Source organism: Microcebus murinus, chromosome 18, assembly GCF_040939455.1.
Source record: "Microcebus murinus isolate Inina chromosome 18, M.murinus_Inina_mat1.0, whole genome shotgun sequence".
Taxonomy (NCBI): Eukaryota; Metazoa; Chordata; class Mammalia; order Primates; family Cheirogaleidae; genus Microcebus; species Microcebus murinus.
In genome coordinates, this window is record NC_134121.1 from 32235683 (window position 1) to 32296630 (window position 60948).

The 60948-nt window shown below is 41.0% G+C and overlaps 2 protein-coding genes across 8 annotated transcripts; both read left to right on the forward strand.

Annotated features, from left to right (window-relative positions):
• Positions 1-20662: 20662 nt before the first annotated feature.
• SRSF1 (serine and arginine rich splicing factor 1) lies at positions 20663-24431 on the forward strand. 4 transcript variants are annotated; one of them, XR_001153527.2, is made up of 5 exons: positions 20666-20995; positions 21423-21607; positions 21953-22125; positions 22888-23006; positions 23924-24431. XR_001153527.2 is itself a non-coding variant. In XM_075994441.1 (4 exons), the coding sequence occupies exons 1-4, from the start codon at positions 20802-20804 to the stop codon at positions 22633-22635; spliced, it is 879 nt and encodes a 292-aa protein (XP_075850556.1). In that variant the 5' UTR covers positions 20663-20801; the 3' UTR covers positions 22636-24431. The 4 variants fall into 4 exon arrangements, 3 of the variants coding, with proteins under 3 accessions (XP_075850556.1, XP_012618173.1, XP_075850555.1); XM_075994441.1 differs by having other exon boundaries at positions 20663-20995; positions 22309-24431; XM_012762719.2 differs by having other exon boundaries at positions 20665-20995; positions 22888-24431.
• A 15911-nt stretch (positions 24432-40342) lies between these two features.
• VEZF1 (vascular endothelial zinc finger 1) lies at positions 40343-57245 on the forward strand. 4 transcript variants are annotated; one of them, XM_012762226.3, is made up of 6 exons: positions 40343-40632; positions 45390-46084; positions 46830-46893; positions 47960-48161; positions 49709-49858; positions 53861-57245. In XM_012762226.3, exons 1-6 carry the CDS (start codon positions 40600-40602, stop codon positions 54286-54288), a joined length of 1572 nt encoding a protein of 523 aa, XP_012617680.1. In that variant the 5' UTR covers positions 40343-40599; the 3' UTR covers positions 54289-57245. The 4 variants fall into 4 exon arrangements, with proteins under 4 accessions (XP_012617680.1, XP_012617750.1, XP_012617825.1 ...); XM_012762296.3 differs by having other exon boundaries at positions 40346-40632; positions 47978-48161; XM_012762371.3 differs by lacking the exon at positions 40343-40632 and adding an exon at positions 42589-43482.
• Positions 57246-60948: the final 3703 nt, after the last annotated feature.

Genomic DNA, 60948 nt, shown 5'->3' on the forward strand with positions numbered 1-60948 from the left:
CTGTGAGCTAGGCTGACAACACCGCACTCACTCTAGCCTGGGCAACAAAGGGAGACTGTCTCAGAAAAAAAAAAAGAGCCTGGCACTCCCCTCCCACCAGCTTCCTCTTTTGCCATGTGATCTCTGCACCCACTGGATCCCCTTCACTTTCTGCCACGAGTGGAAGCAGCCTGAGGCCCTCACCAGAAGCCAAGCAGATGCCAGCACCATGCTTCTTATACAGCCTGCATAGCCACGAGCTGTATAAACCTCTTCTTTTTTTTTTTATAAATTATGCAGCCTCAGGTATTCCTTTATAGCAGCACAAAACAGACTAAGATAGGGGACACGAACATTCATACCATAGCATAGTCCTGGTAATCAATGTTCATCTGGTGACCAACGAAAAAAGTCTTTATGATGTATCACACATCATTTTATCTACATATATGTGCATTTCAGAGTAATATGACTTGCTTGATATTGCAAAACAATTCTCAGTCACTATGTGCAACTTTTGCAACTACCACACTAATTAGTGTGAACCTTAAACGGAACATAAAAAGAAGCAAGAAAATGGATGCGTGGCACTCCTGGGAAATAATACTTCATTATGCAAGAATCTATTGCATTCGTGTTATCTGAGAAGAAGGATTTGACAAGTTAATTTATCTTTTCTTTTACCTGAGCCCCCTGACATTCAAATTCAAAGCGTTCTGTCTCCAGCACAGGCGGCAGCACAATCCATTTTGTTTCATAGATGCTGGGCAGGAGCTGTGGAGAAGCGTTGCCTTGCGGTTTGAAGAGCACTGATTCTAAGAATGGATGTTTAGGATGAAAAGTCTTGATGGTTCTGTGCCGAGCTTAGAATCCAGACTGACAAAGCACCTATATATATATATATTTTATTTCGGCATATTATGGGGGTACAGATTTTAAGGTTTCAATAAATGCCCTTTCCCCCCCTCCCCCCACAAGTCTGAGTTTCCAGCATGACCATCCCCCAGATGGTGCACATCACACTCATTATGTATGTATATACCCGCCCCCCACCCTCCTCCCCCCTGCTCAATACCCTATTACTGTAGTACCTATGTGTCCACTTAGGTGCTGCTCAGTTAATACCAGTTTGCTGGTGAATATATGTGGAAAGCACCTATATTTTTAAAATAAATGTGTGTTTGTGCTATGAAGTCCCGTAATGCACCAGACCAGAACAGGGGCCTCTGTTGCCTGCATCTGAAGGTGGTATTTCCAGGACTGTAAGAAGGAATTGACATGAAAGTCTGGGGTTTAGGTAGAATCATCTTGGGAGTAGAACTAAGAACTAGTGTTTCAGTACAGAATATCTTACTGTTACTCAAATCTATAACTATATCGTGGTCCCGAGTCTTCGACTAAATAAGCCTAGTTGGTTGGCTTCTCTTAGATAAGAGACTTTGCCATCTCATAAAGGTGTAGATGATCAAATAGATGTTTGAAATGTTTTAGAAAATCCAACATGTTAGGGAATTTAATATATCAAATTATGATTTTAATTTAAAATGTTTAATGTCTTTTAGATATGATATTTTAAAATTTTAATCAAAGTGTACAATGCTTTGAAATATAAAGTGTGTTTTTTATTTTTTTTATTTTATTTTTTTTTTTTTGAGACAGAGTCTCGCTTTGTTGCCCAGGCTAGAGTGAGTGCCATGGCGTCAGCCTAGCTCACAGCAACCTCAAACTCTTGGGCTCAAGCAATCCTCCTGCCTCAGCCTCCCAAGTAGCTGGGACTACAGGCATTCGCCACCATGCCCGGCTAATTTTTTGTATATATATTAGTTGGCCAATTAATTTCTTTCTATTTATAGTAGAGACAGGGTCTCGCTCTTGCTCAGGCAGGTTTCAAACTCCTGACCTCGAGCAATCCGCCCACCTCGGCCTCCCAGAGAGCTAGGATTACAGGCGTGAGCCACCGCGCCCGGCCTAAAGTGTGTTTTTAAAGACATTTTTAAAGTGAAATAATGATTTGAGGCTTATAACAAAAAGCCAACAGTTCCCCATCAGTTTCCAGTAGTAAGCACTTACAATTCATTTAGTTCTTCTAGTAATTACCTCCATATTTCTATAATACACTGCTCTCTTTTGATTCCTCAATTACAAATGCTATCTAGGACTTCTTATTATGGTACATGAGAGAGTTTAACTCTTACAGCTCCCATACAATTTCCAAATATGGTTATATCACAATTTTGCTCGGATCCATGTTTTAATTACCGTAACTATATAAATATTGTTCAAGGCTGAGGCAATAGTTTCCTTTAATTTTACTTCATTTGCCTATTTAGTTTCCTCAGAATCAATGATGGCTTCATTTGTTAAAATAAACTTTTAATGCTAACCTTGAGCCCCTGGCTTGAGGAAGTTTTTGCAGCTTTCTCCATGACAAAGTTACTCTTTCTCCCCTTTATTTCTATATTGTCCTCTGGGAGGAAGTCACTATGCTCAGCCCATACTTAATGAGCATGAGTTTACTCTAAATAAATTATCTGGAATTCTTCTATATGGGAGAGGTCTATTCTTTCATTTATTTTTCAATCATTTATTTAGACCAGTATGGACTCATGGAAATTTATTTTATACCTTGGGTTATAATCCAAAAGTACTTTGTATATTTTTTTCTTCATTAATTCTCAAATTGTTTCAGCTTTGGCTATTGGGAGCTCTGTCAGTTGGCTCCTATATCCTTTTGACATACCCTCCTTATTGTGGTGGGCTTTTTGGTTTGTTTGGGTTTTGCTTTTTTAAGCACTTTCTGACTTTAAAGCACTAAAAGATGCTCCAGGCTCATCATATCTGTTTCCTACCCTAGTCCTAAAATCAGTCATTTCTCCAAGGAACCCTGGCTCCTTTTATTGGAGAATGGTATTAGAAACCAAGATCTGGGTGCCAAGTGTGTCATTCCTACAACCGACAGAGCAAGGAGATCTATGTGTGTATGCTAACCTGTGGATACATACATATCTGTAAATATTTCTGTATATAGCCATCCATATCTGACCTAAGCTAAACATGAGTTATACTGATGTCTCTAACTCTAATCCATTGACACACAGATTATTCTAGCCCCTTCCCCTTGCTTGTCTGTAAGCTTCCACTTCAACGAAGAGAACCTCTAGCTTCGTCCATTTACTTAATTGCTCAGTTCCAGTATACATGTACAGTGATTTCAGAATTGTTAACCTGTATCCCTCCAGGAAGCAGCTAGCTTTTCTTACCAACTGGTGTACGCACAGTGCTTTTGCCTGTACATTTCCTTTTGCCATTAGTCTTACAAACTCCGCCCATTTCCAAAGTTACTGAGGTCAGACTCTTATTCCCTCACCCTCTTCAGAGAGGTCGCTTCACATATTTGTAGTTCATTTAGAATCCTCTGTCACATTCTGCACTTCATGCTGTGTTCCAACCTCCTAAATGATTTCTTTAAAATTGGCATGCATTAAACTTTACTCTTTGTGCTGTAAAGTTCTATGAGTTTTCACAAATGCTTAATGTCTTGTATTCACCCCTACCATCCCCCTAAAAAATCATACAGAAATGTTCCATCCCCCTAAAAAATCTGGTGTACTTCACCTATTCAACCCTCCTTCTGAGACTTTGATGATCACTGCTCTATTTACCATCTCTGTACTTTTGCCTTTTACAGAATGTCATATAACTGGAATACAGGATATAGGTGGGGTTTTTTTGTGTTTTTTTTTTGAGACAGAGTCTCACTCTGTTGCCTGGGCTAGAGGGCCATGGCAGCAGCCTAGCTCACAGCAACCTCAAACTCCTGGGCTCAAGTGATCCTTCTGCCTCAACCTCCCGAGTAGCTGGGACTATAGGCATGTGCCACCATGCCCGGCTAATTTTTTCTATATACTTTTAGTTGGCCAATTAATTTGTTTCCATTTTTAATAGAGACGGGGTCTCACTCTTGCTCAGGCTGGTTTCCAACTCCTGACCTTGAATGATCCGCCCGTCACAGCCTCCCAGAGTGCTAGGATTACAGGCGTGAGCCACCACACTCAGCCTAGGATATAGTTTTTTTTTGGACTGGCTTTCACTTAGCAATGAGCATTTAAGATTTATCCATGCCTTTTTGTGGCTTGATAGCTCATTTATTTTAATTGCTGAGTAATATTTCATTGTACAAATGTACCAACTCTATGTTTCACGCACTTAAATTACTTTGAATTTACAGTTAAATCTTACAATACTCCCCAACATTGAAAGGTTTCAGTGCAAGTTTTACATGGTCAATTGGTTAATTTTGTCAGATGATCCATCAGTTCCCCTGACCCCCAGAGACACCACAGCTGCAGTTTTCCACTATCCTGTTCCAGTCCAAACTAGCTATCCTCTAAAGAAACTGCAAAATTGTACTCCTGGATCTGCTCTTTGACATCATACTGGAAATTTCCTTTGTCTCTCTCTACATAAACATCTTGTTCCCTGCATCCAATGTCTTCCTTTTCCATGTTTTTTTTTTTTTTTTTTTTGAGACAGAGTCTCACTTTGTTGCCCAGGCTAGAGTGAGTGCCGTGGCGTCAACCTGGCTCACAGCAACCTCAATCTCCTGGGCTCAGCGATCCTACTGCCTCAGCCTCCCGAGTAGCTGGGACTACAGGCATGTGCCACCATGCCCGGCTAATTTTTTTTGTATATATATTTTTAGTTGGTCAATTAATTTCTTTCTATTTTTGGTAGAGACGGGGTCTCACTCAGGCTGGTTTTGAACTCCTGACCTTGAGCGATCCGCCCGCCTCGGCCTCCCAAAGTGCTAGGATTACAGGCGTGAGCCACCTCGCCCGGCCTTTTTTTTTTTTTTTTTTTTGAGACAGAGTCTCACTTTGTTGCCTAGGCTAGAGTGAGTGCGGTGGCGTCAGCCTAGCTCACAGCAACCTCAAACTCCTGGGCTCAAGCAATCCTCCTGCCTCAGCCTCCCAAGTAGCTGGGACTACAGGCATTCACCACCATGCCCGGCTAATTTTTTCTATATATATTAGTTGGTCAATTAATTTCTTTCTATTTATAGTAGAGACGGGGGTCTCACTCTTGCTCAGGCTGGTTGTTTTTTTGTTTTTTTTTTGAGACAGAGTCTCACTTTGTTGACCAGGCTAGAGTGAGTGTCATGGCATCAGCCTGGCTCACAGCAACCTCAATCTCCTGGGCTCAGCGATCCTACTGCCTCAGCCTCCCGAGTAGCTGGCCTCCCGAGTAGCTGGGACTACAGGCATGCGCCACCATGCCCGGCTAATTTTTTGTATATATATATTTTTTTAGTTGGTCAATTAATTTCTTTCTATTTTTGGTAGAGACGGGGGTCTCGCTCAGGCTGGTTTCGAACTCCTGACCTTGAGCGATCCGCCCGCCTCGGCCTCCCAAAGTGCTAGGATTACAGGCGTGAGCCACCGCGCCCGGCCCTCAGGCTGGTTTTGAACTCCTGACCTCCAGCAATCCGCCCGCCTCCGCCTCCCAGAGAGCTAGGATTACAGGCGTGAGCCACTGCGCCCGGCCGGTTTACTTCTTTATTTTAGTGGAACATACCCTCCAGCAGCTTTCTGAGAAATAGTGAATAGTAAATTTTCAGTGAATATATTGCTGAAAAATTTGGCTTCATTCGTGATTGAGAGTTTGGCTAGATTCAGAACTGAACATGAAAAATAATTTTCACTCAGAAATGTGAAGAAATTGGCTCATTTTTGTTGTTTTTAGCGTCCAGTATTGTTATTGGGAATCTGATGACATCTGATTCCTGTTTTTTGTACGTAACCTATTTTTCTTTTCTTTCAAGGCTTTTAGAATATTTTCTTTATCCATGGTATTCTAACATTTCACAATAATGTCACCTACTGAAGGTCTTCTTTTTGTTCACAGTATTGGGCCTTACAACGTCCTTTAGTTCTAGGAAACATTTTTGTACTATCTCTTTGATAATACTTTCCCTAACATTCTTTCTTTCTTTCTTTCTTTCTTGTACTATCTCTTTGATAATACTTTCCCTAACTTTCTTTCTTTCTTTCTTTCTTTCTTTCTTTCTTTCTTTCTTTCTTTCTTTCTTTCTTTCTTTCTTTCTTTCTTTCTTTCTTTCTTTCTTTCTTTCTTTCTTTCTTCCCTTCCCTTCCCTTCCCTTCCCTTCCCTTCCCTTCCCTTCCCTTCCCTTCCCTTCCCTTCCCTTCCCTTCCCTTCCCTTCCCTTCCCTTCCCTTTTCTTTTCTTTTCTTTTCTTTTCTTTTCTTTTCTTTTCACCAAGTCTCAATCTGTTGCCTGGGCTAGAATGCAGTGGCATCAGCCTAGCTCACAGCAACCTCAAACTCCTGGGCTCAAGCAATCCTCCTGCCTCAGCCTCCCTAGTAGTGGGACTGCAGGCATGTGCCACCATGCCCGGCTAATTTTTTCTATATATTTTTATTTGTCCCACTAATTTCTTTCTAGACGGGAGTCTTGCTCCTGCTCAGGCTGGTCTTGAACTCCTGACCTAGAGCCATCCTCCTACCTCGGCCTCCCAGGGTGCTAGGATTACAGGTGTGAGCCACCATGCCCGACTTCACAGCAGACTTCTTGACTGCAAGAGTGTTGAGATTCCCAGTGAATACAAGGCAGTTCAGGGATCGAGGATCTGTCTGGTTGGTAACACTGTCAGCCATTGTGTTTGATGATTAGGTTCCCCATGAAGCCAAAAAATGTAGCTGATGATGGGGGGGGGCAGTGGGGAGGGGGAGGTGGCAGGAGGCAGAAGAGATTCAATTCTGAGCCCCCTAATCCCAGTTTCCATAGGTTCTACATGGAGGAGCTGAGCGCTGCTCAAGGTTGGCAACTTGGCTGCAACCCTTCAGTCTTCCTCTCTTAACAAAATGGCTGCTCTAGTTTCTGACAAATGTCCTTGATTTTATCTGCTAACTCTTCTGTTTAGTTTTTCTTTAATTTTTGCTACCATATTTTGAAGTATTTCTTTATTATTCCCTGATTTTATATTTATATATATTACATACATAGATATACATAGGTATAAATGTATCTCTATATATACACATATATATAATATAGATAGACCTGTTATTAGTTTATGAAGATATATCTGTTATCTCTGTGGGGACATTAATTGTAGTTTCTTTGCACCTGTACCTCACATTGTATCTGTTTCCTCTAGCTCTCCTTTTTCCCTATGTTTGTTTCAGTCTCTCTTGTTGGACATTTTCCTTAAATGTCAGGCAATCCTTGGCTGGCCATTCATATCTATGAATAAAGCAAGAAAAAGTTGATTTAAAATACTATATACATGGGTGGGATTTCCCCGGATGGAGATCTGGCTACAGTCTTTTTGCTTTTGGTCAAATAGAACTTTTCCAGAGATTTTATATTCTGTGCTAGCTCCACCTACTCAGGCACCTGGAATCTGTGTCTCCGAGCCTTTCATGAGTTTTGTAAGGGAATCAGCTCATTGTTTAGGGTGCCCACATTTGCCCTTCTGTGACTCTGCCAGCTTGCCAAGTCACCCAGCATCCCTCCCTCCACTTTCTATTTTACTATATGGCTCAAGTCCTCAGATGTCTTCTCATTTCATCCAAGATTGAGTTTATATTTCTGATTTCTGCTTTTTTTTTTTTTTGAGGTGAGAATGGAATACAAATGTCTTTATTCTGCCATCTTAAAACCTAGAATTAGGCTCTTCTTTGTATTTGTGATTTTAGTTGAAAAGTTGAAGAGGCTAGGTGTGGTGTCTCATGCCTGTAATCCCAGCACTTTGGGGGGGCTGAGGCTGGGGTAGGGGGGAGGGAAGAATCACTTGAGGCCCAGAGTTTGAGACCAGCCTCAGCAACATAACGAGAGACTGTCTCTATAAAACAAACAAACAAACAAACAAAAAAACAAATTAGCCAAGCGTGGTGGCACATGCCTGTAGTCCCAGCTACTCAGGAGACTGAGGTGGAAGGATCACTTGAGCCCAGGAGTCTGAGTCTGCAGTGAGCTATGATCACACCATTGCATCCCAGCCTAAGTGACAAGAGTGAGATCTCATCTCTTAAAGAAAAATTTTAAAAGTTGCAAAGAATTTGGTTAATTTCCATAATTATTGGAATGATGAGTAGTGTTACATTAGGAAATTTTTCTTTATATCAGATTTGCATGAAGGCCATGAGTGCCACATCTGGGTGCCATTCCCAATACCCTTGTGCAGCTAGCATTCTGGGTGTAAATTAAGTTACAGCAATTAGATCTGCTGGTGCTCTATGCAACAAACTATAAAACTTTCAGCTATAGTCAACCACTATTAAACATCTACTACCCATAGCAAAATAGCTACACAGTAATGTCTACAATGGATGCCTCTGGTTCCAATTGCCAATGGAAGTAACCCAGTTATTGTTCCCCATTTCAATAGCACTTACTGTGCTTGCTCAGTTGTGTATGGTTGGTATATTGAAAATTGAGCTGAAGGGTCTGAAAGGTGAAGATAATCAATCAAAACCAAGGCATCAAAATGACAGTATCAAAATATTGAATACCCAAGTATCAAAGTACATTTACTGAGCAACTTCTGTGTGTCTGTGCCATAGTCTGAAAAATAAAAAGAAGTCATGACACCTTTCCTCATGGAGGTTTCAATTCACTTAGAAGAATCACAACATGTATATGAGCAATAATTGTAAAATAAGACAGAAGGTCCATCTTCCCGATCCTTTGCAGCATGTAGTGCTGGTGAAATTTGCGGTTGCCAACGTCTATAGCTTCTTGGACATGGAGAATCAGCGGCAGCAGTGGCAGATAGCACAATCCAATGAAGAGGCAGTTGTGGTGGTGGCTAGTACAGCTTCCTGGTCCTGGTTTTATGTTCTCTGAATGGCATTTTGGGCAGTGTGCCTGGGATTTTCTGATCTCAGTAGTTCAGTTCTCACCTCCTGATCTCCATTTTCCTGACTATAGCAGAGGAAGCAACTTTCTTGATAGGCAATGTTCTGGGGGTCATATTGAAAGTATCCCCAGAGCCCATTTCTCCATTTCTTCCAATAATTTGCAAGTTGTTGGCTGGGCAAAGTGGCTCACATCTGTAATCCTAGCATTCTGGGAGGCCAAGGCGGGAGGATCACTTGAGCTCAGGAGTTCGAGACCAGCCTGAGCAAGAGCAAGACCCCCTTCTCTACTAAAAATAGAAAAAATTAGCCAGGTATAATCTGCAGAATACAGAAACACAGTAGGTGTTTTAAGCAGAAAGGGGTTAAATAAAGTAGATTATGACATGCAAAAATTTTTTTAATTTTTATTTATTTATTTATTTAAGACAGAGTCTCACTCTGTTGCCCAGGCTAGAGTACCATGGTGTCAGCCTAGCTCACAGCAACCTCAAACTCCTGGGCTAAAGGGATCTGCCTACCTTAGCCTCCCAAGTAGCTGGGACTACAGGCATGCAACACCACACCCAGGTACTTTTTCTACTTTTTGTAGAGATAAGGATCCTCCCACCTCAGCCTCCCAAAGAGCTAGGATTACAACAAGCATGAGCCACCACGCCCAGCCCCTATCATCACAATTTTATTTTATTTTTTTTTTTTTTTATTTATTTTTTTATTTATTTTATTTTTTTTTATTTTATTTTTTTTAATTTTTTTTTAATTTTTTTTAATTTTTTACACAATTTTAATGATGAGGAAAGTATACTTGAAAAAAGCTTACTGCTAGATTAGTAGTCTCTAAAATAGGGTGTGTGCAGGCCAGGTGTGGTGGCTCACTGAGCCTGTAATCCTAGCACTCTGGGAGGCCAAGGCGGGAGGACCATTTGAGCTCAGGAGTTCGAGACCAGCCTGAGCAAGAACGAGACCCCCTGTCCCTACTTAAAAAATAGAAAGAAATTGGCTGGACAGCTAAAAAAAAAAATAGATATAAAAAAAAAAAATTAGCTGGGCATGGTGGCACATGCCTGTAGTCCCAGCTACTGAGGAAGCTGAGGCAGAAGGATTGCTTGACCCCGGGAGTTTGCTGTGAGCTAGGCTGACACCATGGCACTCTAGCCAGGGCAACAGTGTGAGACTCTGTCTAAAAATAAATAAATAGATAAAAAATAAAATAAAATTGGGTGTATGCAATATTATATTTTTTAATCAACTTATTGTGTACACAATAGTATAGAAGTCCACATATATAATGCACACAAATGTACATATTTGAGGGGTTTGTGCTAAAAAATGTTTTACTGATGTGAGTAGTCAGGAAAGTTTATAGCCTACTGTGGTAGACCAAGGGCAAGGTCTCCTGGGCAGGTGTCCTGCTTTCTTTAACTCTCAAGTCTACTCTAGGACCTGGCATAGAGAGAGTGCTTGATAAATGTTCTGAATGAGAACTAATACATGAATAGATAGGTCAAGAATAAAGGGGCATTAATTTAGATGTCCAGGATAATACAACTAGGAGGTGTCAGAATTCAAATTCAGATCTGCTTAACTCCAGAGACTACTTTTTCAAGACTAGGTGCTGCTCAGCACACCAAACAGACTAGAAAGGGGAAACCTGAGATGTTTTTCCAAGCAGTTGGTTGTTAAAAACACACAGATAAGCCCCAAGCAACAGAGAAAAACATTACATTAATCAGGAGGTTTTACCATTCTGTCAGCTTTTCCACTAGGGAGATATTCTTCGGAAACTGAGAAAAGTGAAACAGCTACATGTCATTTCCTCCAGTCATGTATTCAGACAGCATTAGAGGCTGTGTCCTTTGCGGCCAGGGACACTTCTCTTTCTGTATGTGATATATGGAGGGAATTTCTCAGCATTTTTTCCAGCATAGGCCTTATCTCCCCTCTCAAAAAAAACAAAACAAAACAAATACCTTAATTCAGGCAAGAATTACAAGCTTCTTTTCCACTAAGCTATTTATCTACAATATCTAATTAGTCACAAGACAGACTGACTTGAGTTTCACTTCTTATTCCTTCCTCCAAAGAAGAGTAAAGTGAGCCAGTCTAATCCGCGAATGTTAAAAAACCAAAGGCATAGGTTTTCAGAGCCTGAAAAAGAACGACTGACAATTATTGAGAACCTCTATGTGCAGGGCACTCTATGACTAGTTAATTTCCTCATGTTATTTTATTTAATCTTCACGACAGCCCTAGAAGTTATCCATTTTACAGATGAAGAAACAGGCTTAAGTAGGTTAAGGAAGTTGTGCAAAATCCTAGAGCTAGGAAATGCTATAGATTTAAACCCAAATCCCTTTTATTCAAAACCCATCTTCCCAGCCAGCACGGTGGCTCACGACTGTAATCCTAGCACTCTGGGAGGCTGCAGCAGGCGGATCACTTTAGGTCAGGAGTTCAAAACCAGCCTGAGCAAGAGTGAGACCTCAATTCTACTATAAATAGAAACAAATTAATTGGCTAACTAATATATATATATATATATATATATATATATATATATATATAAATTAGACGGGCATGATGGCACATGCCTGTAGTCCCAGCTACTCTGGAGGCTGAGGCAGAAGGATTGCTTGAGCACAAGAGTTTGAGATTGCTGTGAGCTAGGCTGATGCCACGGCACTCTAGCCCAGGCAACAGAATGAGATTTTGTCTCAAAAAAACAAAAAAAAAACAAACATCTTCATGTACCATTATCCCTTTTAGTGATAAGATACATGAAGCCATGTCTCTGCCCACCCATGGCTGCCAATATATAACATAAGCAAAGAAGTAAACCTTGGTTATTTTGTTAAGCCACCGAGGTTTTGGGGGTTATTATTGCAGCCTCACCTAACAGATGCTGGCTGATAACAGGTAGCTTTAACTATTAATATTTACTATTTATAGTGGTATACACTTTGGAAACTGTCTTAATAACTTAGTATAATGTAAGCCATGCTTGGTAAGAAGCTCTCCTAATTTATACTATCACCAAACAAGTACTTACTTTATTTAGACAAAGACTAAAAAATGACTGATGCTCTCCAGGGAGTTCAGTGGATCTGTTGGGGCAAGGCTTTGCCATTCAAAGAGTTGAATATGAATTCCTGTATAAATATCTAGAGAAATGTATTTCTTAAGGGCATCTAGAGAATTTTAAGACTACATTGTCAGATGAAAAATATAACTAGAGCCCCAGATATTCATATGTATACTTGCAGAGTAATTAAGAATTTATAAGAGGCCGGGCGCGGTGGCTCAAGCCTGTAATCCTAGCACTCTGGGAGGCCGAGGCGGGCGGATTGCTCGAGGTCAGGAGTTCGAAACCAGCCTGAGCAAGAGCAAGACCCCGTCTCTACTATAAATAGAAAGAAATTAATTGGCCAACTAATATATATATATATATAAAATTAGCTGGGCATGGTGGCACATGCCTGTAGTCCCAGCTACTTGGGAGGCTGAGGCAGAAGGATTGCTTGAGCCCAGGAGTTTGAGGTTGCTGTGAGCTAGGCTGACGCCACGGCACTCACTCTAGCCTGTGCAACAAAGTGAGACTCTGTCTCAAAAAAAAAAAAAAGAATTTATAAGAAACTTTCTAGAATTTTGACATGGCAAAGCATTATTAACAGGGTGCCCAAATAGAAATGCTTGTGTTATTTTAAAATCTGGATTAATTTAGTTGAAGCTATTTTAAAAAAAACACATATTAAGGCCAGAAACAGTTTTTGTATCTACAGAAGTGGAAGACCTGAATGATGCTTTAGAGGAGACTGTTCCTTTGTGTTAGGAAGTGTACTTAAAGGAGCTCTTTAGTTGTACAAATTTAAAGCAACACTTGCTCATCTTGGGGAAAATTATAAAGAAACCTCTTTTTTTTCTTTTCTTCCTGAATGCAGATATTTTAGACTAAGAAGCTAAGTATATTACTTGGACATATAAATTATTGTTTTTGGTGAAGACATGCTTTGCCACTATAGAGTTATTGTGGGGGATAACAGATGTATAGATAGAAATATGTTTTTTACCTTTGTATAGATACAAATATGTCTTTGTGGAGATGTGTATGTTCTTGTTTGTGCTATTGCTTACACCGTATCAGAAACAGATCCAACAGACTACATAATGGATATTAAGACTTGTTTTTCACCACTAACTAGAGGGACTGGAACTAGAAAAGGAAGAATGGTACTGGCCCATGTCTGGCTGGCAAAGTTAAACTTCACTGTGTACTGATAATGTCCTACATGTGTTAACTGGGAAGAATTCAGACTTCAGAAAATATATCAATGTTGGCCCATTATGACCTGATGAAATTTTTCTGTTGGGAGCAGAAGGACAGGTTATAACCCTAAAGAAAACAGAGTAAATTCTTCTAAAGGCAAACATTCTCACCCTCCATCATCCTATGTACAGGTAGATCCCAAGCCAGGAAATGGAGACTCAGGACCAAGGGAAAGAATTTTTTCTCCTCTGGACTCTGCACTCTACAGAGTAGAAATGAACTTGGAGGGAACTGTAGCTCCTGAGGCAGTGGCTCCTGGCCACACGGAGACAGAGAGGAGGCAAACAAGGCAGCACCCACTGGACACGGGTCTGGACTGTGAACTGTATCCACATCTAGTAGCCCTCTGGGGCCAGCACCAGCCTAAAAGTAAGTGATGCCAGAACTATAGAAAAAAAATCTGCAAATTTTGGAAATGTCATCTGCAAATTCCACAGTGAGTGGACATTACTATTAATATTTACTTAAAACAAAAACTATTATGGACTCATTCTGTATATTACTTCAATGCAAGAGTAGTTACAGAAACCTGCACTCTTGTAATCACTGAGCAATCTTATAGCAACTAGACTACAAAAAAATGAAACCAACTGGAGAAGAGCAACACCTCCTGTCCTGTCTGGGCAGAAGGGCAGGGGAGTTTATTTCCACTAGTTCTTAGTAGCTTATCACTGAACTGTAACAGTGCCTGATAAAGCACATGTAAGCAACATATCACTTGAGAAAGATTATTATTTATGTTTACAGTAATATATTATCCTTGACAAAAACATCTGCCAGAGGAAGAAAACGTGACAAAACTGAATACTTGAATTAGGTTAAGCACAAATGACAAAAGCAGGTTATTATTTTCTTCTTGATCAGGGGTTGACAAACTTTTTCTGTATGGGCCAGATACTAAATATTTTAGGCTCATGGGCCCTGCATCTATGTTGTCAATATGCAATTCTGCCTTTGTTGCATGAAACCAGACATAGACAATATATAAATAAGTGGGCATGGTTGTGTTCTATAAAACTTATATATGGACACTGAAATTTGGATTTCATATAATTTTCAGATGTCACAAAACATTCTTTTGATTTTTTTTAACCATTTTTAACTCATAGGTATTCCAAAAACAGGCCACAGGCTGAATTTGGCCAGAGGTCTGTAGTTTGCTGACCCCATCCTCTGGGTCTTACAAGCTCTGGAGTCGTCTCTGCAAGTAAATTTAGAACAGTCATTCTGAGAGGTTTTATCTCACCTAATTTAGGATACCTTTTAAAACAATAAGAGGAAAAAGGCACAGCGGCTCACACCTGTAATCCTAGTACTGTGGGAGGCTAGGCAGGAGGACTTGAGCCCAGGAGTTCAAGACAAGCCCGAGCAATTTATCAAGACCACATCTCTACAAAAAATACAAAACCTAGCCAGCTGTGGTGACCCGTGCCTATAGCCAGCTCCTTGGGAGCCTGAGATGGAAAGATCGTTTGCGCCCAGGAGTTTGAAGTCGCAATAAGCTATGATAACACCACTGTACTCTAGTTCTGTCAAAAAAAAAAAAAAAAAGAAAGAAAGAACGAAAAGAAAGAAAAAGAAATCCTACTCTAAAAACTTCAAATAAAAAAATTTTATTGAAATTAATTTTCTAAAACTGCATTTTACAAGGAAAAAAAAAAGAAATTAATTTTCTTTCTTTTTTTTTTTCTTGCGACAGGGTCTCTGTTGCCTAGGCCACTATTACTGGCAACAGAGTGCAGCACTATTAACATAAAATACCACTATTACTATTAACAAAGATAACTAACATTCATATAGGACTCGCACTATAAGAATAAATTGAAAAAATAAAGGTAGCATTTTTTTAATTTTTATTTATTTATTTTTTTGAGACAGAGTCTCACTTTGTTGCCCAGGCAAGAGTGAGTGCCGTGGCGTCAGCCTGGCTCACAGCAACCTCAATCTCCCGGGCTCAGCGATCCTACTGCCTCAGCCTCCCGAGTAGCTGGGACTACAGGCATGCACCACCATGCCCGGCTAATTTTTTTTTTGTATATATATTTTTTAGTTGGTCAATTAATTTATTTCTATTTTTGGTAGAGACGGGGTCTCGCTCAGGCTGGTTTCAAACTCCTGACCTTGAGCGATCCGCCCGCCTCGGCCTCCCAAAGTGCTAGGATTACAGGCGTGAGCCACCACGCCCAGCCTTAAAGGTAGCATTTTTAACAAATAAAGCATATCTGCCATATTTTAAATATAATACCTTAAAGAGCCACTTACAATTAGAAACATACACTATGAATTGGAGTTTGATTTTTATGAGAAACAAGCAGAAAGGGGAAGAGGAGTTATAATAGTAATAGGAAAAGGAAAACGTGGTGAGAATACATCTTTTTATAATAGATCATTTTAAGAGCTGTCTTTTTGGCAAAATCATGTCCTGTTATTATCTATAATGGGACAATAAAGATGGGAAGAATTAGCCAAAAACAAAACAAAAAGAATCAAAGAATGAGGAAGGCCAGTCCTAAAATAAGATTACCAAGACTATATTATTAGATGACTTATTTGGGTTTGAAAAATGGCCATCTTTATTGTACTGTGAAATGAAAAACAATCCTGTACCCATTATCTATTCACTGACAGCAACATGATGAAGTTTCCATAGAAACAACATTCTGCTCATCTAACTTCCCACCTTTTTCAAAGAGCAGTCAGTAAACAGTCAATAATATTCATGTTAACAGAGAATATACTGGTAATAAGGAGAGTTATAGCAGAAATCTGTCCTCAACATAATTTACTAGGAAAAATAAGACAAGTATGAATGACAAATTTAAAAATACTATCTCCTTCCTTTTCAGAGAATATTTATCATTGAAACAAGTGGAGCAAAAAACAGAGAATCCTGCAAGTGAACTATTCCTGAATGTAATTCCTTTATACAATGGAATCAAGTAGTATTCCCAATTTTTGTGTCTCTTTGCTTAATAGTAAAAATAATGGAGTTATACCCAGGAAAGAGAGTATAGATTGGCACAACAAATGCTGAAAACGGAATTTCCAGATTACGAAAGCCATATTTCAGTGCAAATAACTCTCAGACTCTCCCTACCCCGAATAATGCCTTCAGAGGAAGGGTACTGGAAAGTGATTTTGCTGATTGTGGAGGTATAGAGGGTTTTTTCCCTCCAGTCATTTTTCAAAATTTTATTGAGTTATAATTTACATACTATACCATTCATCTGCTTTAAGTATTCAATTCCATGATTTTGAATATATTCAGAGTTGTGTAACTAGCACCACAGGTACAGAGTTTTAACTGGTAAGCAAATTACTAAAAAACTGCGTCTTGTGATTTCAACTCCTACAGTAATTAACTCTGGATTTCTTTCTCTTTCTTCCCCTCCCCGCCCCAACTAATCATTTCCAGGGTAAAGTATGGTGATGACACTAATACATACTGGGTTGAATCAAAAGTATTTAAAAAAGTTTCTCCTGAGAGAAAAAAACTTGTCATAAACAGCAAGTGTTGAAACTAAGGTAGCTTCTGAGAATGAAGTTGGTAAAGTGCACACTTACTAAATTAGCTGGTTGTGGGAGCAATCCATAAAACTGCCATGAATGTATAACTCAGGAGTTTAGAACCCTCCTAAACTCTAATTAAGATAAGGATGTAGGCCAAGTCAGGTGGCTCACGTCTGTAATCCTAGTACACTGAGAGGCCAAGGCGGGAGGATTGCTCAAGGTCAGGAGGTCAAGACCAGCCTGAGCAAGAGTGAGACCTTGTCTGTACTAAAAATACAAAGAAATTAGTTGGACAACTAAAAATATATAGAAAAAATTAGCCGGGCATGGTGGCACATGCCTGTAGTCCCAGCTACTTGGGAGGCTGAGGCAGGAGGATCGCTTGAGCCCAGAAGTTTCAGGTTGCTGTGAGCTAGGCTGATGCCACAGCACTCTAGCCAGGGCAATAGGGCAAGACTCTGTCTCAAAAAAAACAAAAAAGATGAGGATGTAATCCCAGGAGACTAAACTGCAAGTGGTTGTAATTCAATCAGCCGAAAGCTAATCAATCATCTAGTACGCTATTTAGAGAAAATTTATGGGAAGAGCAGCCTATGAAAGGAGAATTGCCAGTCTTTACTCAGCACTGTCCAGGAAACAGAGTCACAAAATCCAGGGGATAAGAATTTTCTTGTCTTGGAGAGGTATACTCTCTTGCAGGGCAGGGATCATTTATCAGATCTCACCTTCCTCTGAATAAAATATTCCTCAAAATGATTCACCTCATTTTGCTCTGATTCCAAAATAGTTTGGTTTATTTGCTTTTTTTTTTTTTTTTATGCTTGTGGACTGAATTAAGTTCATCAGCTCTGGAGCACTGGTAACATTAAGGTTACATCCTCAACTAATAATCACTAATCTCATGCCATCCTGAGAGACCCTGATAAACAGCCATTTAGACTTTTCCTGCCACATACTGACCTCATTATCAACCCCAGAACCTATGATTTGGTTAAATTCAAATAGAAAAAAAGAGGCCAATAGAGAAATAAGAATGTTCTATTCACACTATACTAAGTTCTACCTTGTATTCCACCGAACTGAACAAAATTAGAGATGATTGCATTAAATTAGACAGACAAGAATAAATCAAAGCAAATTTGTAGTTTCCTTATTTTCCTGGAATGAAAATGTCTTCAAAAGCACTTCAGTTATCATTGACATCATTAATCAACAGAAGATGAGCCTGAATAAATCTAAATTGATGGATAAAACTTAGAACAGAAAGAAAATGTGTTCATTATATAACTGTTGAATAAAGAGGATTCAAGTTTTTATTTATTTTTTTAATTTATTTGAGACGGAATCTCACTCTGTCACCTGGGCAAGAGTGCTGTGGTGACAGCCTAGCTCACAGCAACCTCAAACTCCTGGGTTCAAGCCATTCTCCTGCCTCAGCCTCCTGAGAAGCCGGGACTACAGGCACACACCATCATGCCCGGCTAATTTTCCTATTTTTAATTTTTAGTAGTGACCGGGTCTCGCTCTTGCTCGGAGCTGGTCTCGATCTCCTGACCTTGAGAGATCCTCCTGCCTCAGCCTCCCAGAGCGCTAGGCTAGGATTACAGGTGTGAGCCACCACGCTGGGCCTGGATACAAGTAAAAACTTTCATCTTAGACCAGGCGCGGTGGCTCACGCCTGTAATCCTAGCACTCTGGGAGGACAAGGCAGGAGGAGCACAGGAGTTGTTTGAGCACAGGAGTTTGAGACCCCGTCTCTACTAAAAAAAATAGAAAAAATTAGCTGGGACTACATATATCTCATTGAAGGACGATGGTCCCACTAAAATTTTCAGAGGTTCTTTCCCTTTTGGCATCTACAGACCCCTTTAAGAATTTGATTAAAATGTCAAATCATCTTCCCAGAAACAAGTATACACATATAGATACTTTTGGAAACCATTACAGAGAGTTCAAGGTCTACCAAAGGTCCTCTATGAGTCTTTTGAGAATACACAGACACAAAATCAAGTATCCTTGCTCATTTCAAATTGAATTTTTATTTTGGAGTCACTAAAAGAAATTTGTAAAGCACATTCGGCTTTTAGAATTAAGAAACATGTCCTTCTGAACAACCTATTTCTTTTTATTCCAAAGACTTTGGATTTTGAATATACAGGACTTGTGTTCTTTACTGTGACTTCTGGGAAGACTAGAGTCAAATTTGTAGTTCCTCTCAATAAATTCAACAGGTTCTCACTGCACACATTTTGTGTACTAACCTTAGCATTACTTTTTAATCTCTCCCTTATTTTCACATTCCCCAAGATTTCTTCATCTAGTTTTAATGATGTTTTATGGTATCTCTTAGGAGAGAGGGACTCTTGTACATAAATATGTAATCTGAAGAAAATTACCCTTAAACTCTGGTACAGATCTGTTTTAGCATTTTTTTTTTTTTTTTTTTGAGACAGAGTCTCGCTTGTTGCCCAGGCTAGAGTGAGTGCCATGGCGTCAGCCTAGCTCACAGCAACCTCAAACTCCTGGGCTCAAGCAATCCTGCTGCCTCAGCCTCTCGAGTAGCTGGGACTACAGGCATGCGCCACCATGCCCGGCTAATTTTATATATATATTAGTTGGCCAATTAATTTCTTTCTATTTATAGTAGAGACGGGATCTCGCTCTTGCTCAGGCTGGTTTCGAACTCCTGACCTTGAGCAATCCGCCCGCCTCAGCCTCCCAGAGTGCTAGGATTACAGGCGTGAGCCACCGCGCCCGGCTTGTTTTAGCATATTTAAGACTTCAGAGTTTTGTTTTGTTTTTACTTTGAATTCATTATCAACATTTAAAAATCCCAGGATTTCACATAAAAATCCAGATTTCAGACGTTTCTGGGAAAAATGTAAAATATTCTTATCTCCCCAGCCAGCATGCAAGCAGCACCGTAGTCCTGGGCAGCAACTATGCTCTCCGATGTTTATGGTTCTCACATCTGTTTTGCTCATTTGTATTATTATCTGAGAGGCCTGCCTGGTAATGAGTTCAAAACCCTTGTATATAAATAACTCTTACAAGAAACTTTTATTAACTTCAGTACTCTGCACAAACACACACCCCCTTTTTCTTTCTCGTTCTTTGAAAGGAGAAACAGGCACAATTCATTCTGCAAGTATTCACTGACCCGCTCCTCAGTGCTTGGCCCAGCGATAGGCGATTAACAAGAGAAACAGAGATCTGGGTCCTGGAGGCGGTACGGTGTTGTTGTCACCCCTCCTGGTTGGCAAGTACCACCAGTTACTGACCAGGGTACGACCCGCCGCTAGCACAGGGAATGTTGGATTGAGCTATACAAGACTAAATTCTGAACTGAAGGTGGGACAGTACTTAATGAAGAGCATTTATTAAGGAATCTAAACTGAGTTCCTCTAAATTAGACACTTGTCTAAGCACCCGCGAACTGTTCGCATAGGGGCGGGAACACAAATCTTCGCCACAGCTCTCAGTTGAATGACCCGCAGCTCAGCTCCCGGACTAGACGCATTCTGCGAAGACGCCCGGGTTTCCGGAGCAACCGCCCGGTCCCGCCCCTTTTGGCCCCGCCCCCGAGCCTTTCCCGCCAAAGGCCGTTAGTGCCGCAGAGCATAGTGGGACAAGGCTCTAAGCTAGGTTTCACCAAGTCCTTTGATGGCGCCGAGTTGCTTTCAAAAAGGTTATTTCCTGGGGAAATTGACTATCCTTCAAGAACTGACAGGGGTTAATAACTCCTTTAATGAGGATTCTGTTTTTAATTTTTACCAAACGGCTGGTCACTCTATTAGCAAACCACGCCAAATCAGGAAGGCGGCGGACTTTTTTTTTTCCCCTTCGGGCGGAGGGTGACGTCGCGCGTGCGTGCGCGTGCGTGAGAGTACTAATCGCGGCACCCGTTACGCTCTGGCGCGTGCGTATTGAAATCGAATCGCTGTTTCCTACCGCTTCTCTTCCTCTCTCCCCCCATATCCGTGCGCCGAGCCGATAAAGGCGCCATTTTGGAGAGGCCGCGGGAGACGTGGTGCCGCTGCGGGCTCGCTCTGCTGTGCGCTAGGCTTGGTGGGAAGGCCCGTTCTCGAGTCCGCGCTTTTCGTCGCCGCCATGTCGGGAGGTGGTGTGATTCGTGGCCCGGCAGGGAACAACGATTGCCGCATCTACGTGGGTAACTTACCTCCAGACATCCGAACCAAGGACATTGAGGACGTGTTCTACAAATACGGCGCTATCCGAGACATCGACCTCAAGAATCGCCGCGGAGGACCGCCCTTCGCCTTCGTTGAGTTCGAGGACCCGCGGTGAGGCGGCATGGGGCTTGCGGCCTTGATGAAATAGGTTGGAGTAGTTGGGGAGGGCTCCAAAGGCCTTAAGGTAGAGAATGGGGAAGGGGGGGCTTTTAGAGAGGTTGGAGAGACGACATCGCCCATGCACTGGACGAGTCGGGAGCCGAGTTGATGTGGCTCCTCTGGTGGCTGGGTGCCTTGGACGTCCCCAGAGCTCTTTAGCATACGCAGAGCGGAAAAGTGAGGCGCTCGGGGCTGGTGTAGTGCTTGGGATCCAGGCGTGTTTCTGGGTGGGGGAGGGGCCATTCCTATTATGCAGCGCATGTGGGCTCTTCCACTCTGGGTGCGCATGTGCGGGGGGTGCGGGCGGTCGCTGGTTCCAGACTGAGTTAGCTTCTGCCGGTTTCTTTTCTCATCCCTCTTGCTTTCTGTGATCGCGCAGGGATGCGGAAGACGCGGTGTATGGTCGCGACGGCTATGATTACGATGGATACCGTCTGCGGGTGGAGTTCCCTCGAAGCGGCCGTGGTACAGGCCGAGGCGGCGGCGGGGGTGGAGGTGGCGGAGCTCCCCGAGGCCGCTATGGCCCCCCATCCAGGCGTTCAGAAAACAGAGTGGTTGTCTCTGGTGAGTTGACTGCTTGTGTGGGTTGATGAGAAGGGACAGAAACCACCTAAAAATTGTCCTTGTGTGACTGGTTTAACAATTGCAAGTTTTTCGTGTTAGGTTTTAAATTATTGGTTTTGGGGTGAGTTTGGTAAACAAGGATTACTGTAGTGCGGATTTACCAAATTAGGTTGCACTGGAATGTGCTTTAGAAATGATTTTGGACTCTTCGGGTTACAGAATATTGCCAGCTCTTTACCTGTAGTCACATGAAATCATTAAGTATTTTAATCTTTGTTCTAATGTATAAAGTTCGATGTGAAATTTGGGATAATTAGTATTAAGGAAGAAAAATCACTTTTTCAGGACTGCCTCCAAGTGGAAGCTGGCAGGATTTAAAGGATCACATGCGTGAAGCAGGTGATGTATGTTATGCTGATGTTTACCGAGATGGCACTGGTGTCGTGGAGTTTGTACGGAAAGAAGATATGACCTATGCAGTTCGAAAACTGGATAACACTAAGTTTAGATCCCATGAGGTAGGTTATACACTTATTCTTTTCTTTGGCCAGAATTGGATACAATGGTGTTAACAGTGGAATTTGAAGGTAAGGATTCAGGCAAGGGTGTCCGAGTAAATTGCCAGGTTTCTGGTTTTGGTTACATTGTATTCATTCAGCATGCCTGAAGACAGGTAAAAGCTTAGATCTTTCAATGGAAAGTTCTGTCTATCCAATAGGGAGAAACTGCCTACATCCGGGTTAAAGTTGATGGGCCCAGAAGTCCAAGTTATGGAAGATCTCGATCTCGAAGCCGTAGTCGTAGCAGAAGCCGTAGCAGAAGCAACAGCAGGAGTCGCAGTTACTCCCCAAGGAGAAGCAGAGGATCACCACGCTATTCTCCCCGTCATAGCAGATCTCGCTCTCGTACATAAGATGATTGGTGACACTTTTTGTAGAACCCATGTTGTATACAGTTTTCCTTTACTCAGTACAATCTTTTCATTTTTTAATTCAAACTGTTTTGTTCAGAATGGGCTAAAGTGTTGAATTGCATTCTTGTGTAATATCCCCTTGCTCCTAACATCTACATTCCCCTTATGTCTTTGATAAATTGTATTTTAAGTGATGTCATAGACAGGATTGTTTAAATTTAGTTAACTCTCCATGCTCTTCAGACTGTGATTGTGTAAATGTCTCTTCTGCTCTGGTTTGTGTGAACTGGGATGTTGGGGGTGTTTGTGGTTATCTTATCTGGGGAAGTTCTTATGTTTATCTTGCTTTTCATGTGTCTTTCTGTAGACATATCTGAAGAGATGGATTAAGAATGCTTTGGATTAAGGATTGTGGAGCACATTTCAATCATTTTAGGATTGTCAAAAGGAGGATTGAGGAGGATCAGATCAATAATGGAGGCAATGGTATGACTCCAAGTGCTGTTGTCAACAGATGAAATTGGCAGTATTGACCTTATACTAAAAGGCAAGGGTTAAAAATGATTATATTCATGTACCTTAAAATACTTGAACATTTTATGCAGTTAACTTTAGCTACAATTGCTTTGCTCTTTAAACCTGGCAATTGTGGCAAAATTGCCCATTTTGTAACAATTTATTTTGCTCCCTACCCCCCATTTTTGTTTTAATAGGGACTAATGTGGGAAGAACTGGCTAATTTGTCACAGTACTTAGTTACAACTGTTAATGTGTGACCTGCTGTTGGTGTACATGTGGGTACAGGGTGTCTTTAATTCCAACGAGATAGAGTATAATATCAATACTGCTAAATCTGCATGTCCTCTGTGTGACTGATAGAGCGTTGCTATTTCATTTTTTAAAGACAAAATGAAAGCAAAATATAGAATTCCAATGTACTGGTGTAGATAATCTAGTTGGGAATACTTTTAAGTCTCACCTTCCCCTTTAAACTAATATTCATAATTGACTCATATGTTTAAAACACTTTAATTTACAAATTAAATTGCAAGATGGGAGTATTAGATTTAGTTTAGACTTAGGTGGGTAGCAATACCAGTAAACTTTTCAACTACATAACTTTTTGCAACCACAAAACCTGTAATACGCTGTACAGTAACAAGTGTTGGCATTATCAGTTGAACTGTAAATATAAAATGCTTCTTCCAATTAGTCTCTATGATGATTAAGTTTCTAAAAATTTATCTGAACACCATTCAGAAACTTGTTTTGGGGAATTTGATAGTTATTGATGTACATCTATTAAACTGATGACAGACATAACTCATCATTCCCCAGAAACCTTTTTTGATTACAGTATCTAACATTTTGCCTCCTCTTTTTTGGTTTTGCTGGTTATAAAGGTTTGGATTGGAGAGGGCTCACTGGATCCCAATCCTTGGAGCTGGATCATTGGATTCAAATCATAATGTGGATAGGATAGGGAGGATGAATTACAAGGATTCATGGAGCGGGATCAGATTACCAGGAACATAGGAGTGGATTCCTGCCCCAACCAAACCGCATTCGTGTGGATTTTTTTTTATTCAACTTAATTGGCTATTCCAAAGATTTTTTTTTTTCCTATTTTTGACGATTGGAGCCCTTAAGATGCACGATGGAATTGTGTTTTGCATTTTTTGGTAAAAGGAGCAAAGCGAGGACCTGGAGATATACGCTGGAGCAATCTCCTTGGAAGGATTCAGCACGAGTAGATGGTAAACATTTAAAGGGGAAAGGGGGGGTTTGTTTAAAATAGTAAATCAGTAAGTCACTTCTAAATTTAAAACAATTGGAGTTGAAGAATAAGTAGGTTTCCAATTGGCTATTGCCGTTTTTCTTTGAAAAAAATAAACATTTTTTAAAAAACTATGCATGGTTGTCCTTTTTCCTCTTCATGTAAGATTTTAACTGGGTCTATCAGTTAATACTTTAAATTGATAAGATTCTGACTCTTGTGTTTGTGTTAGTATATTAAAAGTATTTGAAAGGCAATATGTAATAAATGGTGTTAGCCATCTCTTGTTAATTGTGAAAGTCTTCAGGGAAAGAAAGATAAAAGGTGAGACTAAGGCATTTGTGTATGTAATGGTAAATGGGGAGGTAATCTAATCTGAAGTAGAAGCTGCTCCAGCTTTGCTAAAAAGTGATTAAAAACTTAGATACTGCTTATTTTTGGTGGTCATTTGGACAATACAGGTTTTTGTGCAAAACTGGTTGATGTCCACAGTAAATTAATGTTAACTGAGTTAGCTTTTGATGTTGTTAATGAAACTCATCTGAAAAATTGGTAAGTATTAAATGTTAACTTCAGCATAGATGTATTAGATCTCAAGACAAATCACTTTTTTTTGAAATGTGAATAATGCACAAGATTAACTGCTTATTTGGGTGAAATCATTACTAGTAAGAACCTAGACATTCTTCAGAATGTTGCCTTGTAAACCCTTCTCAACCATAAGGTAATTTTGTACCCAAAACTTTGGTATTCTGTACCAAAGCTGTGATTATATCTTGTCATGTTGCTTTTGTATTTTTCTACTGATAGCCCCTGGTTGCTAAATCTTCAGCTTGACTGGGGGAGATTTTTAAATCCCAATGTTTTTTTCTTTTTTGTTTTTCCACAGATAGTCACAACCCTCAAACCATTCTTTTCTGCACCCAAAAGAAATAACTAGAACCTAACATTTCCCTTGGGTGCTAATCAGAGTTGGAAGCTGAATTTAAGGTAGTTACTCAGGTGACAGGATTTAAAACCTAGGGGAAACAAGAAATAATTGGTAGTGGGAGAACGGGGCTCCAAGAGATTTATATAAGGTCACCCAACCAGCACATCTTAATGAACCTTGTGGAATATCAGGAGAAATGTTAAATTCAAAACTAGGATTTCACTAAATAAGTAAAAGTTAAAGAAGTAGTTCTAGTTTTTTCATAAGAATTCAGTGTAATGGCCAAGAAGCAAAAAGATTTACTGTTTAAAAAAAATTCTGAATGATTATAATTTTGTATGACATGCTTGATGTTTTAAACTGTTAAACATCAGATTTTTTTTTTTTTGGAGACAGTCTTACTCTGTTGCCCCCTGGTAAAGTGCGGTGGCATCAGCCTAGCTCACAGCTACCTCAAACTCATGGGCTCAGGCAATCTTGCCTCAGCCTCCTGAGTAGCTGGGGCTACTATAGGCATGTGCCACCATGCCTGGCTAATTTTTTCCATATATTTTTAGTTGGCCAATTTATTCATTTCGATTTTCTAGTAGAGACGGGGTCTCACTCTCCTTGCTCGGGCTGGTTTCAAACTCCTGACCTTGAACCATATGCCTGCCTCAACCTCCCAGAGAACTAGGATTATAGGCGTGAGCCACCACGCCAGTCCTAAACATCAGATTTTTTATTAAGGGAAGATAAAGAGTGACTAAAAAGATGCTTTTGGAAGGTTAATGTGAGCTAGATTTAGGTTCATTTTTGTTTATTGAATGTTTTGGAAACAAAAAGCTAAAAAATGTAAATGGCCTTTACTCAAGGTTGAGTGTATTTAAGTTGAAAGGTGTGCTTTACTGACCCAGCATTGAAATGAGATAGAAGTTACTCCTTGTCTACTATATAGGCTGAATTGGAGATTATAGAGATTTTGGTGCATGTGTGTGAAAGGTAAAGGGGAGCATAGATGTAGTCAAGATGACCAGACAACTAAAAGCTATTGACAGGAAATACAGACTTACATTTGTAATCTTAGGAAGTGGACCATAAACCTCTACCCATATTGTCAGAAGACCCTTTTGAAACTACAAAAGCTCTCTTGAATTTTTTGCCTTATCATCGACCTATGTATTTCCATTTAGAATATTATAGGGAGCCCATAATTATTTTCTACCCAAGGAAAAACTTAAGTCTCTTTAAGAAGCAATTATTTTTCATAACATCAGATTGAATAACTCACATTGCTGTTCAGCCTACATCTGACTGGAATCAAAAGGTAAGAAACTGATTTTCTGATTCCTAATTGTTTGGGATCTGAATTTTTTAAAACTAAGCAGCTAAGTTTAATATTTTTAAAAGTACTGTTTGGATTGTGAATAGATTCTCTTCATTTAAAATGGCTTGTTTTATACTTTAAATAAATTTTGAGTGCTTATATATCCACCCATTGTAGTGCTCGAGTTTGATCTAGACTATACTTTCCTCAGTTTTGTCTTTGAAACATTGTCTTGGTCATTAGGGCTGGTGTTTTCAGGTTTCTGTGGTCATGGTGAATTTCCTATGCTTGCCTTTTTGCTTACTTTGTATATGAAGTTTGTAATTACATTACAAATGAAATTATGTATTTACCATAAAAAATTTAAAAATGAGAAGCTGTTAGACTGAAGTTCTGTTGTAACATAACCACCCTTTGTGTTAACTTATTTCCATCACTGTAAGAAGAGTGCCCAAAGGCAGAAAACAGATTGACAATCTCTTACCCATTTTCCCAAATCCAAAAGACTTAAAAGTGATTTTTTTGTTGTTGGGGTAATGGAATATGAAACCTGACCAGAATTGATGTCTTCATTTTGCACTTAGTGTGACTAAATTTTTCCTGCAGAAATATTGATGTGCTTGATTATTCATTACACACAGTTGCCACAGACTTTGCTGAGGGCATTACATAATACACGGTATATATACAACACTTTCATAAAGTGCAAATAGCTCTGAATCCCATACATCTGGCTCTAGGAGTTCTGGATAAGGGATTATAGAATTGTACTAGAATACACAAGTCTAATGTTTCTGTGTGTAATTTGGGTATGTGAGTGAAAAACCTGTTAACTGGATCCTTTATTGAGATCATGTTCCCCATACTTTTAGGCAAAAGCAGCCACAAGAAAAAAAGGCATGACCAACATTTCTTTATTCTTTTACAGTAGTGGACTCAACAGTAAATTCTATTGAAGGAAATATGGAAATACTTAGCCATCCTAGAGTATATGATACAATACTGTATATTCTATTAAGGTAATTGTTTCTGTTTCAGTACTTAACAGGAACATTGTCCAGTCTGATCCTATAGGAAAAGATGGGATTGGCATGAAGTAAAGAGATTATAAGGAAACATCTGTTCATCGTGTCTATTGTGATTGTCCATTGAGTAAATAGTAATGCTTGCAAACTAACATTGGCTTTAAATATAGACCCAAGAAGTTACAATATTTAAGAACTCAGCACTTACTCCTGTGATTGAGAACTTGGGAGTGCTGCATTGCTAGCTTTGAAAGCTATGCCTGACAACCCTGAAAATGGTTGTGAGATTGTAGATTTCAAGGGGAGGATTTTTTCTATTACAAAAAATACTTAAAGCTTAGTGCTTTAGTAGTACACAGAAAATAAATTGAGTAAATTAGTTTTTGACATTTAGATTTAGGCAGAAGTAATAATCTACATTTTAATAGGTGTCAGGCTGGGTTTTCAAGGATAGAAAAGTCATACATAACCTTTTCATAAGAAGATTACCATTTAGGTAGTTAGAACACTTCAGAGAGTTAAGCTAGGTGCTTTGTCGTGGGCTGTTAAGAGTACAAAGAGATAATACCCAAGCACTAGGTTAAAAGGTGTCTTAACTCCTGTCACCATATAATACCATACAATGTGAAAATAGTAGAAATTGAGACTCAGTTTCTAGGATACAATACTCATCCCTTCCAAATACACTTTGAACAGAAACATTAATTTGGAGGGATGCCAAAATGTCTAATAATTTTTTTAGTGTTCTGTTCATTGGAGTAAATGCTAGGGAAGTATCATTTAGCCACTAGAGGGAGCTATGACACAACCAACCAGGAAATTATCCCTATCACAAATATGTACAGCAAGGTGGAGACCAATCACCATCATCCTCTCTATCAGATGTAAAGTTAGATGGTTTGCGTAAGTTTCTTGCTGTAACTTTACCTCTGCCTTCCTATGCACTGGACAATTTTTTTCCTCCAATTTTCATCTGGATCCAGTTAGGGTTTGTTTCTTTTTCTTTTTCTTTTTTTTTTTTTTTTTTTGAGACAGTCTTGCTTTATTGCCCAGGCTAGAGTGAGTGCCATGGCATCAGCCTAGCTCACAGCAACCTAAAATTCCTGGGCTCAGGCGATCCTATTGCCTCAGCCTCCCGGGTAGCTGGGACTACAGGCATGCGCCACCATGACCGCCATGCCTGGCTGATTTTTTCTCTATATTAGCTGTCCAATTAATTTTTTTCTATTTATAGTAGAAATGGGTCTCGGTCTTGTTCATGCTGGTTTGGAACTCCTGACCTTGAGCAATCCGCCCACCCCAGCCTCCTAGAGTGCTAGGATTACAGGCGTGAGCCACTGGGCTGGCCTAAGGTTTGTTTCCTTGAAACAGAGTTCTCACTGTGTTGCCTGGGATAATGCAGTCATCATAGCTCACTGCAGCTTCACTACTCTTGGGCTTGAGAGGTCCTGCCTCAGTTTTCCAAGTAGCTGGGATTACAGGTGAATTTTTCTATTTTTTGTAGAGACAGGATCTCACTCTGGCTGGTTTTGAATTCCTTAACTCAAGCAACCCTCCTGCCTCAACTTTAGTGCTAGGATTATAGGCATGAGCCACTGCACCCAGCCCATTTAGGGTTTAAACAGAGCTTACCTTACAGCTAGTCAAATCCTGTAACTCAGAAAAAAATATGTTTAGGTTCTGAGACTTAGAAGAAAATGCTAAAGACATGAGTCTGCTTGTTTTCTGCCTACCGTGTACATCTCCAGGTATGGAATAGTAAGGCTAGGAATGTGAGAATTGGGTACAGGAGTAGGTGTGCTGTAGAAAGAAAAATCACAAAATATATAAAATTGATCATGTGCTACAAAAGAATGTGCTTTCAGAGACCCTTGTTTTCATGATGTGAAACAGTTTTAGGAATAATGGTCTTATTTCTCAGCATTACTAAGAGGCTTTTAATGATAATTTATCTAAAATTCTACTCATTTGCCAAGTTAGCAGTTTTCTATTTTCTAGGCCTTTAGTAGATGCATAGTATCTTGTGATCAAAAAGTACACACAATTTTCTTGACATGCTTACTTAGTGCCCTTTTTTTTTTGAGACAGTCTCACTCCATTGCCCAGGCTAGAGCACGTGGCGTCAGCCTAGCTCACAGCAACCTCAAACTCCTGGGCTCAGACGATCCTCCTGCCTCAGCCTCTTGAGTAGCTGGAACTACAGGCATGCGCCACCATGCCCAGCTAATTTTTTTCTATATGTTTTAGTTGGCCAATTTCTATTTTTTAGTAGAGACTGGGTCTTGCTCTTCCTCAGGCTGGTTTTGAACTCCTGATCTTGAGCGATCCGCCCACCTTGGCCTCCCAGAGTGCTAGGATTACAGGCGTGAGCCACCGTGCCCAGCTTAATGTCCTTTTTAACAGAACTGAAAACTTGGGAATTAAGCACTTCAGAATTTGTTATTTCTATCACTCCCTTTCCCCAGGTTTACATTATAAATGGAAAGGACACGAACTTCTCTCCTGTTTAAAATGTATAAATTATCACTAAGAATACTATATTAACAAAGTTTTTTAGGCCCACATGGTGGGATTTAGTCATCCAGAAGATGGATGTGGGAACACAGGCCTTAAGATGTTAATGTCAGAAACTTGTCTGTTTTGAAGAATATGATACTAAAAATGGACACATCTTGCAGGAGAAAAACGGAATCAAGTTTACACAACAGGGACTTGCCTGCCTGCTAAGTTAACACTTTATGTTGCAAGGGAGCCTACAGGAGGTTGTTGTTGACTAGTAGCCTTGCTGCAAATTGGATTGAGAGCGCTGAAAGGGCACTAGGTTGATTAAGCCTGTCCTTAATCCTATAATGTTAGTTCAGGTGTCCGTTTGATAATTTAACTGGTGAAGAGGCACTATGAATCTACAAATTGTACAAATGAAAATCCAGAATTCCCCTTGTAAAAAGAGAAGAGCTAAACCTGGAGAATGTTAAAATTCTAAAACATGATAGAATTGTTCCCTCAGATGCTGGATATTAGAAGAGTCTTTGTGTGTTATTTTGGGATAAGCTTTCTTTTTTTTTTTTTTTTTTTTTTTTGAGACAGAGTCTTGCTTTGTTGCCCAGGCTAGAGTGAGTGCCATGGCGTCAGCCTAGCTCACAGCAACCTCAAACTCCTGGCTCAAGCAATCCTCCTGCCTCAGCCTCCCAAGTAGCTGGGACTACAGGCATTCGCCACCATGCCCGGCTAATTTTTTTGTATATATATTAGTTGGCCAATTAATTTCTTTCTATTTATAGTAGAGACGGGGTCTCGCTCTTGCTCAGGCTGGTTTTGAACTCCTGACCTTGAGCAATCCGCCCGCCTCGGCCTCCCAAGAGCTAGGATTACAGGCGTGAGCCACCGCGCCCGGCCTGGGATAAGCTTTCAAGTTGCAGCAATTAAGACAATACATAAGAATGGACTGCAGCATCAGTCAAAGGGAAACTACAGTCTTTAAGTAGGACTGGGAAGTCCTGGGCTGAATCTCTTCTACACTTAACAGTGGCATGTCTAGAATTTTGAGCTATAAAATATTAAACCAAGAGTGACATCCATGTCCTTAGACTAGAAATGTAAAAATGTTGGTTGGCTCTACTGCAAGCACACTACAAAGAAAACTAAATTGGCTCCTTTGTTTAAAAATAGTAAATAGTTCTATGTGTTAGCCACAGTGCCATTGTGTCTATGACTTAGGCTAAACTAAAGATTTATTTACTTGACAAGACTTCTTTAAAAGGCTGTTTGGCTTTGTCTCCCATCTTCAGTTGCCTTACCAGCATTCTTGTGTGCACCCAAATTCATTACAAAACTGGTTTCAGTGACGCCAGTCTCTCTCTGTCCTGGGTATCAATCAGCTTCCTAAAACACGTCACTCCCTTTCAACAGTGTTATTTTCCATCTTTCAAGTTTATCATTGTTAGTCGTATCTTCCCCTGCTCTGGTTGATGCTATCCATGTTTGGTTTCGCTTCTGTGTATCTGCTTATATTTTCAGACATACTCCCCCCTTGGCAGTCTCCCTGCTTCCTCAAAGCCTCAAAGGTTTGGCTCAAGTCACACTTCATTCCTGAAACTAAGCAAGCTGCTAAAGCCCTTTAATAGCTCTCTTGAAGATGCATTTAGTTGCTTCATAATTCATCTCCTTGCTGTTGAATGTTTTGTGTGTGTTGATTTTTCATATCTGATGGAATTTCTGTAATAATCCTATTTCCCAATGAGCCAGATGCAATGCTGACAGTTTATATGGATTGACAACACACAGAAAGAACTTAGTACCCCCAAAAGAAGCTCTGTAGAAGTCCATATTTTACAAACTTGGTTAACTGTGTGTGGATTATTAGAGAAAGTATTCTAATCTTAACATTGGATCAAATAATTCCTCCTCAGATGTGAAGCCAGGAAGTTTCAATGAATTTAAATGCTAGCCTAAGTCCAAGTATAATTTCAAAAGTAAATGTTGCCCCCCAAATTGGTCTTGCAAAATAAAAAAGAAAGTTGTTTTGTAAGCTGTGCACACTTCTTTCGGTACAGATCATCAAGAATTGATGGCATTGTCTCCTAAAAGACTAAGCAATTCCTTCTCTTGCTGCTTTATTTTTTTTAGTTTGTCTCCTAAAATGTCACTGCTATGGATCCATTATTTATTCTTAAGCTTGATTGTTACAGGGGAAAGCTTAAGTCACCTCTGAATTTAGTGATCCTGCCTCAGTGGGAATCTCTGCAGATTTCTCACTGAGATCGAATCATTTTGGGTTTGTTTTTTTTTTTTTTTTTTTTTCGGTTAGTAGTTATTCATAAAGGAATTACTACATAGATTGATTTATAGTAAATTTGCTTACAGTAAAGAGACTGGATATTGTGTATATTATTCCTTGGGCTGGGAAAGAATCTTAGACTTTACTTCAGAACCCTGACCTTTAGGCTGACAAGAGAGGATCAGCTAGCTTAAGCAATTCTCTCAAGGCCAAGAGTCCCAGCATATACATATGTTTAATACTCCACTTCCCAAATCCTGCAAAATCTATCCTCATTCCTTTTGCTGTTAAAAATTCTTCCACCCCTTGATCAGCTAATGATTGAAGCATTCTTGAACTAATTACAGTCTATTTCTGCTTTGCTTTTCTTCAGCATGCTTGTATATTATGTCACATGTGCACGTTCTCTTTAACCTGTTCTCTAGTTGCATGTTTGTGTTTTTAACATTTTGGCATTTCTACCAAGATGCCCAAGTATGCTGGTACATGTACATTAATACATGTGAATAATAAATACATTAATGAAATCCTAGGCAAGTGTGCCACATAACTTAAATGTGAGGCACAGGTCTGTTTTTACAAAGTACTTCGACTTATTTTAATCCTCAAGTGGTATTTAGCCTCATTTTGCACTTTGAGGAAATAGACTCAAAGATGTTAAAGTGGCAGGCCTAGAACTTGAATCCAGGTCTTCTGATGACAAATTCGTGTTTATTTTACTACCACAATGCTTTTTTAAGCAAGCCTACTTTTTGCAGTTGGGAGGTTCTTAGGGGATAAGTCTTGGGCTCAAGTGAACACCACCTGTAATGTCTACCTAATGCCACCAGGGTGTCCCATGGTACTGTCTTTGATCCATGTGCTTACCCTGGGACTTGGGGGATATTCCTGATCATGAGCTCATCTAGTCAGTGGCAGTGGCCATGGCCCAGAGCCTGGCAGCAAGAAAGTAAGATGCTTAGCTCCCTGGCTTAGCTCCCCCAGTGTGCAGTGCACAGCGCACAGCCAGCTCTATCAGAGAAGCCGTTGCCTTCTTTTGACCCCTACTTTTCAGGCTGGCCCCATAAAAGGACAACAGGTCACACACACAGTGGCCAGGGCCTGGCTGGCTAGCCCCACAAGAGCATAGGAAAGAACCTATGGATGTGTAAATGTCTACAAATATCTGCATTTGTTTTGATAGCTGAGTATATACTTAAATTTATATTAGTAAAACAGGTTCACAAGTTACTACTCTAGGTAGATGAATTTTGAAAGCCAATGTGTGGTGACTCCAATTTGCAGTAGAAATGTTTGCATTTACATTCAGCCTGAGTATACAGCCTCTTAGGTATTAGTTTTTATATTTAGCAACCCTAGATGGAACAGTGTCAAAGCTATCATTTATATAAGAACCAATAAGGCAGATGGCCCCTTTAAAAATTTCCTTCCTTCCCAGTGTTCCTTAAACATTTTGTACGAATGTCTATAACTGGTTTATAATTTCTTTACAAGTCTTGTTTTCTTCACTTGAGGAGATTCTTTGAAGTATTTCCAGGGGCTAGTGCAGCTCCTGGCATTTAATAGGTGTTCAATATTTTTTTGTTTACTAAAATAGTAGTGCTTCCATAATAGTTCTGAGACAATGCTATACATGAGCCATTTTTCTAAGGAGAGAGTCTATGTTAGACACTTCTTTTGTATTCAAGCTGATTAAAATTAACTGTGAACTGGTAAGTTGGTCTTTGGAATATCCTTGCTGGCCTTTCAAAATCTTCACTACAACTTTCTAGGTTGGAATTCTCAGCATGGCCTGAATTGGGGGCTATATCTGAACTGTTTCTCTTTAGTTGTCATCTATATGCTATGTCTAGGACTGGGTGTTTACCAAGGCTCTTCAAGTCACTGGGAGGGACTCCTAAGTTAAGAGTGAACTACTGACTTGGGATATGGAATTTGTGGTGCTCCTTCCCTTTCTCCTGTCTTCTCAGGTGAGTTTTCATCTCAAAACTCCTAAACCATAGTGTTGATATCGCTGTGGAACAAAAACAAACCTACTCTGTAATAGTCAAGTTTACCTGAATTTTCTCAGTTCTTCTCTGGTGAGAGGTCTAATCACAGATTGTTGTACCAACTTGGACCCTTTCATGTGCTTAAGTAATCAGAATAACTGCCTCAGCTAAATGTGTATAGAACATATATGGGGCTTCCTCAGGCTTCAGCATATTTCCCTAGATGTGCTACAGAAGAGACCATGGACAAATTAGCAGTAAAAGTTACCAGTTGTGATGCAAGCAACCTTAGGGAGAAGAGTCTCCCTAAGAAGTATCAAGGGTTTTGTGGGGTTTTTTTGTCCCATATCATATAACTATTAAGAAATGAGTCTGAAAATAACTCTTTCAGATGTGAGGAATAAGTATTCCTTTGCCACTTACAAGTACAAACTACTAAAAGGCAGAAATAGCGTGTTATGCTCTATTCCAACCCCCACAGTGTCTGTTTCTAGGTTTGCTTTATACCTGATGCTCAGGAAGTATTTTCACTGGCTGGGTTGACTACTTGCCATCTGCTGAGCATTCATTGCTGAATGAAAGGGGAAAGAAAGTGAAAGGAGAGGTGGGGGGAAAGAGGAAGCTGGAGAAATAAGAGGAAACAGCTGGAAGCTGAGGGTGTGGGATTTACCTAAGGTCAGTAAAACAAAAAGCTAGCAGCGGACAGGGTCAGGCCCTGAGGATAGAGGGATAATTAACTTCTGTTAGCTGGTTGAGTAGAGCCTTGTGTGCTTTGTTAGAGAGACCAAAGGTACTTCAAAGGAAAACTAGATTCTTCCCTGTGTACCTTAGTAAGTTGTTCATCAGGTCAAAATCTACCCTGCCCTCTAGGAATTATGGTCTTCCTTTAAGCCTAGCAGAGAATTTGCTGCCACTGCTTAGGCAACCAAGGGTGAAGTTCTTCAAGTAGTATTTGCACACAGCAGCGGGTAAGCTCAATGTATTATTCACAGCTTAAAGAGTAAATGCTGCGTACAGCTATTGTTTCTGTATAGAGCTTCCAACAACTAGTTTACTAGGCCCCTTTACCTGCATTTATGCCTGGACTGATGACTAAATGTAGAACTTGTGGCAGCTTCTAGTTCAGAGACTTTTCAGAGTCAAGGAACAATATCCTTTGAGGAGTTAATTCCCTCACTTGGAGCCTTAGCAGGATCTTATGCTGTCTAGGCCTTGTGTTGCCATCTGTTGGCACTGCTTGCTAGAATGGAGCAGCCTTCCCAAAGCTTAGTCTGGTTAGTCTTGTAATGTCATATTGGTGTCTTAGGCCCCTGCCGCTCACTTATCTCACCCAGGGAACATTCTGCATAGGTTCCTCAATACCTGTTTCATTATTCCCCATTCCCTTTACTGCCAAGATTGGAGGGACCCTCAGCTGAAGATCAAATTGACCCAGTGAAGAAGAAGCTGAAGAGAGATGTTTCTCTTGGTAGAGTGTTCACTAGATACAGATGTTTATGCCCTGCCTCTACTCTTCAGGAGAACATTTGGACAGGCATTAACAATTAGTAAATTTCTTTACACATGGCTAGCATTTTTGTTTTTTCTGGTAATACAGATGGTGGCACATCTGTTTAGTGTCATTACATCCCTCTTTGAATGTGTTTGGGGTGGAGGGTATAGCCACTGAGAAGTTCACCTCTATACCAGAGAAATTTTGTGTGTAAGAATTTATGTCTTTGACTATTCACACAATGATGGAACTGAGTTGATCTTTGGTTCAGGCCCACCAAGTTTGTGTGACCTGTTAAAGTATCAACTTTTTTCAAGCTCAGCCATTACCCTGGTCCTGGGGCATCTGAGGGCAGTGGAGAACAGGTGTCCAAAGGAGAAATGTTGCTGCCTGAGAATATGTTTTCCAGTTGTATTGAATTTCTTACTTGGTGTATTTTTGACCTGTCTTGGTTTCTTTCCTTCTTGTGGCCCATGATATTTTGCTTGCTATTTGTGTGATATTCTGTCAGTCATTCAAGAGTTGTAAAATGGAAGGTAGTATTTCTGTGCAAATGCTTTATGGGTGAAGCTGATGAGTTAAGTCTTGGGTGTGTGACCTTTCTTAGAAGCAAGAGTGTGTCTTTTTTTTTTAAGGGTCTGGCCCTGCTGCCCAGGCTGGAGTGCAGTGGCATGATGATAGCGCACAGCAACCTCAAATTCTGGGGCTTGAACCATCCTCCTGCCTCAGCCTCCCGAGTAACTGGGACTACAGGCATGTACCACCACACTGGGCTAATTTTAATTAAGAACCCTCAACTACCAGTTGAACTCAGTGTATACTAGGAAAAATGGGTAGATTTGTTCCCTGTCCCTTTGTTTTCTTTGAGTATGTTCCGGCTGTCAAGTTAAAAAGGTATTCAGGGAAAAAAAATTGTTCCCCCTTCCTCACCTTGTCAGTTAAAACAGAAATAACTAGTGGTGACACTTTAGGTGATAGAATAGAAACACACACCCCACTTCTGACCACATGGGCCACAGGCAAGTGGCTTTAAGCCCTTAGTGTGGTTATCCAGCTTTGGGGAAGGGGGAGGAGCTAGCTTCTACTTTCCTCCTGAGAAGCTTGGGGTTTTGTAGGGGGTAAAGGAAAGCAGTTCACTTGGTCTGGTCCTCCTTTTGTCCCCAGTTGCACTGAGGCTGATATTGAAAGATGACATTTCTTTTTGCCCAGTGCTTTCTGATATTTCTAAATATTGCAGTCTTGGTTTTTAGTATTGGATTCGTTAATTGTCAGTTCTAGCTTTCTTGCATGAAAAGTTCATTAGCTTACCAATTTGAAGTTTCTAACTGATTTTTGTCCATTGAAAGTTTTGGATTTCATTTGTTTTTGGTTTGTTGAGCAGTCTTACTTGGGTACAGGTAACTGACAACAACAGAGATACTTTCTGGTCCTAGGATTCTAAATCTAATCTAAATCCTTTATGTATTTATTCACAGAACTTTAAAATCTTCTCCACACTAGGAAGGAAATATCCTGTTGCTTTCTAATATCTGCTAAAAGTTATCTTCAGAAAAACAGATCTTAATAGACATCTTCCTTTGTCATGTATCATTAGCCCTTTGGCCATTTACTTTAGGGCTCTTTGAGGGAGAGAGGGATAGAAGAAAACCTGTCATTTTAAGAGAAAGTGAAAGGAATAATTAACTGGCTCAGAGATAGTAATGCAGAGTTCTCAGCCCCAGAGTTAATCTAGAACCACTTAATAGCACTAATAAAAATATTTACTTAGCATCTGTTATATTTCAGGAAGTGTTCTAAGCATTTTATATACATTTCTTGTTTAATCCATAGGTGGCCTCTGTGAGATAGATATTTTCTTCCTGTTTTCCAGATGAAGAAACGGAGGCCCTGAAAGGTTAGGTGACAGGTCATACAACTTGGGGTAGGGGAGGGTGGAAGAGAAATCTGAACCAGGGCAGTTGGGGATCTGACTTTTGTGTGGGTGTATGTAGGCACTTCTTATTTTTTGCTTAGACACCAAACATTTCAGATGTTCATGTTTGAAGGTAACACCATCGATTCACTAACTAAAAGTTGTTTATAATAAAGAGTAATTTACTGGCTTTAAACATCCATAGTCTTTTCACTGAATCCCAGGCTATGGTCTGTGGAAGCTGGCTTGAGGAGGGGGCTTGTTTTATTTGTGCTTAAAGATACTGTCTGTCCTAAAAGTAGAAATGCCCCTTCTAGGGATATAGTATTTGATTATGGTGGTTTCATTATATTCCTCTAACAATTGGAACTGATTATTTTTGAGTACTTGTTTAAACTTTTGTATATTTTCCTTCTGGAAAATATCTCAGTGTTTAAAGTTTTGCCTGAATTTAAAAGGTTGCTAATTCTTTTTAAGGGAGAATTTGGGGGACAATCAGGATTTTTGGTTTTGTCTTATGGATTGAGATAAAATTATCCATTTTCCTCAAGAAAAGTGATACTTAAGAATCTCAGCTTTTTAGTAATGAGAACTGGACTGGTTTCACTTGACCTCTACTTCCTTTTAATGGGGAAACCCCTCCCCAGAGGTCCTGTGTGAAAGATTGCTGGGGAAAGGGTTTCTAGATTCCCGGCTAAGAAGTTCAACACAGTCCAGCAATATTGTCATTAGAATAATGGTCTTCATGAAGTACTGGTTTTCATAATCCTGAAGCTTCATTTTCACCACAATTTGAAAGGCAGCAACTGAGGAGGAGACACTATGCAGAGAAGGAAAACTGAGGGAACTGCGTTAGAGACCTGGAAGTGAGAATGTGTTAAGGCAGGGAAGAAGCATAGATTTGCTGTGCACCGAATAAAAGTAAACAGACATGCAGTGTCCAAGGTCAGAGCAAGAACATAAAGGTTTTAGTTTGCCTAGTTAATTCCTTAGGTTTGCATATTAGTTCTCTCCTTATTTTGCATGTATTTAAACTTAGGCTTCCTGAACCATAGTATTTTTCTTTCCAAAAGAGACTTATGGACATTATAGGAGGCATGGGGGCCACTGTAGCAGTTTGGCTGAGGAGTATATCAGAAACTTTTCATTGTTTTCTGTCCCCTCCTGTCTTAAGCTGACCAGTTCTCTGATGTGTTACCTGCTTCTGCTACTGATCCAAACCCCAGAACTTCTCATTCATCCCCAAGGCCTCTAGGCAGTATCCAATGGGGAGTCAGCTCTAAAAGGAACCAGACCAACATTTTCCAGCCCCTTCATTCTGCTGACTGAGAATGAGGAAAGAGTGGGAGAGGGGTATATACTTTTGTAGTGGATGGAAAAGAAACGGACTGCCAAATTAGGGTACCTCAGTCAATTTCTATTGCCATAGAATTCTGCAGCCATATTTTTATTGTGTATGTTTAGGGGAAGGTGGAGATGGTAACCTTGATTGGAAGTGTCTGGAGGGGAATAAATGGGATGAGATATGAGTCAGTTGGTTTTGAAAGATTTGAAATCTTGAAATAATGTGTCCATCTGCTTTTTTTTTTTAACTAGAATTTATAAAAATATCAGTAATAAAGCCTGCCCTCTCATTTCCCTACCACAGGAGACTTCTTGGACTGGAGACACTTGTTTAATAATAGCTTGTCTCTGATATTCCCAGTAGCTACCTCTATGTGAGGAAAGGATAGAAAATGTTAAGGACATCATACAGGCTCCTCATCTACAAAGTTCCCGCAGCAGTGACGCCTACATGGAAGACTTGGAACTGCAAACAGAGGCTGGGGTCACCTTCGTGACATCTGACGCTGTCCAACCAGAAGTTCAATTTTTGTTCTGGGGGGATGAAGAAGGAAACAGACTGTACTAAAAGACTAAAATAATTTGTCTATACTTTGTCACTTGTTATTTTTATTATTTTTGGCGGGAGAGGAGGGGTGTTAGGGTAGAATTTCACATCCTATCTGGAGTGAAGGGGAGGATGAGGAAGCTCAGCCCTTTACCCAAGAATAACCCAGTAATGACATCTCTATGCGTGGGAAGTGTTTCCCTCGACACTGGGAGGATCTGAGGCTGCTCCCCAGTGGGATTCCCTGCTTGAGTTAGAAGGCTACTCAGAGGGAGATGCATATCATAGCAAGAGTGTGTAGGATTTAGCCAGCCTGGAACGAAATGCCAAAAGTGAGAGACACTCGAAGTCAAAGGAGCTTTCCCCAATTTGGAGGTGGGGGCCATGCTGTGCAGGAGGGACTGAAGCGCCAGGTGTCTGCCGTGGCCTGTGCCCTCCGCTGACAGTGTAAGAGGGACGTGATGCTGCTGGGCACCGTGTCTGAGTCACGGGAGATGGCCCAGCTGTGCCCAGCGGGCCAGCGCCAGACCCTGGCGTCCTCCATCTTCTCTCCTGAGCTCCCCCTGCTCCAGCTGCCTGAGCCACGGACCGCAGCACCACACACCCCCGCGGGGGGGGACGCCGCGCCCCATCCCCGCCCCCGGCCCCACCCCAGCCCCCCCGCGGGGGCCCTGACCCCACCGCCGGCAGGCACTGGCTGAGCTCCCAGGCGGCGAGCCGGCAGCCGGGACGCCCAGAGGGGGTCGGGGCAACTGGGGGCGGCGGCGGCCGGGCCGGGGCTCCCCCCCCGCCCGCGCTCGCCGCCGCGGTGGTGCGTCCCGGAGGTTACCGGAAGTGGCCGCGCTCGGCGCTGCCATGTTGAGGAGCCGCCGCTGCCGCTGCCGCCGCCGCCGCCGCCGCTTTGTTGTCGCCTCCTCCGGCTGAGGAGGCTCCCCGAGCGGGGGGAGTGGGGAGGAGGGGGGTCGGCCGCCGCAGCCATGGAGGCCAACTGGACCGCGTTCCTGTTCCAGGTACTGGGGGCCCCCCCGGGGGGGCACGGGGGGGACAGGGGGGCCGGGCCCCGGGCTGGCGGGCGGGCGGGCGCTCCTCCTCCCCTCCCTCCCGGCTCCGCTCTCCGGCCCGGCCTTAATCCCCCTTTGTTTTTCCGCCCGCCCGCCCCGGCGGAGCCGGGCTGCTGAGGTGAAAGGAGGCGGCCTCACGGGGTGCGGGGGAGAGAGCAGGCCTCGGGGTGAACCCAGGGCCCCCCCAGCGCACACACGCGCGCACACATACATACACACACACACCCTTCTCTCCTGCCCTGAAGGGGAAGGGAGGAGGCCGATCGCTGTCACCACCCCGCGGCCCAGAGAAAGGAGGGCGCCGGGCCGCTGGATAGCGCGGGCTGCCCAGCCGCTGCGCGCCAGCCGGGTCCCGCACCGTGGGGTGAGGGGGTCCCCAGGTCCTGCTCTGAGTCTCCTTCTCCCCCCCCCCGACTTCATCCATCTTTCGCTCCCTCTTCTTTCTTTTCACCTCCCTCTTCTTTTTGTGTATATGCGTGTGTATGTTGACTTTCTGACCCCCTCCCACATCCCCGTGAATAGCGGGTATGTCTAGGTTCCCCGCCACTCCCCCTTCCCGCCGCCCCCCTTGTGTTTACCCGGCGGAGGGGGTGTTGTGAGTGTGTTTCCCCTCCCCAAACTTTTTCACTGGATTTACATTTTTTCTTTCCCAAGCCTCAGCCGAGTCTTGGCAGCTGACACCTTCTCCCTTCGTCCAGCTCTCCCGCCGTCCCATTCAGCCCGGGGAATCCCCCGGCCAGGCGGGCCGGGGAGGGGGGAGCGCTGGGGGCCGGGACTCCTGGTGGCCCGACCTTCTCCCCGAGCGCTTTTCTCTCTCGGCCCACCTCGATCGTTTCCTCCAACCTAGTGGGGAGACGGAAAGTGGAGAGCGCAAACAAAGTCCGCTTACAAAGCCCCCAGATGAGTCACTCACTTGGGTGTTGGTCTTTGCTTTTTGCAAGAAACTTAAAAGTGACTGTAGCCGGTACGTTGGCAATTCTCTTGCCCGCTCACTTTAGTTGGGGGACCCCTCTTTGGAAGATCTAAGCTGGGACTTATTTTTTTTTTCCGGCTTCGTTTCTGTTTGCACACGAAGCATTTAGTGGGCAGTAGCGATGAGCTCACGGGGAAACTTCGGAACCGGAGGAGGTTAGGAAGCTAGCTCGTCACTTTTAAGTTGCGTTCTTCCCGCCTCTCTGAGTTATTTTCCTTCTTTGAATACTTCGTGAAATCCCAAACGCGTAGCTTGGGCGCTTGAGACCTTTCAGAACTAACCAGGAACGGATGCAGAATTTTCAAAAAATTATCATTCAAGCCACTGGATTCATCCCAGTGAATTTAATATAGGGAATTGGAGAATTCAGACATTACCTATTGTGTAGACCTGGTTTACAGGTCTTATTGTTTTAAGATGTATATTTTTTCAAATATGGACAATTTGTTTTTTTTTTTTAAGTAGTTACTGAAATATATTCGGGCTTCTTAAAATTGAAAATACTCAAAATTATGGAACTCAGGAACTTCCTCCTTTTCTCATTATGGTGTAGTGTTTTATTGTGCTTTGATAAGCTTGATAATAATGTGATAAGCAAACTTAAAATGCACTGGAAAAGAAATGATACATAACTAGCTGTCATCCAGGTTGGTGAAAAGGTAGCAAATGTTTCTTTTTCTCAAAAAAAAGAAAAGATATGGGATTGATGGGCCACTGAAGTGGTTTTCACATGATTAAAAACTATTAAACCTGGTATCTATAAACTTAATAGAGATTGAAAAATAAAACAGGAAAAACTTATAACTCATCTTTAGAAAGCTAGCTGAAAAATCTTTTGGAATACTTCTTAAAAAATTATTATTCTGTTCCTGGATAAAGCAAATGCCAAGCATTTTGATCAACTTTTTAGTACTATTTAATTGTTTTCAGCTATTAAAATCTTTTTTTTCCACCTGATGGAGAAGTGTGAAAGCTAATATTTGATCCTGGGTTTGGCGGTGTGTGCAGGGAAAATTGTTGGAAAACTTAAAATGTAGAGACAAGGGCAGTTGAATGGGTGAAGGGAATATTTCAGCCTTTTTTATGGAAAGGTATGAATAGACTTAATCAGTTCTGGTATTAAGTAAATTTCACTGGGGAAATGGAATTAAATTTTCTTGTTTGTTTCCTGGAGCATCCTATTGAATTTATATTTTAAAACAATACCTGCTTGCTTTCCAGATAACCTGGTGGAAAGTGAAAGCTATAGCTGCTAAAGTAGTTTGATGGATTATTCTTCTAACAGGACATTCAAGATATGACTCACCGATGCTAATTTGTTCAGTACAAAATCTTTTACCCTCTGGCACTGGAGATTTCATGGTGCTATATCCTACTACCCTGGGTGATGAAATAACATTTCTGTTTTGTTTTTTGCCAGCCTCAGAAAAAGGAAAGTTTGAGCAGGGTTAAAAAACCTTGCTGCCGAAAGAGATGGGAGATAAAATTAAAACTTTGATTTGATGATGATAGTCAAATAAAAGCCCAGAAGTTATATTTTAAAAATAAATTTAAAAGTAAATCACTTAACTAAAGGCCAGCTGTGGTTGTTATTTTACTCTGTCTCTCCCCCAGAGAACAAGTTGGGAAAACCCAGTTCCCCCTTAGAAGGCTTCATGTAGAAGTGTGGGGATCCTAGGAATCCTCAGAGAGTGATTCCTGTAGTGGTTCTACAGCATTTCACCCAAGAAGCAGGGACCTGGTGTGACCCTCGTATGAGAGTGAGCTTCAGCAATGCTGTAAAAATACTTTATGTTGCCACAGACATCTGAATTGGTAAAATGGCAGTAAGTGCTTTTAGTACTCCATCGTACTAATGGTTGTTTAGAATTGAAAAATGCCTCTATAAGTCTGAACTTTGTCCAGAAGATTTGCATTCGTATTATCTGATCTGTTAGCCTTTGAAATTGTATATCTTGAGCTATCTCCAACTATTAACCATTTGTATACTGTATGGAAACTTGAGTGTCTTACAGCAAGGTTGGAAGAGGGGTGAGATTAGAGTCCAGTCCAAATTCTGTAAAATTTCTGCTGATGTCACCTGGGTAGATAGACCCTCACTGTTACAGGAGCTCTACCAATTAGATTAAAAGTGGACTGTACTTCGGTTATGAACACTAAGTCCAGAAAGATACTCATAAGTAACCACACAATTTCTGAGAGCACTTCCAGGACTCAAAGAGTGATTAAATCAAAATTATTAAATTAAAGGTGATAACTCTGGATACCACACCTCCTAATCATTTGGGGGAGACTAATTCCAGGCTGTTGTGCTGCCATCAAGTAAACATGGAACAATGTGTGGTAGATATTCTTATCCATCAAAGGAGGAGCTATGTGTGAGAGAGAGAGAGAGAGAGAGAGAAAGAGAGTGTGTGTGTGTGTCCTTGTTTCTTTCTTCCTTAATCAAGTTAGCTGTAGGATTTGTGGTTATAGATGAGAGGGTAAATAACTGTCTAAAATGTCTAGATGGGATGGGTCCCTCCTAGGACTTTGTATGCTTAAATATTTGGAACTCTTAGCTCTGAGTGCCTGTATCCTTTTAGGATTACAAAACTCAAGACTCTGTCAAGAGTTTCAAAAATAACGTTGGTAAAGAACAACATATTAGGAAGAACTATTTCAGGAATTTTTTCCATCATTTCCTAAATGTTTATCAGTATGGAGGTACGGAGAATTTTGAAAGAATCAGAACCAAGAGAGCAACTACTCATAAATACCAAGAACCTGATCCACGATGAAATTTTGGTTTCAGTGCAGCTAACGAAAATTTCCAGACAGTATCTAGCCCCCAGTTTTGAAGTGGAGAAGCACTTTATACCAGCAAATGTCTAATACTTTATCAAAACCTACAACTGCTGGAACTGCTGGAAGAAGATGAACATGAAAGGAATTTAAGTGTTTGTTGTTTGTTTGTTTTTCTCATTAGTCTGCCTTTGAGAGTTTAGGGTTTGAACAGCTAGTGTTGCTGAAGGATGCAGACTCCAGTATAAGATTAAATGACCTGAGAACAACTGACAGGTGTTTTGCTGTGGGTTACCTTCACAGATGCCTTGCAGGTTGATTAATAGCAGGTTTTGTTTCGATCAGATCTTTTAGTAGAGTCAGTGAAAACTTAAAGTTAACAACTAGCATATGTATTCAGAGAACTACTTTTCTTTCATCACTTAGCAACAGCCCCTTTTCTCAATCACTGAGAGTTTTCTGATGGAAAGAGAAAGACATGATGCTTTTCCTTTCCTGGGTAATAGACAAGTAGATGATTGTCATTGTGTGTGTGTGTTTGTGTGTGTGTGTGTGTGTGTGTGTTGCTACAGTAAGGTACTGTTAAATACTTCAGCCTGGAGTGTAATTTTTTTGACAACTTATTTAAACTTGGTTTCAGCACTGACTAATGCAAACTGATTTCATCAGCTGGTATGTCCCTTATGAACCAGAGTAGTCTGTAGTTTAGTCAGCTGTTCAAAAGCAAGATCACTGTCAGCAACTTAGTCGCAAAAGTTTTATGTCTGCACAGTGATTTTTCAATGCTTTAAATTGGGAGCTCTGAGAGTAGGTGGTTGCTGGATCTCTTGCAGAGAATAGCTTACAGACTCTTTGACTGTTTCTTCTGGTCTCTATTGTCTGGAGCATGTTGAATTTTGAAGGTCATTGTGAGAGGCTGAGTTTCTGAAGTGTAAATGTTTGGTTTTAGGCCCATGAAGCCTCCCATCACCAACAGCAGGCAGCACAGAACAGCTTGCTGCCCCTCCTGAGCTCTGCTGTGGAGCCCCCTGATCAGAAACCATTGCTTCCAATACCAATAACTCAGAAACCTCAGGCTGCACCAGAAACATTAAAGGATGCCATTGGGATTAAAAAAGAAAAACCCAAAACTTCATTTGTGTGCACTTACTGCAGTAAAGCTTTCAGGGACAGCTATCACCTGAGGCGCCATGAATCCTGCCATACAGGGATCAAATTGGTGTCCCGGGCAAAGAAAACCCCCACCACGGTGGTTCCCCTTATCTCTACCATCGCTGGGGACAGCAGCCGAACTTCGTTGGTCTCGACCATTGCAGGCATCTTGTCAACAGTCACTACATCTTCCTCGGGCACCAACCCCAGTAGCAGTGCCAGCACCACAGCTATGCCCGTGACCCAGTCTGTCAAGAAACCCAGTAAGCCTGTCAAGAAGAACCATGCTTGTGAGATGTGTGGGAAGGCCTTCCGAGATGTGTACCACCTCAATCGGCACAAGCTCTCCCATTCAGATGAGAAGCCCTTCGAGTGTCCTATTTGTAATCAGCGCTTCAAGCGGAAGGACCGGATGACTTACCATGTGAGGTCTCATGAAGGAGGCATCACCAAACCCTATACTTGCAGTGTTTGTGGGAAAGGCTTCTCGAGGTACTGCATTTTGCTTTGCTTTTCTTCATTATGGTATCAGTGAACTTCAGTCTTGTCTCTGTGATCTGGAAAGTTTATGTGAAAATAGATGTGGGCAGGCATGTGTTATTAGAGATTGGTGATAGATAAGCATTATGCTTCCAGGTCTAACTCCAGTTTGGTGTGGTTGACAAGTGGTACATAGTGATTAACCTATTATTTCATTTAAGAAGTGTCTTGGTGGACTGAGGCCTTCATTTGGCACATGGATACTTCTTATCACTGCAAAACCACCAGTTTCTAATTCAGTCGGGAGACTACACATGAGGTTCACTGCGGAAATCAAAGAAACTCATTTCCTGGAAGTCCTTGGATACTTTTAATAAAACTTTTAGAAGAATGTTTTTCCATTTTTCTGTGGATACTAACATTTCACTAATTTTCATTTTAAAAGCTTTTAGAGTTAATATAATAGTAGCTGGTTTTGGCAGGTGTTAGGACTAAAACTTCAGGTGTTTTGTAATTGTAAAGAATCAAGACCTAATATGATTTGATGTTGACTAGGAGAGAAAATTAACAGGTAAAGGACTCAGACTTTTGTTTATGGTAAAAGAGGTAAGGAGGCTTGCACTGGGGAAGGGGACGGTGATTTTGCTAGCTTTCTTTAAAATTCCCCCTCTCTATCTGCCAAACAGGTAAGCATCACATAGGTAGCATTTCTTTGTGTGTTATATTACATCTTCTGTTGAAACTCTCTCTTTCACAGGCCTGACCACTTAAGCTGTCATGTAAAACATGTCCATTCAACAGAAAGACCCTTCAAATGCCAAGTAAGAGTTAAAATGACTTATCCTTAGTGTAGTACTTAATGCACATTATCTAGAAGGTCTGAGCCAGTCAAATCTTGCCATTCTTTAACAGTCTTAAAATCACTGGCTTGAGTAAATGTGGCCTATTTGAATTCTAGTTTTATAAAATGTAAATAACAGCTTCTATTTCTGTAAAACAAGATCATTTAAGAATTTCTGTGTTATTTTTGTTAAGCTATATTTTCCTTTTCCTGGACAATAGCCTTTCTTATAAGAAAAAAATTTATAGTCTTGCAAAGATTGTTGTGTATTTGGAATGAATAAAATAATAAAGGGCTTTAATTTAATTTCTGGATTGATGATTGAGGTTGTTTTAATTGAAGTAGGAGAAAATATGAATTTTTCTCCCAAATGTTATCACATATTGGACTTTTGCTGTTACCAAATTGGAGCATTTTCTAGTTGTTTGAAAATCTGTTCAGGTTAATGATTTTATTTGACATCAGTTGTGATAACAAAAAGGTTAAGAACTTTGCTAAATCAAGTGACTGTTTTAGGCATCAGTAATTCTGGTTTGTTGCTGCAGTACTGCTGCTGCTTTTAGTTAAATTTGTTAATGACTGATTTTATTAAGTAAATGGTTGAATTCTAAGAAAAATCTAATTGGAGGGAGGAAGCTAGTGTCATTGAGTAAGTGCCTGCCATATGCACCAGGCTGTTGATCCACCAGTAATTTTGTGAGTTGGGAATTATTATCCCCATTTTGCAGATAAAGAAACAAATTCAGATGGGTTAACTAACTTGTTCAACATTACACCATTTAGTAAATTGTAGAGCTCATTTTAAATCCAGGATTAACTGACTCTAAAGCTTATATCTTTTCACTCCTCTGTGTTGATGTATTTTCTTCTTCCAAAATGGAATGCTCTAAAATTCATCAAGTGTTTTAATTATAATTATGATTCTGGGTAACAAATGCAATTAAAATTCAGCTAGCTAAGTCAGCTTGCTGACATGGGTAGGGCAATGCATAGAATATAACGTACTTTAAAATGAGTAGAACAGGATAGTCTATATTTAAAAAAAGTTTTCCTCCCTCATGCAGACGTGCACTGCTGCCTTTGCCACCAAAGACAGACTGCGGACACACATGGTGCGCCACGAAGGCAAAGTATCATGTAACATCTGTGGGAAGCTCCTGAGTGCAGCGTACATCACCAGCCACTTAAAGACTCATGGGCAGAGCCAAAGTATCAACTGTAATACATGTAAACAAGGCATCAGTAAAAGTAGGTGATGCTTCAGATGTTATTTCTTTTGCATTTCAGATTATGAAATCTGCATGTTTTTATAATGTATCAAATGTATTTTCACATGTGTGCTCTCAGGACTATATTAATGTTCATTTTACATGTTTCCTCCTATTACTAAAGTGTGCAAACAGGCAATAATGGAGAGAGTATATTCGAGTCAGAACTGTGCTTTACCTGCATATTTCCAACAGCACTGATAAGCTCTCCACTAATTTTGTTTTCAATCCTGTGCTACTAAGAACACCCACATTAGAAGAGCAGAATTAGAAGAGCAGGTATTTTTCAGCATGTCAGCTCTTCTATGGGGTTTGAATAAAAAGCTCTAGTGTGTTAGGATTGAGGCAGCAGAAGCCACACTAGGAAGCTACATCTCTTTTTTTTTTTTTTTTTTTTGAGACAGAGTCTTATTCTGTTTTCCCTGGCTAGACTGCAGTGGCATCAGCCTAGCTCACAGGAACCTCAAACTCCTGGGCACAAGAGATCCTCCTCCCTCAGCCTCTTGAGTAGCTGGGACTACAGGCACACTCCACAACACCCAGCTAAGAGACGGGGTCTCACTCTTGGTCAGTCTGGTCTTGAACTCCTGACCTCAAGCAATCCTCCTGCCTCAGCATCCCAGAGTGCTAGGATTACAGGCATGAGCCATGGAGCCCTGCTGGAAGCTGTATCTTACACTAGGCAATTTTAATTGTTTTTATTTAAAGTTAAGGAGATTCTCAAGTACCAGTATTTCCTAATTCCTAATGATATTAATAACATATCCTTAATAATAATCCTAAAGGTGAAAGCAATGTTAACAAGTTTGCTTTTCAAACTCAAATCTGTAGAGAAACGGGGTACCATATCCACTTGAAGGTTTAAATGCTTTGTTTGTTTACCTTAAATTCAGAGTTAAAGATGGAATATTCTAGAGACTTGGGGATAAAATTCCCATTTTATCCTATGCATTTACCCAGGCTTAGCCAGGCTTTTACTGTTTAGATTGTCCTGACCAATAGAAGAAGGCATTTTCTTAATCCTGTATTATATTATGTATGTACTTTATATGCAGCAGAAACATTAAATGTTCAAAAAATGGGTGGCCACAAGTGAATGGGAAAGAAAGCTTAATGTGATTTAATCTCATTCATTTTTGCTTCTTTGTAAATACACTGGGTTTATTATCTAGCATGTGATACTTTAACTTTACAAAAATTTACTTTTAATGTACATCATTGTAGTCAGATTTTAAAATGATATTTTGATGAACATTGATTAATCTATACTAATATTACCCAACTTCCATTTTTAAAGATGCTTGCTTTTTAATATGCAGAGAATTCTTTTCTATATTGTTTTTACCTGCTTCTCTAGATTTTTTAATAATTTTGTTTATTTTGACTAATATAGACACAATCCCAAAAATATATACTTAGTAAGAGCTATCAGGTTAAAAGGTCACAGAGGCATGAGGAGTCAATTTTGAAAAAACAGCCATACTTTTTCAAGGTAAATACAGTGTTTCTGGTTTATCTTTGGAATAGCTTGCATGAATGAAGAGACCAGCAACCAGAAGCAACAGCAGCAGCAGCAGCAGCAACAGCAACAACAACAACAGCATGTGACAAGCTGGCCAGGGAAGCAGGTAGAAACACTGAGACTGTGGGAAGAAGCTGTCAAAGCAAGGAAGAAAGGTAAGATGAGGCTTCCAGTGTTCAAAGTGTGGCCAGAGAAGTATTTTCATTTGTTCTGCCAAGTGATCAAAGTAGAGAAGCCACAATTTAGGGCGAGAAGCCACAATTTAGGGTGACTAGCTTAATGAAAACATGTAAATATTGTGGATGCTGGGAAATATATAGTTTAGTTACTGGCAGCAAAACATCCAGGTAAGTTTTTCTTACTAGGAAATAAAATTTCTCAGTATTTGTTACTATGTTCTTTCCCTTGATTTACTTTTCGTTGCAAATTTGAAACCAAATTTGGTCCTTTGGTATGCTCAGAGTTCCATTTTGATGTCAACCTCCATGTAGTATGGGCTCCTTTTTTTCTTTCTGAAATATTCCCACTTTTAGAGGTGGATTGAATGTCCTTATGTGTACATAAGTTCATTTTCTTATAATTCTGCCATTTTTTGCTCTTTAGTGTTCTTTCTGCATTGTATTATTTATTACGTGTTTCAGACTTTATAGTGCTGATGTTTGTTCTCTTGGTCTCACCCTTAATCTCTTTCAGTATATCAGTGTGACTGGCCTTAGCTTAACATGTCTGCACTTATGCTATTAGGGACTTTACTGTAATTGTTAGAAAAATTAAGTAAGAATGGTTTGCTTTTCTCTAGTGTATCTTATATAGAATGAGTTGGAATATCACTTTTCAACATACTTTTTAACTTACTAGTTACAGCTTTGGCTTCTGGACTATTGTGCAGCCACTTCAAATAAATCATTTTGTCAATGTATCATCAGCCACAGGACAAATTTATAAATTCCTTCTTTCCTCCTCCACCCCTGCCATGTTTTGTTGTTTTCTTTTAAATGCTAAAGAATCCTCTGCATATAGGCTTCTCTGCATGAATTTCTTTGCTAGGTAGTTTCTTCCACCTTTTGCTCATGTAGTGTGACTATTGCCTTCTTCCGAGCCATTCTAAACATCCTGCACTAGGATAAAGATAAAAGGAATATCATCCTTTTTATACATCTACTGGCATTGGTGGAAAAGAGTGCAGCACAGTCCAGATAGCCTTTCCATCCTTGCTCAGCTGCTTCTTGTTCCTTTCTTCCAAAGGAAAATTTATCATTATTTTAATAAAATGTTTTGTGGGTAGAAGAGTGGGGTGGAGGGAGAGCTGGTAGTGGGGAGCAAAAAAATATAGTGCTATGATAATTGCATAGGAGGCTGAAAGTATATTAAGGTTGGCTGGGCATGGTGGCTCATGCCTGTAATCCTAACACTCTGGGAGGCCGAGGCGGGAGGATCACTCAAGGTCAGGAGTTCAAAACCAGCCTGAGCAAGAGTGAGACCCCGTCTCTACTAAAAATAGAAAGAAATTAATTGGCCAACTGAAAATATATATACAAAAAATTAGCTGGGCACAGTGGTGCATGCCTATAGTCCTAGCTACCTGGGAGGCTGAGGCAGGAGGATCACTTGAGCTCAGGAGTTTGAGGTTGCTGTGAGCTAGGCTGAGGCCACAGCAGTCTAGCCCGGGGAACAGAGTGAGACTCTGTCTCAAAAAAAAAAAAAAAGAAGAAGAAGAAAGTGTATTAAGGATATTTTACTTAGAAGGGTGAAGTGTTTAAGTCATAATAAAAGGACACTTAGTTTAAAAGAAAACACAGGAGAGGAGGTGAGGGGGATAGCACATAAGACAGAGAAAAATCCTTTGTGGAAAGCAGGAGGAGAATATCCTTAGCACTGATACTGGCACCTCAAAATTGAGTTGGTTTTCTCTCTCTTTCTCTCTTTCTGCACTCCTCTATTTGGTATTGTATTTCAGTTTGATTGCACAATAAGACTTGATTGTTTAGCTCATCCTTTGACCTCCATGAAACAAAATGCTATTGTATTCCCATTCATAGTATGAATCTCTCTGGAAATGACCACTGATATTAGAGACCTCTGTATTCATGTTAGTAAATTTACGTTTTGGGGGGTGAGGAGACTCCTGACCTGAAAACCTAAACTTGAATCAGCAATGTCCTTTTAAATAATTAGGCCTACAAAAGGTAGTATAAGTCTTGAAACCTGGTTGAAATCTTACCATCATCTTGGGAGCTTTTTAAACATATACATTCCTAGATTCCACCTAAATTTCACTGTTGGCCTTCCTGGGAATACTTTTTTTTTTTTTGAAACAGGTTCTTACTCTGTCACCTGGGCTAGACTGTAGTGGCATCATCATAGCTCACTTCAGCCTCAGACTCCTGAGCTGGGCTCAAGTGATCCTCCTGCTTTAGCCTCCAGAGTAGCCACCATGCCCAGCTAATTTTTCTATTTTTTTATAGAGACAGGATCTTGCTTTGTTGCTCAGGCTGGTATCAAATTCCTGGCCTCAGGCGATCCTTCCACCTCAGCCTCCCAAAGTGCTGGGATTACAGGTGGAACCCACCATGCCTGGCCCAACTCTGAAATCCATTTTTTTTAAGAAGTTCCCTAGAGAAATGATTTTGAACATCAGCCAGGTTCAGGAATCTCTGATATGGAGTATGCCAAAGTTACATTGTATTGATCAAGGAATGGCTGCTTGACTCAAAGGTCCACCTGAGGTGACCTGACCTATGTGTAGGTCATATGCAGACCTCCATCTTTAGTCTCGAATGCATTTCTCCATTTTGACAGCCAAGTCACAGCCAGCCCACCTATCCAACTCTTTACTGCCATTTTATGGCACACCAGCAGGTGGTGCTGAATTTTGTTGCAGGATGGGTTGGGGGGTGTCACTTTGGAGGGGAGGGTACCCAGGTTTTGCTAGATAATAAGGACCAGGGTCCCCCAGCTGACTGCAGGGTCTCCTTGCCTGGCTAGTTCTTGGCATGTTTGGTGGTGTGTGTAATATGTGCAGTTAAATGATACTACACAAAGTAAGTGACTATGTCAACATCAGAAAGAGAAGAAGTAATAGGAGTGAGGAGAGTATCAATCTACTGAGAAGTCCTAGCACTCTGGGAGGCTGAGGCAAGAGGATCGCTCAAGGTCAGGAGTTCGAAACCAGCCTGAGTAAGAGTGAGACCCCATCTCTATGAAAAATAGAAAGAAATTAATTGGCCAACTAAAAATACATAGAAAAAATTAGGCGGGCACGGTAGTGTGTGCCTGTAGTCCCAGCTACTCTGAAGGTTGAGGCAGTAGGATTGCTTGAGCCCAGGAGTTTGAGGTTGCTATGAGCTAGGTTGATGCCATGGTATTCTAGCCTGGGCAACAGAGTGAGATTGTGACTCAACAACAAAAAAAAAAACACCAAAATCTACTGAGAAGTATTTTTTCTTTCTTAACATAGTTAAGAATTATAACCAGAAACAAGATTTAACTAGAATGATTTTCCTAAAACTGAAATAAACAGGTGATATAAGAATAACTTTTTTATCATTCTCTAATTATGCATTTTTAAAACCTTAACAGAATGGTGGCTTCATGTCTAAGAAGGCTTTAACATACGTATTATTGAGTATGCACACTTCTCTCTGCTAGTCACAGTGTGCCTTATGAGAAGATTTTTCTGACTATCTGTTATTGTGTAACTATTGGTTCAGCTCTGTGTAAACAAGCCCTTTCTCCTGGCCTGCTGCTGGTTGGCTCTTCCCAGGAAAGTCTTTAGAATTCAGAGGAGGGGGTAGTGAGAACACTTAGCCCTTCTTGGTATCTCTGCCCCCCAGAGTGCCTTGCAGAAGTTAACTGATCTTCCCACCAACACTATGAGGTAGGTAAGTAAGTCTGAACTTGAAATCAAATGTGCAAGGCTAAACAAGTTGCCCAAGCCCTTGCAGGAGGTATAGCATCAGAAAGGTAACTCCCACACTGAGATCCCTGGCCCCTAGGCTTGAGCGGCAGAGAATCCTCCCTTCCTGTTGATGACTTGGTAGGAAACTGTAATTTGGTTTATTAAATGTTTGACTTTTTTAATGAAAAGAAATTGATTCAGAAACTGAATTTTTTTCACTGTTGTGAAAGTCTAAAGGCCCTTTTGTCTTTTATTTTAGAAGCTGCTAACCTGTGCCAAACCTCCACGGCTGCTACGACACCTGTGACTCTTACTACTCCATTCAATATAACATCCTCTGTGTCGTCTGGGACTATGTCAAACCCAGTCACAGTGGCAGCTGCAATGAGCATGAGAAGTCCAGTAAATGTTTCAAGTGCAGTTAACATAACCAGCCCAATGAACATAGGGCATCCTGTAACTATAACCAGTCCATTATCCATGACCTCTCCTTTAACACTCACTACCCCAGTCAACCTCCCCACCCCTGTCACTGCCCCAGTGAATATAGCACACCCTGTCACGATCACATCTCCAATGAATCTGCCCACGCCTATGACATTAGCCGCCCCTCTCAATATAGCAATGAGGCCTGTAGAGAGCATGCCTTTCTTGCCCCAAGCTTTGCCTACATCACCGCCTTGGTAAACAGTATTATAAAATTAAAATATGGGTTAAAGTAAATATTTACCAGCAACTTAACTTTTAGTTGATTAAAACAAAAAGTAAACCATGAAATTGGGAGATTTTATTACATTAGTTAATAGTGTAGTAGCATTTTTCTCCAATTTGGCTGGGATTGTTCAGAGTAGGGTATGTATGTAACTTATCACTGGACCACTTTAGTTTAATAAGAAATTCCTTTTAGCTGACAGCATTGCTTAAACAGGATAGTACTTGGCAAGATGAGATGCCAGAATTAAACCCAATCATTTAAAAAAAAAACCCATTTCAAAATAAAAAAACAGCATACTGTTTCTAATCCCCAAAAATCATTTTATTCTAAACGCTAGCAAAACTCTTCTCCCTATACAAGGTGGATGGCTGATTTTAACCTGAAATTCTAAATCCACAGACTGAGAGCTAGTGTAGAATTGTGTTTATTGTTTTTATGAATAAATACATGCATTGTCATAATAAAATGCATTTCAGAGAATATGCATTTTACCTTTGGGAATATGTTAATTTCAGGCAGCATTCCCTATGGGAAAGGTGATACCAGCTCTGATATGCAAAGCATATGATAATTTATCATTCTAACTTCAACATATAATAGGGATTGTGACCTGATATTTGGAGATGTAAATATTGCTCAGCATATTAATCCTGATGGAATATAGCATTGTAGTTGACTTTTTAAAAAAAAAAAAAAATCTAAAAAAAAAAAAACCACCAAAATATACAGATTGTGTTTTGGTAAGAAAAGGCCGCAACTGACAGAGAAGTCAAGTGTGCGGACAGGCAGGCTCCTAACAAAAGGAGGCCAATGGGACTCCTGTTTGGGAGCCAAGGAGTACTTTGGAACAGTTCGAATATATTGCTTTAAATTGGAAGACGCTGGAGGCACTGGGATGTGTTATGCCCCTCTCTCTCCCAATCAGAGCCTGTTGATGTTACAACAGGGACAGATGTGTTAGTTGCGCACTAGAGTTTATGTCTTATATTAAATTGTATACAGTTTTTATTCTAACCACTAACTAGGTAGTATGCCCCTTCAGAACAAGCAGAGTGTATCTCTTTTTTTTAATTTCTCCTTCCATTTCTTAATCAAGTATTGTGCAGATTTGTTCAACTTTGTAAATATGGACATCACTTTTTTTTTTTTCATTGCAAAAACACTTGTATCAGCTTTGTGGTGTTTTCAAGGAGATAGCTGTCTGCACTCCTGTGGAAACCCAGCAATGATTGTGCACGTTGCAACATGTGCTTTTTATTTCTTAGCAGGATGTTTTATCTCTGTACATAAAGTAGAAACCAAAAGGTAGGGAAACAGATACTCTTTACACCATCATGTCACACATTAATGTTTTTAAAGCATCGTGTTTTTAAAAAAAGTTAACTAAAACCAAGACGCTGTGATTTTTTTTTTTAAGTTGCAATATGTTTTTGGTTTTTTCTTTTTTCATTTTTTAATCTTTGCAGTTAACAGAAATGGAAACTAGTTGTGTTAATCTTGCAGAATGTTTGCAGGACTGACTATCAAACTGGATGACTTCTGTTTATACCCCACTGTGTCAGTTCAAGCATCAAAATACCTTGCATCTGAGGCAGACTTCCTACATCAGGGACAGGTATCTGTGTGTCATTATACAAAACAGTTCTAGGGGGTTGAACTACATAGTAAAAAATAAAATAAATAGTACTTAGTGTAAAATAATTTTATAAATGATCTTTTGTACTTTAGGACATTAAATTGTACAACTTTTGTATATATAAAAGCTTAGGAACTTTCTGTTTAGCAGGAAGGCAACACATTCCTACACTTTTAATGTATATGTTTGTTATAATGTCCATGTAAACATGCCCTATGTTTGTGCCTTTTAATTAGTTTGTCTCAATAAACAAAATGTAGAGAAAAATATGTAGCTATGACTTTGTTACAACTGTTCTTATCCACAGTACAAAAATGGTTTGTTTTTAATATGTAGAGCATTATGTGTGGACTACTGGAAGGACTTGTGTAGGGAAGGCCCAAGAATGGCCCTGCTGAGGCCTGGATTGGGGGACAGTGGCCACATTTGGAGGAAGCCCACATTTCCTGGCATGCAGACCCAAGACTGGGTTCTGGCTCTGCCTGCTGGGACCTTTCATCTCTCTGATGGGCTGGCAGTCACTATCCTCCACAATTCAGACAGCCCAGGCTTCCTCCACAGTGGTTCAAGGAGCAGTCCTCAGTGAGGACAGTGTGGGCCCTACCTCCCAGGCTAGAGCGTGGTTGTCAGAACCCTGAAAGTATTAGTTCTTAAAAAAAAAAAAAAGATATATACTAGAAATGATTGTTTTATCAATTCATTGTATAATAAACAGGAGTGAGACTTCATTGTATGACTTCAGTTAAAATGCTATTTTGTATGCATTCTTTATTCACTTAAGAAGCTTGTCTGCAATAATAAAGCCACGTTGTGTCTTCTTTTGGGAGGGAGAGAGTTGATGGCAGGATGGGGGTGAGGGTGGGCCACTGAAAAGGGAGGCTGAATAGGTTGTGCGGTGAAATTCTCCTGTGTCTTGGAGCTGGAATTGAGTTCTGATGCTGATGAACTGATTCAACCAGGTGTTGAAGGCACAACGGCCACCGCTCTACGAAAAGGCAGAATATATTTTTCTCTTCTGGTTGTAAAGCTTCCTCTTTATCAGATTGGCAGCTAAACAGTTGTATTAGATAATCCTCAAATCTGACATCCAGCGTGTTATGCTCTAGGGCTCGCTGCTTGGCCTGCATTTGCCTTTTATTGTGTATCCATTTCCCTCCTACGGTGTGCTCCTAAATGAAGGTTTCTATGTAAGCAGATGATGATTTTACCTGTCAATACCAGCACTGTATTACTAACATGCAAAATACTGCAGATTTATTTTGACAAATTAAAGTTAACCGGTCACAAATGTTACGATGGATTGCTTAATAACTCAGAAGCTTCATCAGTTCACTATGATGATAGAGAAATTTTTGAAGTACTGCTTCTTTAGGTGTACACATCTCAGTATTGGGCTGGAGAGAGGGAGGGAGGGACCAGTGTCGGGCTGGTTGGTATCTGGATACCATGGAAAACGGAGGGTGGAAAAGCACCAGACCACAGTGGGGAAGTACCCTTGCCCAGCAGCTTGAGTAAACCCCAGGAAGCCAGACCTTGGGACAATGGCACAGGTTTAGGCCCCTATCCTACCCAAAAGAGTAAATGGGTTTAGAACATTTTTTATCATGCTCTAGGATTCAGTTTCTTTAATTGAAAGGTATTTTAAGCTGGGTCCTTTGCTCATTTATGTTTAACTAGATTTATCATGTCCACTACAGTAATGTGCCAGGCACTGTCATGCACTAAGGGTACATGTAAAGGCGACTAAGACATGGTTGCTGCCTCCAAGGAGGCTGTTAAGGGAGATGTGATAAGTACCCAAGTGAAGGTATCACCAGACAGATGTCAAGATGAGTCTGACACTTAATGAAAAGGTTTTAGATATGTACATCTGTTTTACATAGAATGCTTTCCAAACTTCCTGTAATAATTACTTTAGTCTCTTGATTGACTCAGTGAACACAGCTGGAGGAAATATATTTCTTGTGCTGTTTTTGTCTTGGGAACAAGAGAAGTGTTATTTTACTGAATTGCTAGATAATCTTTCCAATCCCGCTGCCCAGGTGTCTCCTTTTCTCAAAGGGCCTGGTAGTTTGGTCCTCTTGGGAGAGACCCGGGTTCAGGATGTTGAGGGGATAGTGGACACTTTAGTGTCCTTGAGGTTCATTAGAGAAAAAGTCCAATCTGTTCATAAGATAGTAATTACTTTCCCCTTCCTGCCTTAATATTAATAAATCTGGCCCTCAGTCCTGCACCCTCTCCATTTCCTCCTTAAAGCGTCTCAGCCTAAAAGGATGTCATTTGTCACCCCCATTTGGGCCTATAAATCTCCCCCACAGCTGGCCTGACACTAGCAGATTACTGGATAATCCCCCCTGCCTTGTAAAAATAGGGGGCTGGCAGGTCAGTGTATAATGATCTAGTGCAGAATACTGACTGAGTCTGCATTAGTCCACACTCTGGCTGCTCTGGCTGCCCACCATTGGGCAATCTAAGGCCCATTTACTTCCCAAGAAAGGAATGGAGGGTCAAGGACTTTATTTTGGATCTTTGTGTGATCCAGCCCTCTGCCTAGACCTACCTATTAGGGGTTAGTTAGCCTTCTCCTTCCCAGGATAGGCACTTGACCCAGATCTTGGCTGGCCCTGGCCCATGAAAATCAAGTAGACATCACTTTACAAAAACTGTCCTGTCATGGTAAGGAAATGAATTTTTATACTTCAGATTCTATATCACCACTGACTTGCATCATAATTGCAGACATTTTCTTCATCCCTAATTATCTTAAATTGACTTCCCACCTCCTTCCCAATCCCTAAATACCTCTTTGAAGAGTGCATAAAATAAGAACTCAAAATCACTACCCTTATTGAAGTGAATCCTTTGTAATAAATGTAACTGCTAACCATACAGGAAGAATTCTCAGGTGTTTTTGTAAATTCTCATTGTTAATGGGGTTTTCTCAAAGTGAGGTCGACCTGCATTTGGCTGTATCAGAGGCCAAAGATGGACATTTAAGGAAAATGTTTTGTTCTGCCAGTGAGCTATTCCTTTGGCATGACAGCTAGAAAGAACGAGGAGACCAAGGGGAATGGAAGGGACATGACCTTCCAGTGACTGGTCCAACAACTCTATCTGGCAGTCAGTGCTCCTGTCCAAGGCTGGGGCAGATGTGCCAGTTCTAGAGGCTGCCCATGGAGAGGAAAGCCAGACTGGGATGGGAAGCTAAGTCTTTGTCAATCTTAGGAGCAGCTGGGGGCCACCAGCCTTACAATCCCTGCAGAGTCAGCCAGATTCAGAGATCTGACTCACAGGAGCCTGGATCCCCAAGGCTCTGGTCCATGAGCCAAGAAATTCCTACCTTTATTAGTGATGGGAAAAGAGCCAGAGAGAAATCAGTCTTGCATGTGTGGGGGGGAAGGGGGGAATAGGGAGTCTTGGAGGTTAGGAAGAGGCTAAGGAAGGGGAAGGAGAGATTTTGGGGGACAATGCTCTTGTGCTACCTGTGTCTTCGCCCCTACCCCTGACCTCCATCTCCATGTGGCTGCCCTAAGCTGAACACAATCACTCAGAAGAATTGGAATTAGGTTGCTAGTCCAAGCCAGCTGTGATCATTTTAGCTTCAGTGAATAGGCAGAAAAGAAGATGTGCTTTTCTTGGCCAGATAAAAGACAAAATCAGTAGCTGAAGAAACAGGCAAGATTCAAGCAACTAGGAGGGACTACCCCTGCAGTGGGGACCTGTGAGCCACTTCTTGCTAGAAGAGGTTGGAGCCCACCATTTTCTGGAATCCCAGACTTCTGTCCCAAGAGAGTAGCCCTGTCAACCAACTTACGGAAAGTTCCGTCACATTGTCAATACCAGAGCCTCTGTGGCTATCAAGGATCTCTGAGGGAGAAGAATAGGGACTGGGGGTCTTTGGGAAGAGAGAGAAAGAAGATGGAGCCTTTCCCTGTTCCATAGGCCTAGAATGCCCTCCCCACAACCAGCCCTCCAACACATTTTCTCTACTGTGGACCCTTAGACATCCAGCAAAGTCCAATTGAAATATTGCTTCCTCTGAAACCACACATAACTTCAGGCAGTTAGTTTATTCCTCCTTGGTATGACAGGAGGAGTTAAGAGATATGAACATAAATGTGGAAGTAGTCCAGCACCCCCAGAAGAGAAGCTAGTTCCTAAATTGTGCTGAAGGTTCCTAAAGTTTTGTCACATCCCTAAGTTCCTGGTTCCAAATTAGTGGGGCCATGGCAGCCTGTGATTTTTGCTGATTTTGCCCCGTACTGATGAGTCCCAATGTCCGGGAGGCCTGAAACAACAAGGAACCAAGCACCAAGGCCAGAAACAGGAGCAAGCACCAAGGTAAGTGAGGAGGGGCCCCGGAGGACTCAGAGCAGAGGGAAATTTGGCATAAGGGATGGTGAAGAGGCTGTAATACAGGGTTGTGATCAGGAGCAGAGGCTTGGAATCTGACGGGCCTGGCTGGGTGTAAATCCAAGCTGTGCCACTTGGAGCTGTGTGACCTTGGGCAAGGTACCTAACCTCTCTGGCCTCAGTTTCCTCAGCTGTAAAATAAGGACTCTAATAGCTACAACCTAGCAAAGTTGTGACCTGATTCATATAAAGTGCTTAGTACAGAATCTGATACAGAATACGGAGCCCCGAACTCAATGGGCCTCATCTCCATCTTGTCCTATTTCCAGTCTCGGTCATGGCAACATCAGTTTGCTCAAAGCCAACTGCATCCTCTGAAAGCCCTGCGAAGGAGCTGAACACCTTCCTGCAGCGCTACCTCGCCTCAGACTCTGCGATTTGGGGGACTGGCCATCCAGCACGGGAACCAGAGCTTCATCCGAGAAGTGAGAAGATTAGATGGGAGACACATCTCCTCAAAAGTAGTTAGTTGGAGGCTGACAGAGATGTGGCAGGCAGGGCTCAGGTTAGACCCTGGGGAGGATCACCGGGCTGCTAGACCTTCCGGGGACGGTGCCTCCCGCCTCAGAGGGGTTATTCCATC

Bases quoted from the DNA above. Each gene is read 5' to 3' on its own strand.
- VEZF1 (XM_012762226.3), top strand. From the start codon at position 40,600: ATGGAGGCCAACTGGACCGCGTTCCTGTTCCAG. The intron at 46,085-46,829 runs GTACTGCATTTT...TCTCTTTCACAG, and splicing joins TGTGGGAAAGGCTTCTCGAG to GCCTGACCACTTAAGCTGTC. The intron at 46,894-47,959 runs GTAAGAGTTAAA...ATTTAAAAAAAG, and splicing joins AAAGACCCTTCAAATGCCAA to TTTTCCTCCCTCATGCAGAC.
- SRSF1 (XM_075994441.1), top strand. From the start codon at position 20,802: ATGTCGGGAGGTGGTGTGATTCGTGGCCCGGCAGGGAACAACGATTGC. The intron at 20,996-21,422 runs GTGAGGCGGCAT...GTGATCGCGCAG, and splicing joins GTTGAGTTCGAGGACCCGCG to GGATGCGGAAGACGCGGTGT. The intron at 22,126-22,308 runs GTAGGTTATACA...TTCAATGGAAAG, and splicing joins CTAAGTTTAGATCCCATGAG to TTCTGTCTATCCAATAGGGA.